The 72,089-nt window shown below is 29.4% G+C and overlaps 2 protein-coding genes across 2 annotated transcripts; both read left to right on the forward strand.

Annotated features, from left to right (window-relative positions):
- The first annotated feature begins 9,146 nt into the window (after nt 1-9,146).
- Nucleotides 9,147-10,529, forward strand: LOC129972003 (zinc finger protein 227-like). Its single transcript, XM_056085983.1, has one exon. The coding sequence runs from the start codon at nt 9,147-9,149 to the stop codon at nt 10,527-10,529; it is 1,383 nt and encodes a 460-aa protein (XP_055941958.1).
- A 25,631-nt stretch (nt 10,530-36,160) lies between these two features.
- LOC129972657 (zinc finger protein 782-like) lies at nt 36,161-37,019 on the forward strand. The gene has a single exon (XM_056086869.1). The coding sequence runs from the start codon at nt 36,178-36,180 to the stop codon at nt 36,865-36,867; it is 690 nt and encodes a 229-aa protein (XP_055942844.1). The 5' UTR covers nt 36,161-36,177; the 3' UTR covers nt 36,868-37,019.
- The last annotated feature ends 35,070 nt before the right edge of the window (nt 37,020-72,089 follow it).

The raw sequence follows: 72,089 nt of genomic DNA on the forward strand, positions 1-72,089 counted from the left end.
CATTTACTATTAATCTAAAAACCTTATACTGTTCCACATTTTGTGCAAGGCATCTTTCTAATTTTTAATAATTTCACCTAAACAGGGAACTTGAAAAACGAAAGTATTTAAAGTTCAACTAATACAAAAACTTTCTCATTCAGCATTGTTTATGCGCATTAGAGATAATATTCTTATCTAATATTAATTAATTTCACTAACATTGATCCTTATACATCCAATAACTTATTACATTAAGGACATTTCCTTGTTCCATTAAACAATTATTTTCTCATTATCCAAATATAAACAATGTAGATACATGAATAGGAGGAAAGATCAATAGTAAAATATATTGGTAGAGAAATGCTAATATAGATTTAAAAAAAACAAAAAAAAACATTACTTTGTTGTCATGTTGCTGTTGAAATTTTAATCTAATGATAACGATGCGTGAAAATTTCTCTGAAAACTTTATTTAAGATTTCTAAAATAGCTCTCAAACCACTAATACAATTAGCAGTACTTGCACGGAGTTGCTCGTAATTTGATAAATATTAGCAAAATCAGAACCAGAAACATAAAATAAAGCTATTAAATTATATTAATCGTTAACGAGCAAAAAAAAACCGATTTTACACGTTTTTTTAAAAAATTTTTTTGATAAAGATATTGCTTAGTGAACAAATTTAATATACATACATACACATACATTTCCTTTTATGAGAAAAGATTATAGCGATTTTGAAGAAAACGTATTCAGAAATATGAGAATATTCAAATATTAGTAAATAAAAGAGGATATAGATTTTCTTATATCTTACCACCCTTTAAATGAATTTAATTCCTGTAATTATTTTTCTGATGAAATCAATATTACTTTTCCATTTAGAATAAAATTTATTATAATTTATTTCAAAATATATAAATAAGATAAATGCTATGTACAATATCAAATATATAAAACGTTGATAAAAAAAAACGTAAGCAAAATAGCAACGAATTATATACAAAAAAAAGTACAGTTATAAAAGTGACCAAAGAACAAAAAGCTTCAGAAACATTCTTATTGTGCTTTCTCCTTTTTTTTTTCTTTTGGGCCTCTATAATAGCAAAAGGATTCCGAATTTTCATCAATCTCGGATATCTGGGATCAAAAAGTTCTGGCAACAAACAGTCAAAATAAAAGAAGGTCAATTTCTTCTAAATTTTTGTTGCCAAAATATTGGATCACGAATTATTTTCTCTTTTTTTTGCCCCTTCACCGTCCACATTGCGCTTTTTCCTATTTGCCGACGGGAACAATCTTGTCTTTTTACCTCTTCGATAATCCATATTCAGTTAATTTCCCCTCAATATTTCAAACATGTGAGCAAGAAAAATAAGCGATTTGCAAATTTGCAGATAGATATAATCATATACTTGAAAATAGTCCACTAAATTTGTTTACAAGGATGCGGTAGCATTCGCAGAAACAAATATAGATTGTGAAGACCACAGCTGTGATGGTAAACAAAATAAAAAGAAAGAAAGGCGGAAAGAAGATAATGCTGAGAGGGAGATTTTAAGATCTAGTGAAGATCAGATAATAAATCAGATTGTAAAGGGTGGGTTTATAGTGTATTCCTCGGCGAATGGGAAGGGTTAAATAAGCATTGGAGGGGAGTGCAAATTATTTTTCCAATTTTAGGACTAAAATACTGCTTTTACACATTTTTTTAAAACAAATTACATATGCATCGGAAAGAAGATGCCAATACTGATGCTGCTATTTTGCTATTTTTATTTTATTTACGATAACATTTTTTATAGAATTATTTAAATGTGCGAAGTTGAAGTTTTGCGACTTTTAATAAATATTTAAAAATACTTTGAGAAGTCCATGAAAAAATTCATTTGGCAGAAGCCTGTGTTTTTATTCCTTCTACTGATTGCAGTTGACTTCATAAGAAAGAAATCGCAATTGCAAACTTAATAGACTTAAAATATTTCTCCATAGGATAATATTACGTTTGAAAATTGTACGTGGCGTGTATACAATTTTAGTGATAAGAACACATGCGAAATTTCAAACTCGTGTATTTTTTATTTATCGTATTCATTTGCATACAAATACATAGAAAAACCGACGATCAATCTATTGATGAATTAATATTAAAATTCGGGTGCACATCTGTATGTTCGATGTTAAAATAATAAAAAACATTTTATCCAAGTAGCTCTTTACATTTTGCAGTTATGGTAATTAAAGGCACTCGAACAGAGACAAACTTTCTCTGAATACATTTCGTTCAATTTTTACAGAATTCTAAAAGCTTCGTGCAGACCAGATATTGAATTTTGTTCTTCCAATTAAAAGCATTTTTGAGGCACATCACTTTCAAAGGAACAGAGCCAGACAATCGGTATTTTTAAAAAAATGAATTTTTCGGGTTCGCGGAAATCTGAAATAGAAATATTGTTCAAAATTTTGATGGGGAATTATTCATGTTATAATACTTTCTTCAAACCAGGAAGTAAAAAGGAATACAAATTGCAGTATGAATCCAAAGTGAATGTATTTATTATAATCCGAATATAAGGTCGTCATTTTAAGTTATACAGCGCCTCTTCCAAGGAGCTCAACCAGGAAAGAAAATTAATCAACTGTTTATTTTAGGCTGGGTGACCTTATGGTAAGGTCTCGAGTTCAAGATTCGAGACGTGATTTTACCAGAAAACCGCAGTGTAAAGGGATCAGCTATACATTAAGCCTGTCGGGACCAAATGCCCTGCTATTGATGTGGTGCGGGACTTTTCGGAGCAGGTGTCAGCTATGGTATAATCCTCGTCATCTAACCACAATTCAAAATTATGAGGTCCTTATCAGATAACTCTAATGTTGCTTTTATACGTTTCTTTAATATCGCAGAACTAAATTGAGCATTTTTACTTGCATTCAAATTTATTTTCAAGATAGATGGTCATTTTTCAATTCAAGCTTCAGAAACAGAATCTTTCGATTGATTCCTGCAGACCAACAATTTATATAGGTTAGAATACGATCCAATCCAGACAGAATAAATCACTACATATAATCAAACTATGAGACGGAACACGTAAAGCTAACACTTGTGTATCTTTATTTATGTATTTAAGATATTAGCCTCATTTGTCAACAAGCATTTTCACCGGGAATATTTATTGTGTTTCTTTTCAACTAAATCTCTTACGCATTGCTTGATATTAATCATTCTCCTAAGAAAATATATTAATAATCAAACAGAGACATACATTAATTAGATGTTATTTTAATAGCTATGCTCTTGTACTAGCTCTGCTCAAGGTTTATTTGAACCATCTTAATAACCATAATATCCAAATGAAATATATATATTGTTACGAATCTGTGATGCGGCTTCCCAGCATAGTTGGTTCCATAGGAGGGCCCAGATTTTGGCAACAAACTTGGCGATCATTTGGCGACTTTGGCGCCAAAACAGATCGCGCCTCGAGCGGTTGGGAGGCTTCTAGCTCCGCTTCCTGAGACCTATAAAAGGAGCAGCCTGCAGCTGCCGGGGTCGTCGTGAACCAGGTAGTGGTAGTCGGAAGCGGAGAAGAGTAGTCGGGATTGCCGGTTAAGTGTAGTCGGAATCGACAATACAGAATTGACCTTCCAGAGATAAGCGGAGCAGCGACGGAGTGAAGCTAGTGCTGAACTAAGCTGTGCGCTACTGTCTGCAGTAGAGTCTTGCTGTATGCTGCTGTGTATGCTGTCGTTGCTGCACGTCTCGGCTGAAGATAATCGTCTTCTGTGCTGTATATAGTTGTCGTCTTTGTGCTGTCCTGTGTGCCTTCGTGTAAATAAACGTTGTTTCTTTTTCTACTGCCGCCTGCTGATTGAGCGTTCTCCACACCATATAACTCCCACTATCCAAACGAAACCCGGGAAATTTCGTAACAATATATATATAAGGTAACATAAAACTATTTGTACCTTTTATTTCACTCTGCTGTCTTTTCACTTTTATATTCGTCTTGTAAATTACACAAATATTAAATAGAAGCCAGCTATTTTAGTTTCCAACAAAGGAAGAAAATCACGATTTAAAATAATTGACGGAACAATGAAAACAGTTTGAAATGTAATCGGTGATGTAATGTATTGTAGAAAATAACGGAAAAAGCAACTTTAATAATTTAGATCTCTAAAAAGACAATTAAACAAGTTAAATAATGTAAAAATCTTTGTTTCTTATGATAGTTTTTGAAGTAATCGAAGGAAAAAAGAAACTGAAAATGTCGCTTGATTTTTATTTAAATTTTGATTCAATCAATACGAGTTGCAGTTTCCCATCTTCCAAAGTATATATGCGCCATATTTGGTATCTATTTATCTAATATCCAGTCCCTCCCTCCCCAACCCCCTACACACATTTAAAAAAAATTGTTAGTAGAAAGAAAGAGACTGGAAGAAAATATGACAAATTATCACGGAGATTTTCTGTCTTAGACACGAAGGTAAAATTTCCAAGGTAAACTGTAAAGACTGGATACTAACACAATCAGGAATCCTTTAGATTAGAGGAAATGCATCTCTTATTCAGCCGTAATGTGCGGCAATGCAATATGAAGCCTGGAAGTAATAATACTACATTCCAAACCTAATTTTTAAACATGTTATGACTATAAATTATAAAATTGGGATACATTTTAATAATTTATGGACTGAACTGTGATATCTTCTTCATCATATTTAATATTAAATAAATTATTCGCCAGATTTTATTTTGTATAATAAAGAAAAATGATTTAATTTTAGATGTGATAAGATAATTTTTTTTTTTCAAATCATTGATGTAATCTATTCTAATCTAACACATGGGCAACAAAATTCCATAAGGAAAGCCTTATTGTACTGAATAGTTAGAGATTAAAGCTGAAATCATACCATCAGCTTGAAATTAGATAATCATTTGATTACATTGACCCACATCTTAGCCTGCTGATTTCTACTGACGTCATTTGTCTTCCGCCTGTTGATTCTATTTAATTAGAGGATCCCTTCACTGATAAAGAGATAATAGAAAAGGGTCGTCTGATTAAATAATGCAAATGAAAAATGTAATTCATGGTAATGAAGCTTTAGTTAAATCTAGGAAATGACTATATTAGTCTTACATTTATAATCATTAGAAATAACTTTGTTTACTAAATTTCTATTTACGGATCTTTTTCTAATGTACGATTTAGATTCAAATGAAAGAGAATTCAAGAAATAATAAAATATCTTTGCGGAATTGATTAAAATACTTATATTTTATTGGATGCGGCAAGCGGTATTGAGAAAAGATAATACTTTGACTTTTGTGATGCTGCAAAAATAATTTTTTGTGCTCCGATATTTTCAGAAGTTGGCAACAGAAAATATATTTTTGGTATTTTTTTTATTAATTGAAAGTCTATCGGATCACCGCATTCTTATCTTTCCAAGTTCTAAAATTATTTACTAAAAAGAAAACTATTTCAAAATTTTTATAAAAAAAGAAAAAAAAGTATCACAGAAATATTCAACTCGAAAAGTAATGTAAATTTTATTAATATTTATTAAAACATTCATAAAACGCATTATATATCTCCGGCAGAATGCGATTTTCAATGTATAAAGAAACGAAATCCTCTGAGAAATTCGTCATTTATAATAAAATTGAATTTTCAGTTTTTACTAATTTTTCCATTTGGAATAAATACAAATACCAAATTTCAATTGAATTAAAGTAATTGAAGTAATTTCATAGTACAGAAAAAGAATTGGTTGTCTAATTTACTGACTGATTTCATCAATGTTTTGTCCTGTGATGCCAAATTGCAATGGCTGCTGCTTTTGAAAATCTTCTCATAAACTAAACATTTATAAGGTCTTTCTTCAGTGTGACTCCGAAAATGATTTTTAAGGGCATTATTTTGAGAAAAAGCTTTTTGACACATGTAACACACATAGGGCTTTTCGCCAGAGTGCATCTTGATATGTGTTTTGAGATTATCTTCAAAGATAATATTTGACAAAATCTTCACTCGAAGGGTTTTTTTCCCAGTGTGTTTTTGATAATGTTTTTGAAGACTACATTCACATTTAAACTCTTTAGAACAAATATCGCAAATCCCTTTTTTCTTATGTCAACTTATTAAAGAAAGTCCTGTGACGACAATGTCCTCTTTCATGGAACAAATTGTTCTTCTTCACTGGTAGTCATTTTGTCGCTCTTACTTGAATCTAAGGAACTCATTTCAGGTGAAGCATGCTTCTCTTTCAGATCTCAAGATGTTTTTCAGTTCCTTATTTCCTAAAGAAAAATCATTATATTTACAAAATTCAATCGCAATGTTTTTTATTTCTTTTCAATGATAAATGAAATTTCGAGAAATGAGTACCGACCAATATTAGTGTCTCTTTTTAACTATACAGAAGACATTGCTTGAAAATTAGTCCGCATTTAGATACAATTTGAAATGATGAAAGAAAATGAATAGTTTATATAAAAAATGTTGACAGGTAAAAGAAAAAATTGACTCCTTAAATGAACAGGCTGAAGATGATATGAGGTTGAAATGAGCTTTTCAGACTTTTTCCATTTGCACTCGGATAGTGACTCTCACACACCTTGCAAGACGGTGCACCATTTTGACGCTTTATTTATTTAATTTTGATTGTTAAAAATACCTGCAGAGTAGTAAGAAGGAGCAAATTAATTAAACGGGAGAATTCAAATTGAAACAATTATATATAATTATTTTTTGGGGTAATTAACATGCCTTTGTATTAGATGAATATTTACGCATCGAAATACTTTTCCGAGTGCAAATTGTTCAATGAGCTATGTGCCCTGGGGAAAAGAGTAAAAGAAGCAAATTATCGGCAAAAGTGCTAAATAAATGTATGGTGAGATTGATTTTTTTTTTCTTTTCTTTCCTGAAGTGCATGAGTTTGAAACTCATTATCCCATGCTTGGAAATAAATTGCAGATGCATTTCTTAGTTATAAAGAGAAATATCACATTTCTTACAAAAGGAAGCATTCATTTGAAATTGAAAGTAAAAAAATAAGTATTCAATGTTGCTCACAAAACGACCACTGGGGTTATTGGATAACGGGTGATCGTTTTCTGATTCGGGTCTGATTTGGCAAGTGAAATTATACGAAACAACGACAAAATTTTCCAAAGATTCCAAACGAAGACTTATGCAGAACTTTTAGTTTTAAGAAAAACGTGCAGTTGTTATGTGCATGTGCAAATACTTCCTGTGTTAATACCTGATCCCATATCGAATATTAACTTCTTGTTTGAACTTCCAATAGGCTATCCTTCATTTATATTCAATACGCTTGCAATAAATGGCGATTTCAGTTGAAAATGCTGAGCAATCCTTTGAAGAGTATTTGAACAAAAGTGAGGATTATTACTTAATATAGAATTTGTTTCTTTATTCTCCTAATTACATTTTTATATTTCTAAGCATTTATGAAATTCAAAAGTCGTTTATCCATATAAGTTGCATTTATTTTGATACCTTGATATTTCGTTTATTTTATATTTTCAGATTAGTTCAATTTTTTTAAATCTTACTAAAAATCGTGCACTAAAAATTATAATCCGATTTTGAATCCAATAGATAATGTGCAGAAGAATAAATTTTGTAATTAAAGATAAATGTGGTAAATACTGAATTTTTGGCTCAAGATTTTACTAGGTACAAAATCGACTTAACTTTTGATGAGCAATAAATTATTGTTTTCCCTTACAAGTACATGAAATGAAAAAAAAAAAATTAGATTGTCAAAATTTAGTCGACACCCTGCGGAGGATGTTACAGTATTTAATAGATCCAGCGTCAGAGCAAGGATTCGAGCGAGGAACTGTAGTTAAAATGCAATTTACATCTCTTTTTCTTGAAAATATGTTGTATCATCTTTGTATTTCAGACAAAATTTGCATTTATATAAGAATATTCATTTCCTTATTTATATCAAATTATTCTTTCTAAAGAAATAAAACAGGTTGAGTGCGTAAAATAAGTAACAGGGGTGTCCACCGTGTTTCATTACACTTCTTTAAGTGCTTTAAAAGGGTTTATATTGAATGGACCGTTTAATTTCGAATAATGTTCAAAAGACGTCGAACATACTGTTAATTATCAGCAAAATTTATGCTAGTGAGATATTTGAAATAGAAACCCCCCAAACTGCTAAAGATGAAAGGATTGCAGGATTTAATTCCGTATTCTATTTTACTAATGTTATATTTCTTTTCAGTCCCATTCCAAAAAAATCCTTCATGCATGATCTGATCACCGAAACATAACTAAGAAGAAAATAATCATAAATATGCATTGCATTTTTTTTATGCGCCGAAAATAAAAAGGAAACCAAATCGCTTCTTTTGATTTATAGGAAGACGAAATAAAAAAAATCTTAATTTAATCAGCAAAATATTTTGATAAATAGTTTTTTAATAGAATCTCATTCAATTTCAAACCATTTCATAGCTATTAGTGCAGTTGCGTGATTGCATTCAAACAAAATATTATTAATAAAATGTAAATTTTTATTTAATAGACATGTATAATTCCATTTTTAAATCTTTGACTTTTATTTTCATCTTGTTTTATAATATCATTTTTCAAATTCTTAAAACACAGGGGATATTGCTTGTTCAAATGAATCATGAAAATACACTCAAAGTAATCAATTCGAACCAACTAGAGGACACAGGTTAAAAAAAAAAAATCTTGCATCACCGATTCTCTCTACGCTAATTCTGTTATAGTACGAGAAGTAATATTTTTTTTAATTTTATCTTAATTGATTTAAGGTAATTCAAATATTAAAATAGGTAATCACGCAAGGTGAAGACTGATGTTAAATATCAGGTCACGTTTTCATTATTAGAATCGAGTGTAGTATTTAAATTTAGTACAAGGGGCTCTAGTATGTTATTTAAGAAACCTTCATTTCATAATTTATTGAAGTTTCAAATCTGTTTTAACTGTAGAAATTTCTGAGAAATATAAAAATTCAATACCACGCCTACAGCATGAAACTGCTATAACTACATAAATTCCAATTTTTTCGCTTGTATAAAAGTTTATTGTACATTTGTGATAAGACAATATTATTTTGAGTGATAATAATGGGTAAATGCCGTTGCAAACGTTGCGGAAATATATTAATACTCGGTGAGGATCACTCTTGCTGCAATTACAAAAAATTTGACTATAGGTATTTAATACAACAGCGAGCAGAATCCGATGACAACCTTGATGAAGGAAACGATAAATCTACGGAAAGTTCGAATGACAATTCTCAGAATTTAAGTCGTGCTTTTGGACGAAACGAAAGTAAAGGATCAGTGCTCAGAAGTTTGTGTCTATTTCAAAATACTGAAAGAGGCAAGTCTACGAATTCTGCAGGGAGCTCCAACTATTCACAACCAAGGAATCCTTCTGATAGTTCATTTTTTCATCCCATTTCAGATTTCCAAGCGATTCAAGTCCAAACAAATCAAAATGCCTCTTTCACGGTTTCTTCAGAAAATGCTGAATCTAATAACAGACATGAAAATGATTGTATCGAAACCTATAAAAGAGAACAAGCTGCTGCCGGATCGAGTGGTATTGACATACAAAATCAAAGTGGATCAAGTGGACCGAATCTGATGCATGCGAAACCTGATAAAGAACGTAAAATGTCTCTTGAAGATAGCAAATCGCATTCTTTGAAAAAAGATAAAAAGGATTTTATGGATGATCTAGAAAATGTTATCAGAAATCCTCTTTCAGATAATAACAATATATCTGGAAATGCGAATTCAACTGAGAATCCTGATTTGCCACCAGGAGATAACGTGCCGAAAAATTGCAAAATGCAAGTGTCAGAATGTGTAAATGATGAACATATTTTACCCGAAGTGCCCTCTCAGGTTCACAGTAAGAAGACGAAAGTAGTTACCTACATGAAGGAACCTCATTTTACCAAAAAAGATGACAATGCTGTGGCTGGACCTTCAGGACTCTGTGCCCGTAAGAAGAAATTTCCTAAGACCTGCAGTGGGAAAGATACTCTTAAACCGAATTATCAAACACACACTGGCAATGAGCCCTTTATGTGCAATATATGCAAGAAAAAATTCTCTTCTAAATCAGATTTCGACCGACATTACAGAACGCACACTGGCGAAAAGCCTTATGAATGCGCTATATGCAGGAAAAAATACAGTCGGAAATCATATCTCATCATCCATTATCGAGTACATACTGGCGAAAAGCCTCATGTGTGTGAATTTTGTAATAAAGGTTTTTCTCAAAAGGGTGATCTTAAAATACATGTAAGGACACACACTGGAGAAAAGCCTTATGTGTGTGAATTTTGTAATAAAGGTTTTTCTCAAAAGGGTAATCTTGAAATACATGTAAGGACACACACTGGAGAAAAGCCATATGAATGTCCAGCTTGTGAAAAGTCTTTCATACACAGCAGGGATTTTAAAAGTCATCACAAAAGAAAGCACGAGTGATACTAAATTTCAAAGTACAGAAATAATTCTTTTATATTAGTCTGAAGTACCTTGGAATTCATTACTGACTTAAAAAAAAATTGCTATTGCTACAATTTTATTTAAAAATTTTTTTTACGAATTTTGCTAATTGGACGAAGTTCAATTATAGATATTAAACTTATAAGCTATTTTTTTAATTTATGATTAACGATGAAAATGTGTTTTTAAATGTGTGCTTAAATGACTTTATTTTTAAGTGTTTATTGTTTTTAATTTTTTAAAAATCTTTTTTATAGTTTTTAATCCTAATGAGTTATATTCTTGTGATTTTAAACCAAACATAGAAGTCTAAACTCCCATTTAATAAAACAATCGTTATTCCCTGCTTCCGCTTTAATTCATATATCATTACGATATTTTAATTGAAATTCTCATCGACTCATATCTGTAATAATTGACAGCAATACTTCGATTTTGAATTGGTGTAATAAATTATGATTTTTTTTTCTTCATGATTGATTAAAGAATGAATATTTGCTCCAATTGGACAATTAAAATAAAACCTAAAATCTATAGTGAATATTAATGACCCATTTTGCAAGTTATCCCTTTTTCCATATTTGGTAGATTATGTTCTACAACATATATTTAAAGCATTTTTGTAAATAGTTTAATAAGTGCTTTTATGTTAGACATAAGATTTGAATATCTTTGTGATATTTTTTGCTTTCTAAGAAATTCTTTGTGGTCATTTGCAATGAAGGAATAAATTCGGTGAATTCAATGTGAATTTTATTTTCAATAATTTGTATATTCTCTTCTAAGAGTAAAGATAAATGTGTTGATACATGCTGGACAATAAGAAACCGAGCTTCGGCAAATGTGCATTTTAAATATGGACAGTTTGCAGATCCGAAAGAGGATTTTGTAATGATTGCGAACAGTTTAATTAGTTATAAAACAAAAGAAATTTTAGCGTGTTTCCTCAATAATTTCAGAAGAAAAAATTATTTTCAAATCATACTAAAATTCGAAGCATATTCATTTCAAAGATACAATTTTTAGATGTATAAAAATTGTATTAAATTTTTAACAAATTAAAAAAAAATTAAAATTTATTTTACAGTAACATGTTTCATTGTTTAATTGAAACTCTGATTAATTTCACTTTTTTTAACTTTTTATCTTATATTTTAACATTTTGAATGGCCAAGAAATTATGATTCGGCTTATTTTTTCATGTTGAGGGATTTCAATATAAAATGTTAAGGTATTCTTTTATCTAAAATATTAAAGTAAGTATTATTAGCTTTTTTTTTGTTTTTGAATCATAAGATACTAATCATTATTTAAATAGACCCTTTATATAACATTTCTGTCTATTCTTGTAATGTAATTGGATGAAATGAGAAAAATGAGTAAAAGACAGAAAATGAGAAAAAGTTATTGAAAAATAAATAGGATTTTGTGTGACTTAATAGTATAGGTTATATATCTAAAGAAAAACTCTGAAGTAAAAATTATTTTATTGAGGATGTTATTAAAACTATATTATATAAAATGTTAAAATGAATCTTTTTTTACCATCAATCCAAACGCCCCATCTGTCACAAAAAGCTGTAAGTAATATATAAATCTGAAGAGAAAACTCAAAGAAACTTATTTCTTCTAAATTCACTTAAAAAATATGATTAACAGGAAATTCTCACTTTTTGATTGCAAATCATGATGTTTACAAGTCGAAATAAATCGTTCGACTTATAAAAAGTAATAGTCGACTCAAAAGTTGAATATAATTTTGTCTTCAAAATTATGTTATTTGGTTAAAAATTTTTAGTGCTTTTAATAAAATTTATTTTGATTGCTCTGATATGGAATAGCCTTAATTATCTCTTCGAAGCTGTATAGCTTTCATTTCTTTAAAGATCTTTTTGAAAGGATCCTCAGGTAAAACATTGATATAAAGATATATATAACGCGTTCAATTTCCTATTAGATTCGCATTCGCAGTGACAATCAATAAGTCGCAAGGTCAAACGATGTCTGTTTGCGGCTTAGATGTGGCCATACCATGTTTTTCACAAGTGGTATGTTCTCGCGTGTGCAAACCATTGCGCTTATTTGTGTTGGCTAAAGACGGACTGAGAAAAAATATCGTACACTCAATTGCTTTTCGAGATGAATATTGATTTTCTTTATTTCATTTTTATACTTTAGGACAAAAAATAAATTACTTTTTTCACTTTACGTTTAACTTTAAGGAGATCAAACAATGTATATGTTCGTTATGTTAATGAAATACATTGTATTGAGAAAATGAATGGTTGGTGTATTTTTTTTGTTTTTAGTTTTTATCGGCGATCATCGTCTACATTCCTCTTTCTGTCATAGATCCCATTCCCCACACACCGACAATGCATTTTTTAGCAACCAAAATATTCAATAGAAATAATTTATAAGGCAGAACAACTTTTGTCGGGTCAGCTAGTACTGGTATGTGTTTTTTGATGTTTTGATTCTATTTTAGGAGGATTTCGATTTTATTTAAATTATGCTCTATTTGATATGAATATCGCATGTTTTGTGATTAACAATGATGCATAAGGAGCAGAACAGCCTTTACATATTGAAAGTATTTCCTTTGACCGATTGGGTCGAACACTCTAGAAATGTCATAAATTTATTGATCAAAACCACGCATCGGTTTTCATTTAATTAGTATATTTGTCTTTGAATCAAATTCTCATATACACGAACAGGTTGATGGAACACAGAATTAAAATGATGAAGTATTTGTTCAAAAATGATACTATGTACAATTTTTTTTTGGGAGGGGGGGGCGCGGTGGCCTGGTGGTATGGTCTCGGCTTCGGAACTGGTGGGTTCCAGGTTCGTGACCCGATTCCACGGAAGAACCGTCGTGTAAGGGGGTTTGTTGCACGTTAAATCCGTTATGACCAAATGTCCTCCCGCTGGAGTGGTGTGGTGTGGAGAGGGGGGTGCCAGCTCAGGTGTCGTCCTCGTCATCTGAACGCGGTTCCAAATTACGAGGTCCGTCCCAAAATAGCCCTAGTGTTGCTTCAAACGGGACGTTAATATAACCAAACCAAATGTACAATTTTTATGATATAACATTTTTGATATTTTAATTCTCATCATTATCATTTATCGTAAATGTGCAGGCACGATTTAATTCTTGCAATGATTTTAAAATGCCCACATCTCAACACTTGAAAATTATTACATAATCCAAATTTGTAATCAGTAAATCGTACTACGTAAGCCCAAAATTTGTTGAAAAATTAAACTGCAGATGATACAAGCAAATTTTACACATCATTACGTTTTCTCATTCAACGCCATATTCGAAAAAGGGCTTATACTACATTCGAACAATTATAGCACTTGCAAACACAGAAGTTATATTAATACTTTTATCGATCATTATAGTATCCATGGCAGTTTCTTCTTGTATTTTAATTATCTTTATTAGATAGGAACTTTTTGAGAGCCTCTTGATTTCGAGGAAGTTTGACTTTTCGGCTGTTAAATAATTAATAATAATAATAGCAATTCATTTTGAATACAGGGCAAATATGTTTGAGGAATTTTTAAGTAATACGGCATAAATTTCTTCCAATTACATCTATAATGTGGAATGCTTCTTTTTGTTTAGCAAGGGCATATACAGGGAACAGAATAGTGTGAGCATTTTGAGCCTCTTCTTTTTAATCGGTTCTGGTCAACACTAGATAAAATTTTCATTTAATGGTAAAACCGCATTCTGAATTATGTTCAATTAGCATGTTGCCATCTTACGTATGAAATTCGTATACATTCCTTTTCGTATATTTATAAATACGTTTAATTCTTACAATGAGATCAAATTCGTTCCCACAATTCTCAATTATGTGTGCCTTCTAAATATTAAATATTAACTACTGCACGTGCACACAGTCAAACAACACTTTTCAACTGATCCAGCTGGTAATTCCAGTCGTACTTTCCACTGTAACTAAGTCATAGATTTCCTTTCTAGAAATTTGTCTGTTCGAATATTGCATAAATTCATAAAATTCTAGAAATGAAAATTATTTCAAATATCTCAGGTTAAAATACTCCCTAAAAAGAAAAATGTATCTTTTTCTATGTGTCCAAACAAAATTCAATAAACTTGACAAAATCTGAATGAGTTTGATAAATACTTCAGTGAAGTTAGAATAGCAACCCATTTTAAAGTGGATAAAATTCGGCGGACTTCTTTCAATCTGAACTTACTAAAAGACGAGGAATGCATCCGAGATTCTTTAAATAAATACTGAATAAATGATGAAAATTGTTTTTATGCAATTACATAAAGAAATAATTGTATCTCATTTAACGATTCGAATCGTTAAAAAGGACAAGTCCTGACTCGATCATATTATGTAATTGAATGCAAAATCTCTTGTTTTAGAAAAACTGTTTGAATTAGAGAATATGTTCTGTTCTTTGATAATACAATTAACGGTGAAAGTACAGAAAAAAATCTTTTATTAAAAGAAAAAATACTATATTTTTATTTATACATAATCCTGCATCTACTTTAAAACATGTTATGAAAAAAATCTTATTTTAGATACAATCAGAGAACCCAATATGTTGGTCCGTTGGTTTGTGGATTAGTTAAAAATTCTTCCTTTGACCATACTTCTTTTGACTTAAGGCTCAACTAGTATATGTTTAAACTTGAGATAATGATTAAAGCTGTTGGAAAATGAAATTAAAAAGTAATGAAATCTTAAATTTTATCTACAAAGCGTGATAAAATGGCAAGCAGCTGATGAAATGAATTAATTGAATCCAACGACTTTTACATTTTTATTTGCCTTTTTACTTTTTTACTGTTGGTTTGCACACACGTATTGCATTTAATGTCAACAATTAATAAAAGGGTGTTTTTTTTCTGTCGTGTGACTATTTTTAATTCTATTTTACCCTCAGTAGCTTCTGAGGGTAAAATAGAAGTTCCTCAAACACAGAATGAGCATCTATTCATATGCAAGTAGGAGTTGATTCTCCAATTAGCAAATATCGATGATTTGCTCTGGTACATACAAGTTGCAGTTTTGTTAAAATAGTGCTCACTTCTGATTTTTCAAGAAAGATAAATTTCTTATTATAGGTTTAACTGCATGTAACTTGATTTGGAACCTGATAAGAATTTCTATTGCTTAAAAGAATAATCAAAATATCCTCAAATTCAGTGAGAAAGAGAGGTGGGAAAAAATTATTTGATTATGGAACTTGTTTTCTAAACTATATCTATTAAAGAAAGGGTGACTATTAATTCTTAATACTAAATCGATTACGCAACTAAAATGATCCGAGAGACTTCACAGGGGATAACTTACTGCTGCATTTCCTTTCACATTTCAGATGTTATTGTAATATATTCGCCAGGCGCTTGAATTTCAGAAGTTAAAATAGCAAAGGTTCAAATTAATTATGAATCGAATGAGCACGTAAATTATTCAGAGAGATCGCGTCTTTCCCGTGATCTGGGCGTCTTGGGTTCGAGTCCCTGTTTGGGCATGGTTGTTCCTCCGTTGTTCTATCTGTGGGATGTGTGAATGTGCCCTCCTGTAAAAGGGGGCTGTGCAAGCGAATGAGTGATGCATGAGTAGGTAGCAAAGTCGTACTCTTGGCCCTAGTTGGCGCTACTAAAAAAACAAAAGACGCTCCCCTACCGGCTTAAAATCGCTGTCTTCGTAACAGCTGGCTTGTCCATGGCAAGTGCCACAAGAAACAACATTTTAACCGTTAAATCGTCTCGAATTTAATTTTTAATCAACTGTAATGCATAGAGGATTCCCTACAAGAGTGAGAGATAATCGACAAGAAAATAATATATTGATTTCGTCTCTTCATGAATTTTATTTATTTATATTTTTGATTATTCGGAATTTTGTTTAAAGTTGAAAAAATGGATAAATGCGCCTGACTCTATTGAAATGGAATAGCGAGTTATTGTGATATTATTCATTGTTGTAGTTCATCACCACAAGTAGAAGAATCAGACGTAAAAAATAATATAACAGCAACAAAATAGAGTTTTCAGAAAATGTTATTAACACTTCAAGTATATTATGTACTTATGACACTTATGTTTATTACGTATGCATTTCTGTAAAACGAAAGTGTCAAATCTGAACTAATATATTTGTTGCAGACTGAAAAAAATTTCATTTGTACTTTCCTCGTTAAAAACACGAAATTTTTTTAGCATCTTCTAAAAAAAAAAAAGGATTCGGGTCTTTCGAGAATAATTTTAGAAGCAGAAAAATTAATTTTACGCCATTTTAAAATTCAAAGCATAACCATTAGAATGATACATAGTTTAAACGTGTAATAACATTTTTCATTTTTAACAAATTAAAAAATATATTAGTAACTTTTTTAAAGCAATATGTTTTATTATTGAAGCAAATATTTGAGAGTTCATTTGCTTTTATTGACATTTCATCTTGATTTTTATCCCATTGTTAATGGTTAAGACATTATGATTATTTTTTCGTGGTACTTTTTTTCTATATAAAGGATTCGTTTATTAAATATTTTGAGGATTTTTGGATATATAATTAACGTTTCATTTCGAATCATGCTAAACTAAAAATTTCTTAAATGCGCACATTTTTAATACTACTACCTTTTATTGCAATATAATCTCATCTTGTTTCGAAGACTATTGTTTTGTGCTGGTGTACCGAGGCATTTGATCATCAATCTTTTCTCTTATACATAATGAATTATCATGTATTCGAAACATTTTCCTGGGAATGAATTTAATGGGCATTATGTTGAGAAATGTTTGGATTTCAACCAGTGTAGAAGTGATATAGCATCTGTTAGTGATAAAGTGATTACAGGAAAACCAAAATTTTAGAGTTTAAGCTAAAGGTATTAAATCCCTGTTATTGCATTACAATATGTTTGCGAGCAATTAGATACTAAAAAAATTCTTAAAAGTTTAAACAGATAACGATAAACAGAATACACACTAGCGAATATTCCTTATATTATACGATATATACATTCAGTTAATAATTGCTATTTCAGTTTGTTCCAACAGGAAAATTTCCGAAAATTAAAAATCTATTTTTATTGGCACGGATGAATTTTACAAAGATTTTCTTTTTTACGCATTGTACTTTACTTTGAAGATTATATATTATTTCTTGAATAATTTTAAAGATGTTGCTTTAATTCTATTTCACTTTGCTGCTTATTTAAAAAAGCCTTACGGGTTACCAATTTTTTTTTAAATCCTCTTCAATAAATTCAGTGACTATTTCCCTTTCATTGAATTTAATAACAATGTATTAATCTGAAAGAAAATGCTTTTTTCTCAAATGATTGTTAAATGTTCCAATTATGTAAGAATCAGAAAATCTTTATATCTTTGCAGATTAACATGTGTATGTATATAAGTTGAAAAAATCTTATAAAACTCTGACAAATATAAGGATAGTTTAATATTTGCTTCTTATTTGCAATCAAATATTTTGATTTACATGAACAAAAACGAAACACAAGAAAACATTCGTGTGCGAAAATTCAGAAATTACAAGATTCTTCTTTTACATTTTTAAAAAATTCTTTAATTCAATATCCTTAACTCCTTCAATACAATGACGGGTTTGATTCGTGCATCGAATTACTTAATTATTAAATTTATATCTGAAATTGAGAGAAAGTTTAGAGTACTTTAAAATGCAAAATTACTTAAAACAGCTTCAATATTTTAAATGACCTCACATTATTATGAGAGCCAAAATAATGATAAATGATATAATTTCAATGTGTCATCTAATTAGGAAATCAAGTAAATTCTTAGGTCAAAGAGTTAGTTAGCTATTCAAAGTTTTCACGAAATCAATATTTTTTAATTATAATTCAACATTTTTTGTCTGTTATGTCTCAATTGTGTTGTTTTAAAGAATTTTTCAGTAGAAATGTTTTTTACTGGCCGCTGTACCGATGCATCATATGCGTTTGTTTCATATGCGTGTCAGAAAAATTTCAATTATAAGAAATACATGATAGAATTTTATATTCATTTATATGAAAATTTTTTTAAATATTTATTTTAATTTGATATAAATAAAAATATATATAAATATTTAAAATAAATATAATAAAAATTATAAAAATTTATAAATATTTATTTTATATTTATAGTTTATTTTCATAAAAGATAAGAAAAAAATAGCATTTTATCTATACTTATAATAAAGCTCAATGTGTGTGTGTGTGTGTGTGTGTGTGTGTGCGTGTCTGTGTGTGTGTGTGTGAGTTGGCGCTCTACAGGCCAGGTCATTTAACATACAGCTATCAAATTTGATACATGTATACCTTAGAGGTCGGGAATGTGCACCTGGGGTCCCTTTTTTTGAAATTTTAATTTTTAGTTAAAAATTAACTTTCCTGCCAAAAAAATCTTCCATTTCCCCCACCGCCAAATGAGTAAGTCTTCAGTTTTTTTTTTTCTCCCAACAGTAATGAGGCTAGGGTTAACATTTTTGGGCGGATTATTTCAAACAATTCTGTTTATTTTCTTAATGTTTTATGCATTTAAAATTAAACATTGATAATTAATCCATGTTTCAGATTCATTCTGAAGTACTTTGGAATTAAAATAACACAGAATAAAGGAAATTAAAAATGTATAATCTGCATAGCGTTACCCCAACTGGCGTAGAAAAATTTACGCATTTGCGTTAACGTAACTGGCGAAGAAAATTTACGCATGCGCATTTTGTTCTGATTGTTGACATGACAACCAACGGATGATTTAAATTAATTTTAGGTTAGTTGCATGCTTTTGTAAGTAAATTGTATTTATGTTAGTTATATATTTTTTTGTATATGCTTATAGTTTTAAGTACATCGTTTTTTAAGTAGTTTTTTAAACCTGTTTTCGACCGATTATTTTAAACGATTCATTTTATTTTCTTAGTGTTTGATGCATTTAAAATTAAACATTGTTAATTAATCGATCTGTTCATGATGAATCTGAGAAATTTTTGTTGACAAATTCTTGAGATATTACATAAATTAAAAAAGATATTCTTTAGTGAACATAAAGTTTAAACTCTCAGTGACTCTATTATCAGTAATCATATTATTAAAAAAATGCTTTGTTTCAGTAAAAAATATTATTATATTAATTGCAGATTAATCATTTACAATTTAATTTAAAGCATAATTTCTACGAGGGGTAACAGAAAATTAGAGAGATATATATCATGCTATGACTGAAGGCCTTTATAATATTATAAGTGAATTATATGACTATCAAAATTTGAAGTTCTAAAATATTTTGCTGAAGAATCTATTAAAGTTGGAATTGCGTAAAATATTTATTGGTAGTTTAACCCTCTGCTTGGCGCAATTTTTAAAAATCGCCAACAACGGTCTTGCGAAATGTTCAAAAGCAAAGGAGCAGATGTTCAATTATAGTGCATAATAAAGATTACCAGCTTTGGTGCGTTATCGCAACTTGGCGAAGAAGGGGGTTAAACTGCGGTTCAATCTATTTAATTATTAAAATTTAAACGAACATTAAGATTGGCGAACCGGCTGGTTGCCAAAGGCGGCTAGTTCTTAAATAAATTATAATTTGTAATTTCTATTTCAATAATTTGGTTATGCATTGCTAGTACTTAAAGACATGAAAATGCTTCAATTATTCTGTAACGCAGTAAGTTCAATTACGATTACGATACTTTTATAGGTTTTATTCATAATTCAACTCTTTCCCGGGTATAACGATTTTATGTTGTTTTAATAAATTTAAGAGTAAAAATTTTATAACTGGTAGTTTTACTTTTATCTTCTGCCTCTATATGTTCTGCATGTGTGTAAGAAAAAGCAATTGTACACATATTTTAAAACAGAAAAGTTTTCTAATAACCATATTGAAAGCCTTAAAAGAAAATATAGAACTTTCATCTACAATCAGTATCTATCGATGAATTACTTTTACAAATCTCTCAAATAAACGATAAGCCAGCGTCCTTGCCTAGTGCTAGCACGTCTTCCCCGTGTTCTGGTCGTCCCGGGTTCGAGTCCTGCTTCGGGCATGGTTGCTCCTTATCTTGAGTTATATCTGCGAGGTGCGGGAGAGAACACCCCTGCAAAAAGGGGTGTGCAAACGAGTATGTGATTGTCATCTTCATGTGATATAAAATCAGACATTTCCCTCGGATGCTCAGAGGTCCTTACTCTCAGAAGCTTCTGCACACCACCTTTCCTGATTCTCTTGTCTTTCTTTGAATTGGCGTTCAGTCCAAAGGGGATAAACAACAACATAATTCATAATCTTAGAATCGCCATTTGTTTCATATATGTTAAGAATGCCTGGCTTTTTTAATATAAAATTTGGTAAACATATTTGGCCGTGTGAAAAACAAAAATTTTAAAGGATGTCATTGAATAATAATTTTTAAAAAATGAAATTTTTAATATAAAGAATAAATAATGTAAAATAATATTTAAAAAAACTATTTAATCATAAATATTTAATACTATCTTTATTTAATAACATATTGTATTATTTATTTATTAACATGTTGTATTAACACTTGTAGTCTTCTTAATATGAACAGTTAAGGAAACCGTTATATAACTTAAATTCCTGACACAAATGCAACGAATGCTCAAAGGAATTCCAAAGCATATGAAATGGAGTTTTTAAAAAGTATTCTTGGTTATGTTATTTATTTTCTTCGTGAATTTTTACAATCTTTATAGAAACCCACAATATTTATGATGAAAAGAAGTAATATTTTAAAAAAATTGCTAATAAAAATGAATGAAATATTCAAAATTCAGTATTTGTCCTAAGCGATACTACCGACATTTTCACTTATTGATTAGTTACGGTTAAGAGGAAAAAACTTCCTGATTTCTCAATATTATGAAAAAAACAAATGAAATAAAAAATATATTATTAAAAATTATAATATTGAAAAAAAAAAATGGAACTGACAATTTTATTGAGTGCAACAATATCTTATTCAGTAACCACAAACAAGCAAACAAAAAGATGAATTATGAAGAGATCTCAAAAAAAGATTTTGTAATCGCTATAGTCGGTTCAAAATATTAGACAAGCCGCACCCAAGAATAAAAGAAATTGCAGTAAATTTAAATGTAAATTAGAGCTTTCATATTTTCAATTTGCAAAACTAGTAGATTCAAAAGTTTGATTATAAGTTAATATACGTTTAAAATTTCCACAAATGATAAATTTAAAATTTATACAACATTATGATAAGCTACTTTCAAACAAATCAATTTAAAAACGGTATACAAAATATAAGATCTGTGAACCTTTTTTTTCTCTAGAGATAAGAACAGTACCCGATTCCTTAGAATCAAATATTCTACGAATAATGATATCGCTTTCTCGAATGAAAAATAGCATAATTTTTAATTTATCGTATACAGTTGTTCAGAAGAAATATTGTAATTGTCAATTTCCGATAAGTCAAATTTTGTCGGAACTCTACATTTCAGACACCATCCCCTGAATCCAAAAATACACAATTTTTATCATTACATCTGTCTGTCGATCAACACGAAAATTCAAAACACATTGAGCTAGAAATTCGGTATATAGGATTGCGAACAAATTTATAGATTTCGATCAAATTTTGAACGAAATTCGGTCTTATGAAATCTTTTTGTCTAGCTTTTCGAGAGCATGGGAACTTTATAACTTCAAAACCAGAAGTTCTAGATGAATGAAATTTTGTACCTACTTTTAGCATCTAAAATATGGTGTTATATTTTATTTTAAATCATATTTCTCAAACGATCGACTGTCTATTGATGTATTCTAGCATACATTCAAATGCAATAATTCATGTGCGTAAAGACTTAAAAAAATAAAAACTCCTATGCCCTTTTAAGCGCACATTTATTTTTCTAGTTAAAATTTTAATGTTAGTTGGCCAGAAAAAAGTAGTTTAAAATATACGTTCTCGCTATAGATTCAGTTAAAATGCTGTATCAAAACACCAAAGATCTGTTTTTCGTAGCTACCGTTCATCAATGCCGTGCAAGGTAATCGTAGCCTTTCACAAGACCCATAATTTTATGCGATAGAAAAGGGGTAAGACCTTTACAGGAGAGTACGCGAGAAAGTGTTTGAAATACTTTTATAACTGGTTTAAATCGTATCTCTGATTACCTGAAAGCAGTGACTGAAGTACAAAAAATATATACATATAATTGGAATAATTAAGTATTTGCGTTCTTATGTGTATTGAAATAGATACAAATGTCTTAAAGAGAAGGTGCGATCTAAGTAGGAGTTTTAATGAATTCCAGTATGAAATTATTAATGCAGTTCACTTTCTGATACGATTTTTGTATTTAAAGACAAATTCTAATAATAAATGTTATCAAAGTGTGAATGCTATTTCTCAAACAACTGATTACACTAATAAATTGAAATCTAGAAGACGCCACTCTGATATTAACCATTATTGAAGTCCTGACATAATTAACTCTCTCCACTGGAAAAGTTATCACAGTTCACTGATTTTTTTTTTTTTTTTTTTTTTTTTGTGGAAACTCGAGCGGGAATATCTTCGTGAGTAAAGGGTTAAATTTTATAATTGCTTAGTGTATGACAAAACGTTTAAACATTTATTGACTAAAAATAAAAGTTCATCGTATTTGCATTTTCATCCGAATGTTTTTGAAATCAGAATTACAGTATGTTTTTTTTTTTTTTTTTTAATTCTTGATAGTTGTATAAAGAATGAAATAATTTCTAATAACTGAAGGGAGGAAAAAATAATCTAAATGTAGCATTTATTATTATTTGTTTTCGTATATCCATTTATTTGTCGCAAAATATTTTATACTATCTATTAATAGATTTACCATAAATTATTAAGCACAAAATTCTCAAGAACTCTTGTCTGTACAATTTACTTTATTTCTTGGGGAATTTTTTGAAGATTTATGCTTTCTTAATTTAAAATTTTCATTCTACTTTGCTCAATTTTTTTCTCGTATTTAACTACTTTTTTTTCACAGTTGTTGAGTATATAAATAGAGAGGTGGTGGTCATTTTATTTTAGAAAATTCGACCCTCCGTTGGCTTTTAATTGGTTTAATCACTGATTGTGTTTAATTTCTCTTAATCTTTTAACTTTCTCATATACGTTGTGTAGAAAAAAGTATAATAATCGTAAAAAAATTCGAACACGAATTAAACGCAATCATATTCTAGATTTTTGGGAATCTCCACATTCTAGATTTCCATGAGTTCGAAAAACTTTTTTATGGAAAATGTCCGTCTGTCTGTCTGTGACAAAGATAACTAAAAAACGCTTTGACTTAGGGAAATGAAATTTGGTGATCGGTCTTTATGCGGAATTTGAAGATTTCTGTCAAATTTTGAGTAAACTTTATCCTGAGGAAGTCTGTCTGTCTGCCTGTCGGTTCGAATATAAGTTAACACGATAACTATAAAACGCAGAGGGCTAGATGGATACAATTCTGCACACACATTTAGCATCTATGCTGTAGACATCTATCAAAGTGTGAGTCAAATCCAATGAGGGGTTGACCGTCTGTGCTTTCAGAAGCATATAAACGCGATAACTCAAAAGCCAATGAGTTCAATATATTACATTTGTATGGGATTCTATGACTTTAAGTAGAGCTTTTAACATACTTTTAATCTATTGGGAGAACGATTCTAAAATACTGATTCGATTTTTAGATTTCTTTGATATAGCATTTTTATTAAAGAGTATGCGAGAAAGTTGAGGAGAGACCACTCCCGCTGGTAATAATAATCAATTATTTTCCTTCTATCTCTTACACATAATTTGATGTTCATGCTTCTTTCGAAAAAGAAGGATTTCTTCTAAATGAAATCGTATTCCATTTACATAAGAAGAAATCGTATGTGGGTGAGCTATTTCAAATTGCATGTTTTCTCTTATAGCAAAGTAAATCTCTCTTCTAAACTATAAGAATAAATTGTAAAATTTTTCTTCATTTCAATTTGTTTCATTTCTTACATTTTTACTGTAAAAAAGTACATAAAGAGGTATTAAGTATTCAAACAAAAATGGAATTAATATGCAATAAATAAAATCGATCGTCGAATATCAACAAACACACATTCTTTATTTAATATTACAAGAGAACTAGATATCAAGAAAGCAGAACTTGAATATAGAAATTTTAAATAGTCAAAATCCATTTTTTCCAATTTTTTTCCAGAATTATAGGTGAAGAGGCGAAATTTCGCTTGCTTTTTAATTAATTAATTTTTTTTAATGCATGTTGTTTCTGAAACTAATGCAATTTCCGTTTCTAATTTCTTTTCTAAATATTTTCAAAAATATTCTTTTCTAAACAGCGCAGAAGGCTCTTCTAATGGCCGTCATTCTGTTAATAATGAAAATAAATCTTGTGATTGAAACAGTGAAAAGTCTTTAAAATCTTATCAATAGTTTATTTTCAACAATGGAAATGTATTGAAAATGAGTGAAAGAATATATTTTTTTAAAGTTATTGAAATTCAAGAAGAAAAAAAAAAGTTACTGAAATGCAAGAAATTTCATCTAAAATGGTATTAAGGAACATACATTTTTAATAAATTAAATCAAATTTGTAAAATAATATTTTTGGGAGTTATGTAGAAAAATATCAAAAATACAAATATTTTTTTATTAATATAAAAAACAATGGAATTATATTAATAATTCGCATGGTATATTAATTTATTATACATTTTTGATAAGGAATTTTATTTAAATTGAAAATTAATGGATCAATACCGTTGCAAACGTTGCGACAATATAGTGTATATTGTCGCAACGTTTGTCGCAACGTATGTATTAACTACAACGGTCAGTAGAATCGGATAAAAACGTTGAAATAAGAGACAAACCTACGGAAAATTCAAATGATAATTCTCAGTATGGAAGTTAAGTTGTCAGACGAAAGGAAAAAAAATGATCTCATGAATTTGTCGCTATTTGAAAATAATGAAACAATTTCGAACATACTTTCGTCAAAGAGCAAAGGATGCAGGATATCTCCAGAGACAACCTTCAACAGCGCACAACTGAGGACCCCATGTGAACTTCCATATTTGGATGCCTTATCAGATATTCGGGAAATTGATGTTCAAACGGAAGAAAATGCACCTTTGACAGATTCTTCAGAAAATATTGAATCTTGTTATAGACCTGAAAATGATATTCAGGAAGTTAAGAACATTTCACCAATTGTCATGGACTCAACTGGTCAGATAGGAGCCCTTCGATCCCGAGGTCAAATCCTTACTAACAATTCGAAGCAATTTATATAAAAAAAAGGAGCTAAATTTCACAAAAAATTTAATATTTATGTACTCCTGTGAAATATTAAATTAGTGATCAGATTGGAATTAAAAAAATAATTAGGAAAGAATTTTTAACTTTACGAGATGAAATCACCTTAAAATTGTTCTATCATATTTTAATTCTTTTATACTACATTATATTTATACTCATTCTGAATTATTTTAATATTACAGTTTGTGAGAATAATTGAAAGCATTATGTAACTTTATTCCGAATTTATTCGAATAATAAATTCTTATTATTCGAAAATAATGTTGTCCTTAAACTTATTTTGATGGTATTATATATGATACGTAATAAACACACCACAGATTATTAAAATAAGGAAACTTTTCTACTTAACAGTTAAATTTAATAATTAATCAATTCATATTTTAGAATATTCAGCAATTAAAGGGAACACATTGAATTCAAATTAAGAATAATTAATTTAGTGTATCCATTTATAATGAGATCATTATTATTCTAAAACCAATATAAAAATAAAGGTGCTCATTTATATATTTAACAGTAGGAAATGGTACATAATACATGAGACAAAATAAGTCATTTAAAACAATAATGGATGTAATTTTCAGCTAACATTAAAAAAAGTGAATGAAATCAGTATAAATACTACTCTAAAAAGTTTAAAAGAGATTGCCAGCATAATATTGGAACTTCTGTTTGTTTGCTAGTCTGAAATTTATTGCTTTCAATTTCGAATAATTGATTGAGTTTTTAAGATGTTGCAAGTACATTTCTAAAAGAATTGTTCTTCAAAGAAAAAACAATATATTTAGAAAAAAAAAAGGTTCATTTTTTTTCTCAATAAAACTGTTGCAAACTTTGCGTCAATATAGTGTCATACGGTGAGAATCACCCTTGCTTCTTTCATAAGAAATTTGACAATGTGTATTCACTACAAGGACCAATAGAATCGGATGAAAACCTTGAAGTAAAAGACGAACTTACGAAAAATTCGAATGATAATTCTCAGTATTTAAGTCAAATTGTTCAACAAAAGGAATTTTAAATAATTGAACCTTTGTATTTTTCGCTATTTGAAAATAATGGAAAAATCTCGAATATGCTTTCGTTCAAGAGCAAAGGATGCAGTATATCAGAAAAGACTTTCAAGAATACCCAACTAAAGACTTCTTGTGAACTTTCATATTTGGATGCCATTTCCGATTTTCGGTTAATTGACGTTTAAACGAAAGAAAATGCATCTTTTACAGCTTTTTCTGATAATGGTGAGTCTGGTTTCCGATCTGAAGTTGAATTTGCGAAATTTATAAAAAAATGAAATGCATATCTGATTTTGTAGCCGCGGAAAGGAACATTGATTCGAAGATTTCTACTTGTTTTCGTATAATATCCAATATCGAATGCAAAATATCGCAGGAAGAGAATGAATGGTGGTCTTTTAATAATAATAAAAAAGTATTTGATGGACTCTGTAGAATGTACCACTAAAAACATTCGTTCGGAAGAAGAAAATATTTATGGAAATTTGAATTTTCTCTTACATTTTAATTTTCTATCAGAAAATGAGGAAACAGAAAATGACTTGTTCGAATATTCGGGAGATCCACCAAAGGAGGAACGTAATACAATGTAACTACCTGCTGAGGCTAAAAGGGGAACAGGGGAGACGACTGCCAAAATGATGGAATCTATATTTCCCATTAAACTTGATAATGGTGAAGGAGTAACTTCCGGAATGTGCCCAAAGCATGAACAAATTCGATTGTAATTTATGTCCTTTGAAATTAAATAAGAATTATAATCTCAAAATTAACTATTGAACACACACTGGCGAGAAGCCTTTTATGTGTAGTGTGTGTAAAAAAGAGTTTTCTACAAAGAGTAGTCTTAAGACATATATTCGACTCAGACTGGACATAAGCCTTATAAATGCCCAATTTGTGGAATGGCATTCACAACCAGCAGCAATTATAAGGCTCATCTGAAGTTAATGCTTCTGTAAAATTAATCTGCAATTTACAGAAAAGTTTGTTTTACCCTAGAATGAAACTGTTTCAAATTCTTTATTGAATTGAGAAAATTGTAATTGTGACAATTTTATTTTTTAAATTTTTTTCCGAATTTTAACTTTTTTCCGAATTTTACTATTTTTAAGAAGCATATTTATTTAAAACATATAAACTGTTACTTTATAAACGAAACTTTCCTAACGATGAAAATATGTTTTTCTGTTCAAGTGATTGTATATTTAAGAGCATTTTTTAAAAATTTCGTAGGTTTTTCATAATTTTTTTTAATTTTAGACAGTTAAATCCCTGTCCCTTGAAACCAAAAATATACCTTTTAGCTCTCTACCTATTGAATAATCATTACTCATTTTTGTCGTTAATTCATAAATTAAATATTTCCGAATTTATTGATATTTACCTTTAACATTCTATTTCTACTAAGCATCTCAGCAAAAATGTAAATGCCATCTAACCGCCAGTTTTAAATAATGGTAGGTATTATGACATCCATTAATAATTGTAACAATTGAATGCAAAGTTCTGATGTTTAATTCGAGTTAGTAATATTTTTTAAACTTGATGTTTAATTATTGAATAATATATGTAACAGTAGGAAAAATCTGCCAAAATAGTATAATCTTTTTTTCTTTATATACATATGACGAATTTCGCAAGGATTGACTTTCTTTATGCATTGAAGATCGTGTTCTGTAAAAGATATTTAATGGATTTTGTAAATATTTTAATAAATATTTTTATATTAGTACCGAGTATTCAATATCTTTGTGATATTTTTTTTCCTTTCAAAGAAATTCTTTGTGATTATTTTCTATGAAAGACATAAATTCCGTAAAGTTGTTTCAATTTTATTTACAAGGATTTGTGTAATCTGCTTTAATAATAAAAGATAAATATGTGTTAACATTTATAATACAAACTGAATTCTTAACTTTGGAAAGTGCTAATTTTCAATGTTAGAAATTGTTATGAGCATTTATATTAATTAAAAAAAACAAGTGACATTTTGGCATGTTTCCGCTATAATTTAAGAAGCCTAAACATTATTTTAACACCATCCGAAAATTCGAAGCATAATGAATCCAATGATACAAGTTTTAAAGAAATACCAACTATGTGCCACTTTTGAATAATAGCACTGATTACGACATTTCAACCAATTAAATGGACTTACAATTGTGTAACAACAGTTATCATCGACTTTAATGCTCAGTTTTTTTAAGCTATAGTTTTAAATTTAATGTTAAATTAATAAAAAAAAATATTAGTGTTTGGTTGTATTATATTTAAATACAACATTATTATACAGGGTGTTACAAAATTCATAGGAGGGTTGATAGGAAACATCTAAACAAACAATTTTCACCATACAATGCATGGGCGGAGAGCAAGCAGTGAGCCGCTAGGAGGTATCCGTTACTGTCACATGAAAGAATGAAACACCAAACGGGTAGAGGAGGTACTGAATAATTTTATTGACAACTTGTATGACAAAATTACAGAAACCGCCTCCTGTAATGCAGGCATTATACCCTGCGAAGTGGTGAGGGGCGCACTTTTTCAAACACATCTGGCATCTTTCGGACAGCGCCGGCAGCAACAGAAATCCTGGCAACTCAGACGAGACTTTTCTCACAAGAAATCGGGTGAGCGGGCCGGCCAAGGTGTTGGCCCACCCCGACCAATCCTTCCACCGTGTCGTCTCGGGAAACTTTACCTGTACAGTCTTGTGGCTTCCAAAGTATTCCCATTCGTCAGACCATACATCAAATGCATGTCCGCCTTTTCCTGATTACTGTACATCGCCATACCTTCTGAAATCCCCAGTAGAAATGACGTTGTGTAAGAAATTTTGCACTTTATGCTCTCCATTACAGCTTGCTCTCCGCCCATGCATTGTATGGTGAAAACTGCTTGTTTAGATGTTTTCTTTCATCCCCTAAATTGTTGCCTATGAGTTTTGAAACACCTTGCATACATTACTATAGATAATACCAAGTATTTACATTATTTCCAAGCATTTCATGGAATTTTTCCATAAGCAAAGATATAATGAAAACTGAAAAATCTCTTTTTCCTATAAATGACAAATTTTGCAAAATATTCCTTTCTTAAATACTTAAAAGTTTCCTTTATAATTGATATTTAATGCACTTTAAGAATGCTTCTGATAAATAATTTTATATTATGCAAAAAATTTCAATGTTTCTATAAAATTCTAATATTTTTTTTCTCCTTTTCAGGAAATTTTCGTGGTCATTTTCTATAAAAAAATATTCAGTTATTTCAATGCCAGTTTTTTATTTTCATCGATTAATGTGATCTCTACTAATAATAATGATTAATTTGTGCACTGTTAGAAGGAAATTTGTTAAGAATCTTGTTCGCTATACAGAATCTGATACTATCGAAAGTGAAGATGAAGATAGAATTCATGAGCTGAACGAGGAATTTTATAATCGACAAACACACAGCTTATCAGGAGAAATCCCTAACTGGTGTCTGGTCACCAATATTTCCCTTGATTTCAAGGATAATGTATGCTTAGATGTGATGGAAAAGAAGCCGAATTTATGGATGAAAGAGGACATTGCGGATAATGTGTGTATCTCCTATAGAGAAAGAGCAACGATATCCAGAAGATTAGAGGCATTAAACAAATATAGATCAAAGGAATATAATATGTGGCCAGGCTGATTGGATAAGTTAAAAAAAAATTGTAATGCCACATAATCCAGACAGTTTTTACTTTACACAAGACAAAAAAAATTTAGAATCAAGAAATTTGGCTTTACAAGAAATTTTGGATTCATCTAAATATATTATTTTTTTTTCCTTTCAAGTGTATTTAAGAATGCTCATTGTTGAAACTATGGAAGTATTTCTTAATCACACCAAACAGTTCAGTTTTTTTTATTTAATTGGTTTGACGAAATATATGGCATTCAAAATGTATAGCAAAATGGATATGGGCTCATATATTTGTCACATTACGTAATAGTGCGTGGTAAGCTTCATAATGTCAGTCTTTTCGAATTTTAAAATGACATACAAAAGTTAATGAGGAAATCAGAGAAGTCCCTTTAATAGTTGTGGAAAATATATCAAGAAATATCTGTTATAAAAACAATTATTGCAGCAGCAAATGAAGATATTAATTGTGATTCTATGGGAAAAATCCATTTGGGTTGTTTTACTCTGAATCGAATTCGAAAGATGACAGATTTTGTAATTTGAAATCAGGAGAGATGGCATTAATTAAAAAATTGAAATAATCGCATGGCGATGGTACTATCAATAGCGGTTCTAAATTTTTAAACTAAAGATACCTTTATATTCTTATTGAAATCGTATTTTATTGGTACTTCTGTAGTAAGCTAACTTCCATTCTTGAGATGTTTCAGACATTACAGTAAAGTTTGCTCTTTATGCTATGGGAGAGGAGTTTGTAATGCTACTTTTGATGAAATCAGATTAATGCAAATCGAAGTACACATAAATGTACTATCTACTTAAAATATTCAATTTCATGCATATTACTGCAATTATCGAGTTCGTTTGCTCCTATGATATATTTTCAAAAGATTAAAACTAAATGAATGGTAGAAAAAAATTTTAGTACCTTTAAAAATGAAAATTATGTTTCGAAATTAAAACATCTCCTTAGAAATAAGAACTGACATCGCCGTTTACATATAACTAAAGGCTCAATGTTACGTAACATTGATAGGAAGGACGTCGTTCCTTTCCTATTATTTTTAACGCCCTACGTTTAGTTTCGAGATTGTATTCAATTTTGATGTTCTGCTTCCCTAACTGATTCGAATGCATATTGAAAACTATGAAATCCATATTTTAGGAATGCCATGTAAATATTCAATTCATTGAAATGAACTTATGAGCAGTAAATAAACCTAATCATAAATTGCGACACTGCATGCACCCTCTTCTCATCTCAGGAATTGGTCAAGGATATTATTGCACAGTTTTTTTCTTCCGATCGTTGAAATTTTAAAGCAAATAAAAAACTTCTTATCCATTTATTCAAGCTCTGTATTTGTTTCTAAAATTTACTTTATGCACGGACCACCATTTACACAATTTGTTCGCAGTTCTTATTTCTTTTCAATGATAAATTGAATTTTGAAAAATGAGTACTGACCAATGATAGTATCTTATTTATCTGTACAGAAGACTCCATTTGAAGATTAGTCTGCATTCAGATGCATTTTGACACGAACTGGAAATGATATGAGGTTGAAATTAGTTTCTGAGTCTTTAACCCTTTACACTCAGATATTGACTCTTACTCACTAATCAAAACGGCTCATCATTTTGAGGTTTTATTTAATATTTGATTTTCCTTATTAAAAATACCTGCAGAATAATAAGAAGATGCAAATTAGTAAAAGGGAAAATTTCACTAAAAACAATTATATATAATTAATTTTCGGAGCAATAAACAAGTCTTTCTATTAAATGAATAATTAAGCATCGAATTACTTTTACGAGTGCAAAAGGTTAAATGAGCTATGCGCCCTGGTGGAAATGGTAAAAGAAAATTATCGGCAAAAAATTGTAAATAAATAAATGAGGAGAAGGAAAAATTATTTCTTTTCTTTTCTGAAAGCCGATGGTGATTGTGGGGGCCTAATGGTGCATGGATTTGAAATATATTATTCCATGATTGAAAACAAATTGCGGAAGAAGAAAAAGAAAAATATCAAATTTCTTACAAAAAGGAAGCATTCAATTTGAAACTGAATGGAAGAAAAACATAAAAACAATCAGTATTCAATATTGATCACAAAAGGAATAAAACCTGCTTCATTTTGTCCCATACGAAATAATTTGCTACAAACATGATTCACACGTTTTTATAATGTGCATTTTTTCTTCTTGTTTTGATGGGAACTTAATATTAGATATTTGAATGACTCTTTCTCCTCCTACAAGTAGTGAATAAAATTTCCAAAAATTCCAAACTAGGATTTTTCATTATTAGAAACTATGCAGTAGTTTCGTGTACGTATAAATATTTCCTTTTATAGAATCTGATTCTATATTCAATATTAAATTCTCGTTTAAAGTTCCACGAGGCTGTCCTTCGTTTATATTCATTATGCTTGCAATGAATGGCGTCTTCGACTGAACAATACTGTGCGGTTTTTGAAGAGTATTTGAACACAACAGAAGATTATTACTTGTTATTGAGTTTGTGTCTTGATTACTCAATTTGTCTCATTATATTTCCTAGCATTTGTGAAATTCAAACAGTGTTAATCCATATAAATTGCCTTTGTTTTGAAACCTTGGAACTAGAGTTAAAATGCAATTAAAATTATGATTTTATTTTCATGCAATGAATACCGGATATCCTTTTCTTGAAAATATGTTGCATCATTTTTGTTTTTCAGAAAAAAAATGGCAATTATATAAGAATATTCACTACCTTATTTATAAGAAATGAAATATTCTTTCAGCAAAAATCTATCTTCAGTACTTCTAATTAATCTTCTGGATCTTTTAATTTCGGACAATGGTCAAAAGACGTGAACTGTTAATCAGCAACAATATTTATGCTGGTGAAATATTTGAAATAGAAACTCCCAAACTGTTCAAGATAAAAGAATTGCAAGACTTGTTACCGGATTTTATTTTACTGATGTTTTATTGCTTCTCAGTCCCATTCGAAAATAATTCTTCAGACACAATTTTATTACTGAAATATAACTTAGAAGTAAATAATCATAAAAATGCATTGGAATTTTTTTTATCCACAGTAAATAAAAAGGAGACCGAATCGCTTCTTTTGATTTATAGGAAGACGAAATAATAAAAAAATTTTAATTTAATCTCTAAAATATTTCGATAAATAGTTTTTTTTCACAGAATCTTATTGAATTTCAAACCATTTCATAGCTATTGCAGTTGAGTGATTACAATCATAGAAAATAATTTTAATAAAATGTAAGCTTTTATTTAATATACATGTATAATTATATTTTAAAATCTTAACCAACGGGAGGATTCGGATTTAAAAAAAGATATTACATCACACATGCACACATTTTTGCTATTAATACCATCTCATCATTTTCATGCTGTAAATTAAATTTTGTTTGACTAAATGAACTAATTATCGCACTAATTTCATCTAACAGCGTCTTATCTTTCCATACTTTACATTGTTATTTCTCTTTTATTCTATATAATATTTTACATGCTGAATATTGATCTACTTGAAGATAAGATTGTAGAAAATTAAAAATATCCCGGAATCATGCATTCATGCGCTCTTTTAAATACCGAATTTATTTAATATAAGAAATTTAAAATTTAAATGCATAACAAAGGACAAAATCTGAATAGGCTTGATGTTTAAACTTTCATGCAATAATATCGGACTTTAAACAAAAGCTAGGTCTATTTTGAAAGGAAATCCTAATTTAAGATTACGGTCTAATAAAGACGCAAGCACTTGAGTAGACCCTTAATGAGCATTAAAAGTATACTTGTGAACGCTTTGAAATAGAAAAGATTAATCGATCAAAAATTATAAGATTAAAGAAATAAAAAAAAGTTCAAATTTCATTTTACTGATATTATACTTTCCATTCTAAAACAGACTTTTATATATAATATAATAACAGAATTACAAGTTACAAGCAAATGACAATGAAAATGCATTCGATTATATCTTTATTCACTCAAAATAAATACAAACCAAATATTTTGCAATAATTATGAGAAAAAGGAAAAAGAAAAAACTCAATTGATTTTATTATAAAAATGTTATTAAATTATCAATTAACAGAATTTCGTGGAATTTTAAATGTTTTCCTATTTGCGAGTACATTAAGATTGAAAAAAATCATAGAAAAGTTTCTGGCAAAAGTTGGTTTAAGGTAAATTTTCATTTTATGGACAGTATATTTCTATTTTAAAATCTGATGCATGCCTTTTATTTTTTTTTATAATACCTTCTTTCATAGACAGATATATATTGGCTGACAGGAGTTTTTATTGTTGAAATGAAACATCAATATACACTCAAAGTAATAACTTCGAATCAATCGTGGAATTCAGGTTAAAAGCAATTTTCCTTTTTCTAGGTTTCTATGCTATCTCTGCGAGGGTAATAAGCATTCTAGATCATAATCTTTATTTCTTTTAATTCAGTTTCTATCCAGATTAAGATAAGGATATCACAAATAAACACATGAAGAGAATGTGGATTTTAAAAATTAGACACTGGATATTTGAATTTAGGGCAAAGGGCTCTAGCACGTTATTTAATAAATGAAACATTCATAATTTATTCATCGTGGAATATACTGTAACTATAACCATAAGTACAAAATGCAAATCTCATCAACAACGTCTACAGCAATAAACTGTAGAGGAAAAGAAAATCTACGTTTTTCACCTGTTTAAGAATTATTTTAAAAAATCTGATAAGTCGGAATTTTATTTTTGTTGGAAATTAATGGCTCGATACTTTTGCCAAATTTGTCGCAGAGTACTGACTTACGGTGAGCATCATCCTTGCGTATTTTATAAGAATGATGACAACGTGTATTCACTGCCAACGACAGGGAATTTAGATGAAGATAATGAAGAAGCCAAAGACAAATGTACGGAAAATTCGAATGAGAATTCTTTGTATTTAAGTCAGTCTTTCCAACAAAAGGAAAATAAAGAATCTGAGCTGATTAATTTATCGCTGTATCAACATAATGAAGAATTTAAGCCGCTTCCTACAAAAGTAAACAAGTACAGGATTTCTGCAGAGTGCTCCGACAATGCACAACTAAGTGATCCTTGTGATATTTTTTATTTTAATTACATTTCAGATGCTCAGGCGACGGAAGTGCAAGGCAAAGGAAACACATCTTTTACAGTTTCTTCAGAAAACTTTGAATCTGCTCATAGACTTGAAATCGTCCATCGTGAAGCTTATGAAAAAACGACAGTTTCAGCCGGATCAAGTGGGTTTCAGATACAAAATCATAGTGCATCAGGTGTATCAGACCTGCTCAATGTAACAACTGATGAAGAATATAAAACGTCTCTTGAAAATAGCAAATGGCAAACTTTGAATTACGATAAAAAAAATTTATTGATTCTCTAGAATGTGTCGTCAAAACAGGTCATTCAGAAAGTAAAAGTATTTCTGGAAATGAAAATTTGATTTTGAAGAGTGTCTTAGAGAGTGTAAATCATAAAAATATTTCACCTGAAATGCATTCTCAAGGTCACAATAATAAGAAAAAAAGGACTACCGACTTGAAGATACCTATCTCTACCAAGGAGGATGACAATGCTGTGGCTGGTCCTTCCGCATTCTGTTCTGGTAAGAAGAAATTTCCTAAAGACTTCAGTAAGAAAGATACTCCTAAAACGAATTATCGAACACACACTGGCGACAGACTCTTCATGTGTGATATTTGTAAGAAACAATTCTCCCGGAAATCACATCGCGATTTACATCACAGAAGCCACACTGGCGAAACGCCTTATGAATGCGAGGTATGCGGAAAAAAATTTAATCACCAAAGAAGTCGCGACAGACATTATCGAACCCACACCGGTGACAGACCTTACGTGTGCTACGTCTGCAATAAAGGTTTTGCTCAAAATTATAATCTTAAGAATCATGTTAGGATTCACACTGGCGAAAAGCCTTTTGTATGTGATGTTTGTAATGAAGCTTTCGCTGAAAAGGGTACTCTTAAAAAACATACTCGTACCCACACTGGAGAAAAGCCTTTTGTATGTGATGTTTGTAATGAAGCTTTCGCTCAAAAGGGTACTCTTAAAACACATGCTCGTACCCACACTGGAGAAAAGCCTTACAAGTGTCCATTTTGTGGAAAAGCTTTCACTAAAAGCAGCGGTTGTTACAGGCATCAGAGGAGCGCGCATAAGTGAAATCAGCTTGTAAGCGACAGAAATAATTCTTTTAATCTTGTATGAAACTATTTTACATTCTTAATCGAATTGAAACAATTTTAGTTCAGAATGCTTAAAATTTTATTTTTAAAATTACTGTAAGAATTTTACTACTTAGACGAAGCATATTTCCTGATATCGAAACTGTAAGTGACTACTATTATGTTAATAATTGACAATGAAAATATATTTTCAGTTCAAATGCATTTATATCTGAGTGTATGAATATTGCTTATATTTTTTAAATCCTAATAAAAATTTTAACACAATTATATTAAAAATGCATTTTATCCTCTCTTGAAATAAAATTATTTTGTTTTTGATTTTCGCTTAATATTAAATATTTCCAAATTTAATGGTATCGACAGTTTCATTTATAGTTTTTCAGAGTATTTCGGAAAACATTTTAATGCTAACTTAGTACTGGTTTTAAATAATGGTACGTAATACGATATTTAAACTGAAAAAATTACTTGTGTGCGGTAAATAATTGTAATAATCGATAAATTAATGTAAACAACACTTTTTTTTAATTTGATGTTTTGTTAATGAATAATATTTGCTGCAATTGGAAAATATAGATAAAACAAAAATCTACTTTTAATAGAAATGACGAATTTCGCAAGGAGTACCGTTCTTCATATCTTGAAAATCGTTCTCTACAAGAGATATTTAATGCATTTTTGTAAAAAGTTAATATATATTTTTATATTAGATCTAAGATATCAATATCTCTGTGATATATTGTTTTTCCTTTCTAAGAAATTCTTTGGAGTCATTTTCTATGAAATAAATAAATTCAATAACAGTTTTTTTCCAATTATTTGAGTAATGCCTTTTAGTACTTAAGATAAACATGTGAGTAGACACATGCAGGAATTGCAAAATTTGCATATTTGTCTACTGTACATTTTCAATGCGGGGAATTTGGAGGACCAGCCGGTGTTTTTGAAATTTTGGTAGCAATTTAATTAATTTTACAACACACGTCATTTTGGCAATAAATTTCCAATGCAAAAAATTGTTTTTACAACATACCAAAATTCGAAGCATAATCATTTCAATGATAAGTTTCAGACGCGTCATTGTATTTTCTATTTTTAACAAATTAAACAAACATGTTTTAAACTTATTTTACATTAATATGTTTCATTGTTGAAGTGAAAATCTGATTATTTTCATTTTTCTTAACTTTTTATCTTGTATTTTTCTATTGCTAATGTTCTAATTATTATGATTCGGCGGATTTTGCGTGTTGTGTTTTTTTTAATGTAAGGTATTCTTTTATAAAAATTTTTGAAGATTTTTTTTTGTAATTATAATTAAAGTTTTGTTTCGAATCATGCGGCACCTAAAATTATTTAATTGTACCCATTTTTAATACTGCTGCCCTATCTCTTAATATAATTTCATCTTGTTTCAAAAACAATTGTTTTGTGTTGATGTGCCGGGGTATTTGATCTTTAGTCATTTCCCCTCAAAGCTAACTAATTCTATATATTCAAATCATTTTCCTGGGAATGAATTCATTGGTCTTTATGTGTTCAACTTGAGAGTCTTTTAAGCATCGCTTTGATTCGACCAGCATATTAGTTATATAGCATCGTTAAACTATTAGGGATTGAAAACTATTTTAATATGCAGAATTTTTATACTGCTACATTTTCTTATAATATAATCTCACCTTGTTTCGAAGAATATTGTTTTGTGCTGATGTGCCGAGGCATTTTATCGTCATTCCTTTCTCCTAAACATTAATGAATTATCATTTCTTCGGATCATTTTCCTGGGAATGCATTAATTGGGCTTTATGTATTTAACTTGAAACTCCTTTAAGCATCGCTTGGATTTCAACCAACTTATTAGTGGTATAGTAACGTGTTAGTGATAAATTGAATGCAAGGAAACGAAATCTCCAAGTTTTAAGCCAGTGGTTCTTAACCTTTTTAAGCCGCGACCCAAATTTGAGAAATATGTTTATGTCGCGACTCAAAAAAAAGTCAAAATTTTTTCATTGCTTTATTTTAGATCGTATTTTTAAAAAATGTTCAATCCTACTATGATGATTTTTTTTAACTTACAATTTTTTTATTTATTTTTTTAATAATAAAGATAAACAAAAGTACTTTTCGATCCAAGGAAAATTTAATTAATAATCAAGTGTTTTTAATAATTTTTATTGACCAAATTAAAATATATTTATAACTTTTTGAAAATAATTGACATTTTAACTTATTCCTAAAAGAAAAAGAAATATCAATACATATGTTAAGTCCCATAGGTTAAGAACCGCTGTTTTAAGCTAAAGATACTCTATTCCTGTTATCAGACCAATGTATTTGCGAGCAATCCGGTTATTAAAAAAACTGATGAATGTTAAAAACAATAATGATTTGTTGGAAATTTTTTGGTCGGCATATAAAAAATGTGTATTTACTTTTTAGATTATGATTTTGGCTGTAATTAATAATGCATTGTAATTTGATAAAAATTATAAAAAAATTTTATTAATTAATTTTTGAACAGAATCCGAGTGAATTTGAAATTGTCTTTTCAGAAGTTTTCTTTTCTGTGTCATTGTTAATCCAATTAAATTGCATTAAACCTTGGTGTTAAGTTCATATATATGATGTATGAGGTTATGCATGAAATGTGTGCGTGCGTTTTTCATAAAGAAATATATTTGAATTTTTTTAGTTTCTTCGATATACTGGCAGAATCATTTGACATTAAAATTTATATCCTTGAATTGATTAGATATTTTTTCAACATTCCTTCGAATCAAACTAATAGAATGGAGTAAAGTAATATTCCGCGTCAATTCTAAGGTTATCTTTAAATAAAATCTGATATAAAAATTGTATCAGCATTAATTTAATCTATTTCAAATTATATTTTTTCAGTCGAACTTACGATTGTTTATAAATCCCAGAATATGTTTTTGAACAGGCAAAAATATTTTCCGTTTTTTTTTATATTTCAGAGATACGCTTCTATTGTTTACATCTTATTATATAAAGAAATAGAAAAAAGGAAAAAAGTTTTCTATTAAGACTTTTTTTATTTAATTATTGAAATGTATTAACATGACAGATGCCAAACGACGAATTTCGATCAAGGATACCTCGTATGCAGAGTTTTCTAAACAAAACCTGTTTAACTAATATAATTTTTTTAATAATTACTTTTTGTACTTCTTTTTGTAAATTCTTTTGCAAATAAAGGAAAATTTAAAATGCTTCGCAGAAAATTACACAAATCTCGTTTGTGTAATTATTACACAAATCACACAAGGCTCGTTTTAAACATTAGATGTCGGATATTATATTAGAATCTGATAACAATCTTAAAATTAAGGTAGATGTTTTAGCACGTTTTTAATGTAATATTCATTCATTAAATATAATTTAAATGTATCAAAATTATCATTTTTATAATTAATCAAAACATTGCGACTATGTTCTTATACTGCTGGAATCAATTGAAACCTTGATTTCTTTTTATTAATATTTACTGAATATTTTTGATTATACGAAAAATTAACAGCCTGATTTCTATGTCGGTCATGCGATGGAATATTGATCTCCGGCAAGATTCACCCTTGAAATTTGCACAAAAACATTACTTATATTCTCCTCTCTGATCAGAAGAATCAGTACTAATTCAAAATTAATGAATAATCTTGATAATTTCAATTTAGATTCTATTCTATATTTTTGAACGAATGAAGATCGATCTAAAGAAAATACTTGGATGATTGTGAAATGTTGCTTAGAGACTAAACGACAGTCTTTTAATATATATAAAATGCTTTTTATGAGTTCCTTAGTGTACAATACAACGAATATTTTTAAATAATTTTTTTTAAAATTGCGATTTTTATTGCGCATTCTGTTTTCTCAGCAGACAATAAGGAACCAGTTAATGAAAATGATCAAAGTGTCAGGAGGACTAGCAGACGATCTGATGTAAGTATCAAAACACTGATTCCTCGACGCGCCCGAAGGCGCACGGATAAAAAAATTGAATAACCGGACTGCCACTATAGCAATTGGAATTGTGGTTGAGTTGTAAGGGTCATTACTGGCCACGATACAACACTTCCCTAAGGAAGTATGTCCCGTCATCTATGGGAGGTGCAGACCCATACCTTTTCGTTCACCCACAAAGGTGACGAGAACCTACCACCAGGTTTCTCAACCTCAATTCCGAGGTACCTCTCAGGTTGGGGGGGGGGATTGATGCAAATATCAGGAGTGCTAGTAGTTTTATCTAGTGTAAACTCAATGGTTCAAAGTAAGGATGAGGATAAGATTGCCAATATAATTAATTCTACTTACCTTACCCTTAGTTACATTACATAATGCAAATTTTGTAGTACTTTTTAAAATGCGTAATATAAAAGCAGAATTAACATGTTGTTATTGTGGTAAACAATTCAGTGGAAAAATAGGTTTTGACAATCATTGTAGAATACAATTTGGTGGAAAGCCAGTTGTGTGCAGTGAATGTGCAGTAAAGAGAAATTTTCTCAAAAATAAGTCACTTCAAGCCTCACAGAATAGACATTGGCGTGTAGCCCTTTCTTGTGCTATATACGAGAAAAAGAATTCGTTCCGAAAGCAGATTTGGTCCATCATCATCGGTCATGAGAAGGGTATAAGCCTTTTCTGTGTGATGTGTGTAACAAGAATTATTGTCAACATTACAATCTTATGGTACATGTCAGGACACACACAGGAGAAAGGCCTTGTAAATGGCCAGTTTATGAAGATACTTTCACAAACAGCAGTAATTACATCTGGCATCATAGGAAAAAACAGCTACTTAAACCAACTTGAAACGAACATTAGTTCAAATTTGAATACACCACTTCATTTATTGTAATGCTCGAATGACGACATCTGCACTTCAATAAACATTTAAATATCACGTGAAAGATACCAAATGTGAAAAACCATTCGGTTAAATATGAAAAGGCCCAGGAAAAAATATATTTCCGTATTTTGTATCACTGATATTTTATTTATTCATAGTCATTCATTATTTATTCATTTTATTTATTGATATTTATTCATAGTTATATTCCAAAACAACCGTTCATTCCACATCTGATTATTGAAATAGAGTTTAGAAGTAAATAATCATAATCTTATTTTTTATGTAATAAAAGAAGAAAAGAACAGAAATCGTTTCCTTTAAAGGTTATAATTAGTAGAAATAAATAACTCCAAAACAGATTTTCTTATAAAAATATTAATGAAATTATTTTTACAGAATCTCATTGAATTTCAAATATTTCATATTTTTTATTGTAGAGAAAAAAAAATCTTAGAAAATTATTTTGAATAAAATGTGGTGAGAGGTGAAGCATTATTTTATATACGTGTGTCCTTCTCTTTTATAATCGTATTTTTTCAACTTCTTTTATAATATCTTCTTTCATGCACAATTAATTTTAAATCTGGCAGGATTTTGTGTCAGCTTTGTAATAAAATAGTGATTTACGGTGAGAATCATCCTTGCTTCTGTTATAAGAATCCTGTATTACCTATCATAGACAGAACATTGTGTATTTCCAATCATAGGTAACACCAATATATATTACCTATCATAAGCAAGAACAATAAGATAAAAACCACGGTTAAGGAAAACAGAAATTTACGGAAAATTCTAATAATGATTCCCGATATTTATGTCAAGCTACTCGATTAAATGAAAGGAACAAATCTGTGTTCTTGAATTTACCGCTTTTTCAAAACAATGAAAATCGTTTCAATTTTGCCTTCCTTGGTGATAAAAGGATGTAGGACATCTTCAGAGAAGACCTCCAACGATGCATAACAAATGAATCCTTATGACAATTCATATTTTAATTCCCTTTCAGAAATTCAAGCGACTGAAGTCCGAAGCCAAAAAACGCATCTTTTACAGCTTCTCTAGAAACTGTTAAATATAATTGAAAATCTGAAAATGATTTTCGCCATATTTATAAGAAAACACAGGTTGTCACCGGATCAAATGGTATTGACGAGCAGACACAAAGAGAATTAGGTGTACCTGATCTTATCCAACCTGGAGAAGACTTTAAAACGATCCTTGAAGAAAGGAAATGGAAATCTTTGGAAAACGATAAACATATTTTTTATGGATTTTGCAGAATCTATAGTTCGGGAATCTCGTTCAAATAATAAAACTTCTGGAACTGTGAATTTGATTGTGAATCCTAATCTCAAACTAGGAAGTACGGAACTAAGAAATGGCATGATCCATGTACCAGGGAATGTAATGATGAAAATATTTCACTTGAAATGTTCTCTCAGATTCACAGAAAGAACGAGAAAATACTTACCAATGTGAAAGTACCATTCTCTTCCAAGTAAGATGACAGACAATGTTATGGCTGTATCTTCCGGAATACATCCTCGCAAGAAGAAATTCCATGCCATTATGTCCTTAGGAATTCAAGAGGAAAACTCATCACTATAGACCAAATACTATAGCCTATAGACTAGCCTTTCGCGTGCGACACATGCTGTAAACAATTCTCTCAGAAACTAGTTCGTGGTAGGCATTAGAGAATACACACTGAAGAGAGAGCAATTTGTGTGTGATATATGCAGAAAAGAATTTTCTCAGAAAATAAACCTAGACAAACATTACCAGACTCACAAGGGGGAAAAGCTATTTGCATGATACGTATGTAAAAAGCTTTTCCTTATGACTCTACTCTTAAGATACACATCTGCACTCACTCTGGGGTAAAAACCTCATAAATGCTCACCTTGTGAAAAGACTTTCACTAGAGGCAGCGTTTGTAATAGGCATCACATTTGAAAGCATGAATGAAATCAAGCAGGAAATTACGGAAATAACTCTTTTAATCTTGTATGGAACTGCCTTACATTCTCTATAGAATTGAAACAATTATAATTCGAAATCGCTTCATTTTTTAAATCATTCTGTGAATTTCACTTCTTTGACGAAGCGTATTCCTGATATCACAATATAAAATATTTCTAAATCACAAATGACGATGAAAATATATTTTTAGTTGAAACGGATTTATACCTAAGGTTAAAGGTTTTTGACTTTATTTCTACATATTTCACAAGCTTTTTCCTAGTACATATTCTAATAGTTAATACCAAAAATATATGTTCATTTTTCTTCCAAAAAGGTGATTTCTTCTTCTGCCTTGAATTAAAAATTAAATATTTTGAAATGCAATTATAGTAACCGTTTTGTTTCCAGTTTTTCAGAACATTTGAGCAAAACTTTAAGTTGAAGTATTGTCAGTAGTATAGAATATAACGCTTTAAAAGAACACATATACTTAAAGATTAATAACTATAATAATCGACGGCAATTTAAATTTTTAACTGGTGTATGTAATAGTTTTTTTAACTTGATATTTAATTAATTATACTATTTGCATTTTTTACAATTGGAAAATTTATAGGAAATGTAAAATCTATTTTTAATATTAATGGTGAATTTGACATAGAATTCATTTCTTTATTTATAAAAGTTCGTAATTTACAAAATGTATTTAATTTACTTATTAAATGCATCAATAAATATTTTCATACTTAGTAACAGAGTCTAATGTCTGTGATATTTTCCCCCTTTTAGACATTCTTTGTGGTCATTACAAATGAAAGAAACAGATGCATTATATTGACGAGTAATTTTATTTTTTTCATTAATTTGAGTAATCTTTGCTAATAATAGAGTTTAATCTGTGTGTGTTGTTTGTTGGGGTTTACAGTGCTAAACTGTGGAGCTAGAACTCTGAAATTAGCGAATGTTCGAATGTAGAATGTTTAAATATTGGGAAGTTTCATCTCGGAACAGGTTTGGTTTAAAACGTTAATTTGAATTTTTATTAAAAAGTAATTGAAATTTTGCGCCGTAATTTCCGAAACTCAAAAAGGATTTTTACATCACCACAAAATAAAGAGCATCATCCTTTGAATAATACAAATTTTAAACTTATAATTCTTTTTATTTTTAAAAAATTAAAAAAAAAATACTTTTAATCTTATTTTAGAGAGTGCCTTCCATTGTTGAGGTGAAACTCAGATTGTTTTTATTGTCTTTATTAATACTTCATTTTGACATTTTCTGCATCGTTAGTGGCCAAGATATCTAGATGAGCTGACTTTTTTTTCCATATTGAGAGATTTCAGCTTAAAATAATCGAAAATTTTTGGAAGCTTTTTATTTACAATTAGGGTTTTCTTCCATATCATGCAATAGTGAAAAATTCTTTGAATACATTAGTTTCTAATACCATCGCTCTTTCTTGTGATGTAATTGGTTGTATAAACATACAGATAAATAAGCAGGACAGTGTAAGAATAAAACATAGATAAATAGTCTAAAAATTTGAAGATTCAAAATAATCTACTGAGAAAGCCATTGAAACCGTATTAGACAAAATATTTAATTGAATTTATTTAGTAATAATGCAGATGAATCATCTGATGGTCGAAGATTGTTAGTAGTGATTAAGTTTACTGACGAAAGAATCATTCTTGGCCGGAATACCTCATTAATATGGTGTAATCTCTTAACAGACTATAAAATATTTAGGTAAAATTTAAAAATAAAAAAATTAGAGGAAAAGGAAACAAAGAATTTTAAAAACTGATTCACAAATAGTGAATAATAGTAAAATGTGTTAAACACATGTAAAAGAACGAACAATTAATATTTTAAAAAATTTGAATGGCATTATTCATCCACCAAGTCTTGCATGTTAAGAGGCAATGAGAAGAAAAAGTGACGACAACGAACATTAAAATCAAGGCATTCAATCAAAATATATGAACACTAAAATCAATATGACAAGTGGAACGTATTGAGGACCTTTCACTGAAATGGAAATTATGGTGTGTTCTGTATGGAGGCGAGTCAATTTAACATCAACTTCTAATGCAAGGACAATGGTCTCTAAACTAGTTTTGGGTTTAACTGAATGTATTTTGATCCGCATCGTCAGATCATATTATTTTTACCAATTACATTAAAGGTAACTAACAAAGGCCCATCTCATGTTTAGTTTTGTTATATTAACTTCCCGTTTCAAGCAACACTAGGGCTGTCAGGTCCTTCTAACAACGCAGTGTTGAAGTCCTGGTATCAGTAAGGATGTCGTTTGTTTATAGACATAATATACAAATCATTGCAGGAAATATCCACATGACACCGAATCCAGAAAAAAATATGTAAATAGAATCTCTATTTTGTAGAATTCGATAGAAATAATGAAAATTAAAGAAGGATGAAGGCAGCAGTGATACGAAGAATAGGCATACAAAAACAATAATTCTTTTCATGACGTTCACATTCGATTTGCTTGCATGGTGCATCTCACTACAATTGAATTTATTGGAGCGTTACCCGAATCTCGTATTTATTGGAGCTTTGTATTAGTAGCAATATATAATGTTCCAATGGATTCTATTATATCAAGGATTAAATGAAAAATTATATATTTGAAATTTTTAAAAAAAAATTAGATTGTCTTTTCTTAAATCTGGATAATTCTCAAGATAATATTTATTTTTCACAAGTTTTGAGAATCAACTTAAAACTCTTATACCCGCACCCCTTTTGAAACGTGTTTTGAAAAGTTATGTAATGGAAACTAAAAGCAATATTTGCTTATATGACTCAAACAATCTATATATGTAGAATATGTTCATGACAGCCGCTAACCAAAAAATATATATATTGTTGTTGAGCTTTACAACAAAAATTCATTACAATTATTAATTAGGTTGGATGGTTCTTTAGAGATGGAATAAGTAATAAAATAAGTGGATGGAGAAGGGTTTAGTTAAACGCACTTTTACTCGAAAAAAAAACAGCTTAATTTTATGTACGTCTGGAGAGAGTTGGTTAATAATTAAAATAATTTTAAAAATCAAAGATTTAAAAATTAAAGCAGCTCATTTCATTTACTGTACTTCAAAAGAATAAAAGTAAATCACACACAAAAAAAACACACAAAAACTTTGATTAAACAAATTAAATCGAAACAGAAACTATTTCTCGTCATAATGGCATTTTTGCTTTTATAAAACTAAAAATTTATTTCAATTTCTACACTTGTTAATTTGTAATTAGAAAGCAAGGAAAAAATATGCTTAGCAATTCTAATTCCCATATATTTCATTTAATAGTAAATCCAGAAAAATACAATTTCTTTCAGCAGAACTTTTAGATTTATGTGTTATTAGTCGAGCTCCGCATCCAATTGGTTCGCTGCAATTAATAATAATAAAAAAAAAAAGATTTCAATTTTTGCAACTTTGTCTAGATGATTTTATCATCCAAATATTTTATTAATCAAAAATTTTGTTTTACATGAAATTCCTATTCCTATATTAGAAAAGGTACACCCTTTTGTCCATTGCTTCATGTTACTTTCCATGTTTTCTGTCTAAATATTTACACATCCAAATATATCACAAGAGAGCATGAATTAAAAAACGGTCATATATTAAAAAATTTCGATTAATCATTGCATGATTTGAAGTTATACCATAGTTAGAAAAAAATGATATTTCATTAAAATCTTACTTTCTGGTAAAAACTATTTAAAATAATATATGAAAATAAGTTGGCAAGAGTCTTTTCTTGATCATCAATAACGAAGAAAAAATTAGAATAAAATGTTATTAGCAAAAATAAAAAAATATTTGCATTTCAATTCTCGAATAAAATATATTGATGTAAAGTCTGTTTAAAATATTTTTATTAATTCATTAAAATTTAGAAAAATAAACGGCAAAAATCTATTGACATTGAAAAGACAATGCATTGACTCTTGTGATATTGAAAAAAATCATTTTTGTGCAGCAATATTTTTAAAGTTTATAATTGAGAAAAAAAGCTTAGATTATTGCTTATTTTTTTCTTTGCCCCCAATCCTAATATATATTTTAAATGCATATCCCCGATTAAACATTCTCATCTTTCAAATTAAATAACGAAACAGAATTATTGACAATTGAAATATTTTCTCTTTCCTTATTTCATATATGACAGAGTAAAAAGGAATTACAATTAATAACAGTATGAATTCGGGAGGAATTTCCTTTTCATGAGTTTAATGTAGGATCCTCATTCGGAGTCATGCAGTGCTTCTTCCAAGGAGCCCAACAAGGAAAGGAAGTTATCTCCTTTGAGCATTTTGGGAATTTAGGCTCAAATTCATTTACAGGAATGAAGAAAACTAAAGCTTTAGAAGCTAAATCTTTAGATTGATTCCTCGGAGAGTGACCATTTAAAGTCACTGCAGACAACCGGTCCAAAAATTTATCTCGCACAGCTAACACTTGTACTTTTTTTATGCGTTTATGACAAAGAGATGGAGTGAATAGAAACTAACATAACATCTCATATTTCTTACCGAATCTTTTATCTTCGCGTCGAAAGATATGAGTACTAATGTAAGGTAAAGAAAAGTATAAACTCTAAAGGAGATTGGATAGGATTGAAATCTCTGTAATTAAGATATCTAAGGTAGATGCTTCTTTTGTGAGTAATAGCATGTAGCTTTGTGTATAATGAAAGTACTAATAGTAGAAACCCACATGCACGTTAAAAAATGTTTACTTCTATAAAAAATAAAACTCGGAATCATTTTGGTAATTTTTTGCACTGAGCTTTGCTACATTTTTGCAGCAAAGTCATTGATTTAATTACTGCGACACATTTTAAGTTAGTTAATAAATAACAACTATTTAATTTAAAATGCGATGAGATAACCAGGAATATTTTTTAAAAAAAATCAATAAAAGAGTTGCCATCTACTAAAACTAGCACATTCGTCGTGGAATTTATAGGGTAATGTTTACTCCATTAAATAATACGAGATTAAAATTGCAATAATATTATCGATTAAAAATTAAATAATTAATTGATTACTTTACTGATCCACATATTAACAAGTTGGTTGCCACTAATGCCCTTTGTCTCCTGCCCGTGACTAGCATCTTCTGTTTAATTAGAGGATCTCTTCACTGATAAAGAATGGTGCATTCACTGATAAAGAATGGAAACATTCATTTTGGATTCATGTTTACAGAAATTCCAGATTTTATTGTAAGTGCATTGTTTGTGTGCTTCGATATTTTTATTTAGGTTCCCACTGATAAGCCTATATTGAATTTAAAATAAGAAGCTACTTAGATTTTGAAATTAAAATCTTTTTACAATTTTTAACTCTAAGAATTTTCATGAAATAATAATTTTATACTCGATTATCTATTGTATTCAGTGTTAATTAAAATGTCCTTACGTTGTTGAAAAGGCTTATACCGTTAGTCAATATGTAAATAATTAGATTTAGGAAATCAGTAAAAACAATTTTACAGTAACAGATTTCTCTCAAACTTATCGATATCATGCACGACGAAGAGTTCTACCATTTATTCGATAAGAGTAATAATATCGATCGTCGAAATTTGGTCGAGGTCCGAATACTTATCCATAATGCATCTTTCAAACCATTTGTGTGGGAAAAAAGGCGTCGTGTTTCCTCCAACACTAAAAGACAGATTAGAGGATTTTCGATCGATACTTCAATTGCAAAATGTGAATGCTGCGACCTGATTGAAAAGCGTTGCATTCGAGAATTACGATTCAATTCTGAAAGCTGATACTTCTAAAATATCGTCTGATCTTTGAAACCTGTTACTTCAATAAAGGACTTTCCTCTAAAATGACAAGATTATAAATGAAAGGAAAATGAGGGGGGAGAAGTTCATTTTGGTATTTTCGATAAATTGTCACTATGAGCCTAATGTAGGATCGTCATTTGAAACCAGACAGTGCGCTTCCCAAGCAGCCCCAAAAATAAAAGAAGATACATTCTCTGGGAATTTTCGAATTATGGACAAAAATTCATTTTCAAGAATGCTTTTCTAAAATTCTTTGCTTCAAACATCAGAAACGGAATCTTTCGATTGATTCCAAGCCGAGCAACCATTTAAAGGGTTAGGATAAGAGCCAGTCTACATATAGGAAGTCACTACCCGCTCCCAAACTAAAAGACTGGCCATGCACATCTACTAATGGTATTTTTTTATGCGTTTTTGACAAATTAGCCACATTTTAACTACCAACTGGTTCAACTGGAATATTTATTACGTTTCATTTCAGTTTAATCTCTTACACATGCCCTGAGTTTTATGAATCCAATAGAAAAATATTTTTCAGTATCAAATAGTGTATGACATTAAAGAAGTGTTTTATAATAGCCTCACACCTGTTCTTATCATTGTGTATCCATTCCCGTAACAGTTTGAATTTCTGAGTAAAAAAAGTAATATATTTTATTAAATTTTAATTTTAAGAAATTATCAAAATTCTAAAAATATGTGCATATTTTATAAATGTTTATAATTAAAAAAATGTTTAAATATTTTTCACTAATTGAAACATTAAAAAAAATATCGCTGAGTTGCAAATTATTTTTTCCTCTAAATGCATACTTGTGTCAGATTCAGTAGGCCTAATTCAAAATCTCTACACATATATATTCAGGGAGAGAGTTTCATTTTAATTAGTAATGGAAAGAGAGAGAAAGATAGTGACTGGAAGTAAACACCACAAATTCTCATAATTAATACTAATGCGCAAAGAAAAGTATAGCTGTAAAGGAGACTAGCTAGGATTGGTACCACTAGAATTTAGATACCTAAGGTAGATGCATTTTTAATAAGCAGTGTCGTAGTACGAGTCCTGAAAGTAACGAGACAAAAGTCGAAAAGTAATCTTTTAATATTATTTCTGTAAACAATAAAAGTCTTAGGAATTTCCATAACTTCTGCACTGAACTGTCATATTTTTTCTTCAAAGTTTTATTTAAAATCTTAAAATCAGTTTTAAGTTACATAAAAGAGAACCATGATTTACTTTAAAAAGTGATTAAATAACGAAGGAAGTTTTTTTTTTTTTTTAAATTTTATTGAAAGATCGGATGCTATCTTAAATCAACAAATGTATCGGGAATTTCAAAGGATAGTCTTCATTCATTCATTTGAATGGTAAGAGATTAAAGCTGCAATAATATTACCGATTTGAAATTAAAAAATCAGTTGATTAAGTTTACCCATATTTCAACGAATTGGTTGCCGTTAACGCTGCTTATCTTCTGCCTATGATTATCATCAACTATTCAATTAGAGGAACCCATCACTGATAAAGAGAGAGTGGAAAGAGAATCATCTATTGAAAAGATACAAATAATACACTTAAATAAGTGAATAAAAATCTGTTACGTGTACGTACATCATAAACATTAGTAGCACATTCTTTCATTCGTTAACCTATTTATTTCTAATGCACGATTTTGACTACACTAAAGAAAAATTGAAAAATCTTTAAAACGAACAAAAATGCATGAAAATTAAAAACGAACGTGGGCATTAGAATAAAATCGCACTTACTAGTACATATCTCGGTCTTTTATAGGCACTGCAGAATGCAATTTATGGTGATTTTTTTAGCGATCATTCACTGGTTACAGTAATCACGATGTGATCAATCGCTGGCATGATTTTAATACAGATACGCATTATAATGTTAGAACATCCTAATTATCCAATTCCGAAACAATTACCTATCCAGTTGTCATCTTAAAAAATGGCCGCGATGAAGTTAAAAATTATTTGCCTGCCAAATTCCCATTATGGTTTAGGACAGCGTTTCTCAACCTTTCAGTATTCGCGGCCCAGTTTTCAAACATAATTTTCATCGCTCTCACCGCTTACAATAAAATGTATACAACTATAATGTATATTGAGTATTTTGTATTCTGTTTTTAAATTATTTTTAACTAACTGCCAAAACAAGAGTAAAATCGAGCCAACGTTGGCGAGAAACCACATTTGACATTTTGCCAAGCTGGCGGTAAACAGATGAAGCGAATGGAAGAAGGGAAAATTTAAATATTATATTTAAAATGAAAGCCAAACAAGGAAATAACGTTAAAAGAATATGAAAGTAGAAAAATTCGTTAATGAAAGTTAACTTAGACGGGATGAGCTAAATTTAGAAACTGGGAATACATTTTTTTCGAATAATAAATAATAAAAGAAATAAAACAGAAGCATGACTAGAGCATGACAAAAGAGAAAAAAAAAATAAGTAATGTTTGTGTAAGGGAATCCACACGACCGACGCCGCCTCGAGCATGCGCAGTCCAAATATTTTCTCATATGAATAAAGAAAATGTTCGATAACGCAAGTTTCAATTCCAGCCAGTCTCATTCGAGTCGATCCTTCTATCGCTATCGAATCTATCATGAAAGTATGTTATATATGTTTTCGTCTTAATTGCAATTCACAATATTAAATATTCACGGCAGCAGATTCATGCAGACTCATGGATAAATTTTTAAGTGGAAGTAAGCGAAAATTAGACAAAAATCAAGCATCAACAACTACACTTAATGCTTAAATTTTGGATATACCAGTACTGACGTAAATGAAGAAGAAAGGCCCCTGTGTATCATTTGCTCAAAAATGTTGGTCGCAGACAGCATGAAACCTAATAAACTTAAACGACATTTGGAAACGCTTCATACTGAGTACGTCAACAAATCCAGAGAATTCTTCGAATTAAAATTAAAATCATATAAAAAATCATTTTTTAAAGAAACTTTGTCTGTGAATAAAAAAGCTTTAATAGCATCTTACAAAGTTTTATATAAAATAGCCAGATGTAAAAAAACCTCACACCATTGGAGAAGAGCTTATTTTGCTAGCAGCAATTGAGATTCTAGAAACTATGTTTGGAGATAATTTTTCAATACAATTGCAGTCCATACCTCTTTCAAATGATACTGTTGCTCGTCGAATTGTTGATATAGCTGAAGATGTACAGTGACAGCTTTTCTCGAAGTTGCGTGACAAATTGTTTTTATTACAGCTTGATGAAGCTTATCTATTCGAACCTTTAAAGTTTCCATCTCTTTAATGATCTCATTTATAATTTAACTCATTTATCGGATAAATTGTTATTGTTTTCGAACGATTTCTCGGGTAAAAATATCCTTTACTACCTGCTATATTTGCAATACTCTCTATGTTTACTTGTTTTGATTTATGTGCAAAAGAAGCAAAGTATACATAGTTTGTAGTGAACAGTTTTGGGATAATTATATTTTCCCTATTAAGAAGATTTCCGACTCTCGAAATTAATCAAGAAATATTAATGAATTACTTTTATAAAGCTCTTAAATGGAATATGTTTATATACTATCCTATATCAAGAATGAATTTCTCAAACATAAGTCGTATCCATACATGTAAAGACTGATTGAAGTTCCACTTTAAACTTGGAAAAATTACGTTTGGATGCACAGAACTGCAACTAGAACAAAGACCCGATTAATATAAAATTTAGAAAACGCTTAACTTTTTAGAAGTGTTCGACGAGCAGTCAGTGGAATTCAGACGCAAATGAATATAACCATATTTTTCAAAGATGCTCTTCCTGCGTTTCCAAAGATTTTTAATTGAAATATATTGGGATTGGTATATATTTATAAATAGTATTCCTGAATATATCATTTTAGAAGAAATTGTATTTACATTTTCTTAAATATTTAATTAAATTTTCAAAATCTTGTATTTTGTCCCCGTAATGTAAAAAAAAAAAATGTCAGGAAAATAAATGGTTTATTTTTAATAGAAAAATGAAATTAAAAGTATATAAATATAAAATGCAGCGAATGAAAAAAACTGAACGCCGATCAATTTATAAAAAATGATAATTTTGAAGGCGGCGTTTGTGTTTTTTTACAAATAAAAGAAATGATTTAAAACTTATTTTGCAGCAAAATGTTTCACCGTTGAAATTAAATCCTAACGGTTTTCGTAGTTTCTTTAATAACATTTCGTCATGGATTTTTTTCACATTTTTAATAGTCAGGATATAATGATTCGGCTTATTTCTTCATGTTGTGGAATTATAATGTAAGGATTCTTTTAATAAAAGTTTTGAAGTTTTTACTTGTAATTAGGATTGAGTTTCGAATCATGCGATAGTCTAAAATTCTTCAAATGTTATTTATTCTATCCCATAATTTAATGCCACTTCTCTTTCTTGTGATGCAATTTGATGTGTAAAAATATAGATGGAAATATATAACACAATGTATAAGGCAATGTATGGCTTTTGAAACAGTATATTTCTAAAAAAAATTGAATGACAAATATTTTTCTGATGATCCTATTAAAACCATATTACACAATACATTTAACTAAAATTAATAATAAAAAAAAAACGAAAAAAAACAGGACACCATAATTTATTAGATTTCTAGAAAGAATACTGACAGAAACTGCTCGCTTCTAAATTAACTTTTAAATTAATTGTTTATAAGATATGAGAATCAGAAACGTTTAGCATGATTTTTCTGACATTTTGATTATAGATAAGCACACATATAAGTTGAAATAAATTATCAGCCCAATAAATTATAATAATTAATGCTGAAAGAAAATGTAATTTTTATTTTCTGGTTTCCTTTATTTGTTTCAAATATTTTTGAGCGTTTTTTTAAAAATAAACTTAATTGGTTCTAAATCATAGGCAACCTTAACTATTTGTTGAAAGCAGCAATGATTTCATGAATGTTCTTATTTATAATTTAACTCTTAACCGACAAGTCATTGTTACCGCTTCGAAAAGGATTCTCGTGTAAAAATATCGTTCACAATTTGCTGCTTAGTCTGCGCTTATTTAGTAATCCATAAAAAGCAAATCTATATATTTTTTATGTTGAACATTTTTCTGAAAATTCTATTCTTTATTTTAGGAAAATTTTGAACCTATAACACGAATTAATACACATAAATAATTTATTATTATAATGCTTTCGAATAAAATTTATTTTTTTACTTATTACATTCGACAATGCATTTTACATATATGGGTTGTTTGGTCATATATATAAAGACTGATTATAGTTCTGACTCTAAAAATTCAATTCAAGCTTTAAACTAAATTATTCTTAAAAGGAGGCAACTTGGAATATCTGATTTTTGATTCCATAATTAAAACCATTAAAACTATATTAGACAAAAAAAAAATCCAGATGAACCCTCTGATAGCCAAAGGCGGTTCATAGTAGCTGTTTTTGCTTGTGTATTATCGCAATAACCATTTTTGGATATACTGTACGAAATATATCGACTAATCTCATCGGATAATATAAAATAATTAAGTAAAATTTAAAAAAAAATATAATAAACGGATGAGAAATAAAACAAAGCTTTTTTTAAAGCTGAGTCACAAATAGTGAACTACAGTCAAATGTGTGAGACATGTAAAAAAATAGCTTTTAAATATTTAAAAATGGATTTCGGATGACATTTTTCATCCAATAAGTCTTGAAAGTTTAAGAGACGATTCGAGGAAAAAAATGATGACAATGAACATTAAAATGTAAGCATTCAATTGAAATATGTGAACCCCGAAGTCAATATGAGATTTGGAATACAATTTTGCACATCACACCGAAAAGAAGGCCATAGTGAGTATACAGATTGAATCCTGTACGGGGGTAAGTCAATTTGACACCAATCTCTCATACAAGAAAATGACCATAAATTAATCGTCAGCTTGATTGAACATAATTCGTTGTGTGTCGGATAACCCATGATTTAACTAATAAAGGATCCTCTCGCATTGCATTATGGGCATTTTGTTGTCGTAAAGGATGTCGCATGTTTATCAGCAAAATCTGTGTATCATTTCCGGAAGTATCTACTTGACCCCAAACCAACAAAACGTTGCAATGGAGCCTCTATTTTGTAGAAGTCGCTCCAACCAAATTAAAGAAGAATGAAACAAACACCGATACTAAGATTACACATAAACAAAATTGTTATTTTCTTTTCTTCCCAATTTCATTTGTGTGCTCGGTGCATCTTACTACAGTTGAATTTATCGGAGCATTTTCTGAATCTCGTGTTAGTCAGAGTTCTGTGTTAGTAGCAATTTATATTCATAAACCAATGTATATAATTACATTTAGTATTAAATTTAAAACATTTTATGTATCTGTAATCAAATAATTCTTTTAGGCTTTTGCTTTCTTAAAATTGGAAACGTCTTAGGTTTAACTTTATTTTTCACAAGTTTTTAAAATTAACTTAAAAATTTCGTACCACACCAATTTGGAACAAGATTTCCCAAGTTACAAAATGGAAACTAAAAGCGATCTTTACTTATACGAGTTAATCAATCTGTATATGCAAAATATTTTCATGACAACGGCTAATTAACACATATATTTTATTCAAGAGCTTTATAATAAATATTGATTACTAATTAATGTAAGTAACGTAAAGAATTTACTTAAACGTTCTTTTACTCCAAAATTTAAAAAAAACAAAAAACTTTGACTGAGAGGAGAGTTGGATAGTTATTAAAATCATTTAAGGGATGCTAGCTTTAAAAATTCAAACTCCTAACTTCATTTTTTGCATTTCAAATTATAAAAGTAAAGCACGTTTAAAGAAGGCACAACATATTTGATTAAATAATTTTACTATGAAAAGAAAAGAAAAAAAAAACTAGATTTATCCTTAATGCCAAATATTGTTTTTTATAAGACTGAAACTTTATTTCAATTTATACACGGGTAAATCTGCAATCTGAAAGTGAGAAAAATTCTGTTAAACATTTCTGATTCAAACATTCGGAATTTTCATTCAACAGTAAATCCAAAAAACAGCAATTTTTTCAGCAGAATTTTTAGATTTATGCATTATTAGTCGTGCCTAGCATCCATTTGGATGGTTAGACTTAATATTTATTAAGGATTACAATTTAATTTTTTTTTTGTCTTTGTCTCGAAGGTTTTTCTTCAGCGAAAACTTTTATTTATCACAAATTTCGTTAGACTTGCAACTTATATTACACTATTAGAATTATTCACACTTCTGCTCTTTGCTTTATGCATTTTCCTCGTTTTCGGTATGTATCTTTACACATCCGATTATATCACAACAAGGAATGGATTAAAAAACGGTCGCATTGAATAAAAAATTTTCCACAGCTGCTTCATTTGAAGTTAAACACTAATTATGAAAGCTAGAACATTTCAAAAATTTAATTAAAAGTATATTTTACCGTGATAACTACTCAAAATTTGAAAATAAACCGGCGCACCTTTTTTTTTTATCATTAATAAAAAATATATAATAAAAAAATCTGAATGAAATATTAGCACCAATAATGAAAAAGAATTGAATTTCAATTCCTGAATGAAATGTAATACTTCTAAATAAGCTTAAAATATTTTTTGATTAAAAATTTAGTAAATTATGCGACAAAATCTATTATCATTAAAAAGAGGAAGGCTGACTTTTGTAATGACGTAAAAATCATTTTCTTGCTGTAATATTTTTTAAAGTTTATAATTGCAAAAATATTGCTGGAATTTGTCTTATTTTTTCCTTGACTCTAGTACTAATAAAAGTTTCAAAACATTCCTCCAAGAAACACATTCTCATCTTTCCAATTAAAATTGTTCCAAGATTATTTTCTTTAACGAAAATAACCGCAAAGTTTTTTTTAAAGGGAAAAAAAAGTAACACAGAGACATTGCACTGATATGCGTAATGTAAAAACATTTATTACAGCGTTCACAAAATACATAAAATATATCGACTACAAAAGTAATTGCCCATGTAGAAATAAAAAGAATCCTTTGTAAAATTCGTCATTATAATTAAAAAAGATTTTTAGTTTCCGCTAAAGTTTTCTCTTTGAAATAAAATTATCCAATGGAACACGTTTTAATTTATTTTTATTAGAAAAAAGCATAAAGTATTTCTAAAATTTTTTACTAAAATCTTTTAAGAAATTAGAAATGAAACTCTCAATATCTTTTTATTTTGGAAATATTTAGTTCTGTAGCAAAACTGATAGACTGAAGATATTTACTTAAGTGTAAAGGATATGAGCAAGCATGTGTATTAGCAAATATCATCACCGAAACAATTAAAAAAACAGAATCAAAGTTAATAAATCATATACATTTACATGTAAACACATTGGAGACTAATTAATGCAACTTTCATAAATTCTTCACAAAAGTAGAATGTAAAAGCTTGTAGATCTCATATAAGAAAAATATCTTTGTCATATTTGCAGTATTCTTACAGAAATTTAAAAAAAGGTGATAATTGAGTTTAAAAAAATTTCAGTTCGAAACAGAATGTGAAGTGGTTTTATACAAAAGTAAAAAGTCTTTCTGCAATTTGCTTATTGATTTCACTCATGCAATGCTCTGCGATGCCAATTGCAATTGTAGATGTCCGCGAAAGTCATTCCGCAAATTGGGCATTTATAAGGTTTTTCTCTTGTATGAGTCCGAATATGTCCCTTAAGACTATCCTTTCGAGAAAAAGATTTTTCACACATATAACACTTAAAGGGCTTCTCACCTGTGTGAGTTTGATAATGTGTCTGGAGATTTTGTTTGAGATTGAAATCTCTTCCGCATATGTTACACACAAAGGTGTTTTCGCCAGTGTGTATTCTGTAATGTCTGTTAAGATCTCCTTTTTGAAAAAACAATTTTTTACAGATTTTGCACTCAAATGGTTGGTCGCCAGTATGTATTCGATAATGAGTTTCAAGCTTGCATTTCCATTCAAAACGTTTAGAACAAATATCGCAAACGAAATTTTTTTTAAGGGGACGTATTCCAGAAGGTCCAGCAACTGCAATGCCAACTTCCATAGAGCAAATTGATTCTTCCTCGTTAGCAGCCATTTTGCCACTGTTATTGGAATCTTCGGAAGTAATTTCAGGTGAAATATGTTCGTTTTTTAGATCCCTTGAAGTTTCGTTAGTGCTATGTTTCGGATCCTTATTTCGTTGTGAAAAATCAGAATTCAAAACAGAATTCTTGTTTCCAGTAATATTTTTCTTTACTGAAAGAGTACTTTTAATAATACAATCTAGGGAATCCATAAACAACTTTTTATCATAGTTAAAAGAACGCCATTTGCTGTCCTGAAGAGACATTCCGCATTCTTTCCCAGGAGATAAATTTGAAAGATTTGATCCACCATTATTTTGTTCATATAGAGATCCGGTGTTATCTGTTGTTTTCGTATAAGCCGAGTGAGAGTCTCTTTCAAAATTGCAGGCGTTTTCAACATTTCTTGATGAAGCGTTTACCGATGCAATTTCATCATTTACTTGTGCGTTCACTACTGACGTACCACGCGGATATTTCAATTGTGTACGGTTTGAAGTTGTCTTGAATTTCCGTTTTCTCCTTGAGTCAGGCACTAACAAATCTTTATCAATATTTTCATTTAGTGATGCATTCATTAGTTCAAAATTTTCATTATCATTTTGGTAGACTTCTGAATGCAATTTCTCATCAATGTCATTCAAATTTTCCTTAACTTCATTTTTGGAGTAATCATTCTTTTCATCTATTTTGTCTGATTGTTTTTGTTGCGGCCGTGTATACACGATATCATCGTTTTTATAAAAGAGACAGGAATGATTCTCACCATAAGTCACTGTTCTATTGCAAATTTGAAAAACGTTTCGAGCCATTAATATTATAATATTCAATTTAAAAAATTGTGTCGTTATAAACGTATACGAAATAGGACTGATGATCTGAAGTAATCAAGATTTCAAATCTCCCTTGCAATTTAATTCTGTAGACGTTATTGCTGATGCCATGAAATTTGTACATTTATTATGATTAAAATGGATTTAAACGACTAAGAAATATTTTTTTATTTGTTTCATAAACAACATACTAGAGCTTTCTCACCTTAAATCAAGACCTGCATAAGTTTCTAATGCAATATCCGGCATATATAATTTTAAATTACCTTTCTTTTATATAAGATACTGAGCTGGCTTTAATTATCTTAGTTATCAAATGAAAAGAGTTGGAAATATTAATATCAAATTTTTGAAATTATTGAAATCAAAATTTTGGAATAGATTTCGATTAGAAGACTTTGATATGATCTAATCATTACTTTTTTTTTCAAATCTTAATTCTACTATTGATCTGAATCTGACTCTCTGATTATACATTGATCCTAAATTCTTTTTTTCTTTAACTCTTTTTTTAAACGTGTACGGAATATTTTGGAATGAAATCTTTCTTTTATTCTGGTAATGATTTCAGCTATCTTGTTTCGATTGCACTCGAGACATAATTCACATATTTCCTTGTGTTTCATAGGAAGAGAGATAATGCATTTTCAATGCAATTTTGCAAGCGATTGAAACCGAAATTTCATGCAGAATATGCATTTTTGGTGTGTGTCTGAGGTCATACACCAAACATATATAATTGGTTTCATCTTTGTATTATAGTAATTATTTGTATATATATATGTACAAACAAACACATGTTCAATTCATTAATTTCATTCAAAATCTAATAAAGAGTTTTAAGTTGGATGCTGTAAAAGTGCAAAATATTTTATACATCCGGTTTTTTGGTCTTCATGGTGTTTACAAGCTCTCGAACAAGGAGGCAGACAAACTTCCTGAGAATAGATTTCATTCAAGTTTTATAGAATTCTAAGACATTCCCTTTCTTTTAGTTAAAAACATTTTTTAATCATCCTTTGAACCAAAGTTGAACCATAGTAATATATTTCTAAAATTCTGTTTTCCAGTGTCAGATAGGTCTGAAATATGAACATGCTTCAAAATATAGAGGTAGAATAATTCGCGAGGAAGTAAAAAATAATCAAAATTGATAATACGAAAGGGATTTTTTTTTTAATCACGTGCCTTATATAATATCATTATTTGGAGCCAGATAGCAAATCTTCCAAAGAGCCCAACGAAGAAATTAAGTTTCTTCCTCCGAGCGTTTTCCGATTATACGCTCAAATTCATTTTTAAAAACGCTAATTAGTTTTCACACTAAGGTTCAAATATTGAATCTTTTGATTTATTTCCATTAGAGCGAGTGTTCAAATAAGTGAGAATATGAGTGGATCCATACAGAGGAGGTCACTGCATAGAATCCAATTAAGAGATGGACCTCTCCCATCTGACATTTGTGTTATTATTTGTTTGTGATTTATTAGCCACCTTTGGAGACCAGTGGATTCAATACCAATATCGACAGTGTTTCTTTTCAATTTCTTATATATCACTTAATGTTCATAATTATCCTAAGAAAAAAAATTTAACTGTCAAATGCTCACAGACGTCAAAGAAATTAAATTTTAATTGATTTCAATCAGTTCTGCTCATTTTTTGATTTAAACCATGTTATCAGCAATGACATCATAATGCATGTAAAAGTATATATCAAGTTCCAGTAATGTATTTGTACCTGCCACGCTGCTGCAATTTCACTTTTTCATTTATCAAGTAAACTACATAGATATTGAATTAAATCATATTCTTTGGTTATAAAAGTAAGAAAATTACGAGTTTAGATAATTGAGGGAGCTATGAAAACTGTTTAAAAATTTAATAAACAATAAAATCTGATGTGGGGAAATTCCCATAACAATTAAATTCCTATCGTAAAAAATACAAGATTTTAAAATATTAAATGGTATGAAAATCAGTTTTTTTCTTTATAATATTTTAGGAGTAATTGAGGAAAAATATTCAAATTTCGCTTACTGTTCAATTAAAATTGAAATTTAAATGTCTATGAAATGCAACTTCCCACATTCGGAAATATATATATATTTTTCAAATATAATATTTCTTTATCTAACAATGACACACACACACACTGTTTAGTCAGAATCATAGATATCCTGATATCTAGTTTTTAAAATCAATCAGGCTTCTTGACACCGTATGACAACACTTATATACTTTATAAAGATACTTAACTTTATCAGTCCTTCAAAGCCACAGAGAAAGGACATTCTGGCAGCTATTTTTGGATTATCTGATCTCCGCAGCATTTTACATGCTAAAGAGTAGCTATCTGCCTCACAATTCCCCAACTTTCTTTTGACATGCATGATTATGTCTTACTCACAGAAAAAGTATCAGACTTACATGCTTTTATTAATATTAATAGTAAATCACGTAGGTTAATTGCACGTATCCAAGAAAAAATGTTCCTCTCCAAAACAGGTTTTCTAGAACTTGTTTCTACCCTGTGTCATGATTTTAGAAAACAAAGCAGACTAACTGCATTTATCTAGGAATAACTGCTCTTCTCTCTATATGGTTCTGGAAAAAAAGGACTATATCTCTAGACCTTGTTTGGACCCTAGATCATGATGGTATTTCAGAAAATGAGCTAGTGTCTAATTTAACTCGAAATGTTCAAACTTCTGGATCTGCGAAATCGATATCGACCCAAGTTATTTTCCGTTACGCCAAAAAGGAAATATTTCTTAAAATATTCAAAAATTGGAAAGGAAATAACAGCTTGAAATCTTTTTATCAGTTGGAAAGCATCAACCTTCAGCATCGTCGATACTCACCAATTAGAGCTGTGTCGATATCTCGCTCTCACTCTTTCCCAATGGAATCTTTCCATTCCACGTATAGCTATATAGGTGATAGCTATTTGGTGTGCCCACTTTGCCGAAATTTCCTGCTTGTAATGCAATTGAAGATATTGAACCTACTTTTTATCTCGAGAATAAATTCTCGAGTTTCGCTTAATTTACAATCAAAAATAAAGACATTTACAAAGAATTCATAATATGTTAAAGCCAAATCTGGCACCTCTTGGTTCTACAATAACACACACACACACACACACACACACACACACACACACACACACACACACACACACACACACACACACACACACACACACATATATATATATATATATATATATATATATATATATATATATATATATATATATATATATATATATATATATATATATATATATATATATGAGCACCCACACCTATACACATTTGCTTTTATTATTAGTAGAGTGAGAGATAGAAAGAAAGAGAAGGAGACTCTAACAAGTTGAGGACAAATGTTGGAAAATTAAGTTCGAGATGAAATCCTTCATTAAAATGTTTCACCGCAGTAGCCAGAAAGTTTCGAGATAACGGACCTGAAACCTTCAGTATAGCATCTATACTATCAATGTGTTATCGTCGCTAAATGTCCGAATAACGCACTCGATATGTAGGTGGGTAGGCATTCACGGGACCTGTTTTCTTTCTTGGGCAAGTGTTTATTTATTTTTAATTTGTGTTTTTTCAAACTTATTTCAAGTTAATTTAACAATTTACAACTGTTTCAATTAATATGCTTTTCATTTTTATGTAAAAATAAATTTTTATTCATCTAATTCGACAGTTAGAATTTTTTTAAAGAAAAATAATAAATTTACATAGTTTATAGGCCATATAAATATACAATCATAGATTATAACTCTGTCTTCAATGAAAGTGTCTAATGGAAATCTCTATTAATAATGGAATCTAGGTTTCATGCGTAAAGTGGGCATGGACATGCGTGAAGATGAGAAGTATACAATGCAATTCCATTTGGTCACATAAAAATGCAATACCAATGGCCAATGGCTGATCAGTTTTCTGATCAGATATAGCACAAAGCTTTCAGAAAATCGAAACGAAAAGATAGGTGAAATCACACTAAGCAGTCACTAAGAGAGATTGCAGTGGGTTCATCAGGTATTTACTAGAATTTGATGTTACCCAAATACGACGGTTTCGCCTTGTTGAAATCAACGTGTAATGAAAAGTAGGTGTCATCCATCCATATGATGTTCAGCAACCATTGTGGGTCATATTCCATTTGTGCAAGCGTCTATATAGCAAAATACACAGACTGACATTCCATTTTAATATATTATTCATTGATGAAAATTAGAATTTTTAATTTAGATATATTTTTATTTTATGAAATTATTGAATTTTACTATGCTAACGGATACTATGTTTTTCAGGATTGAAATTTAAATTATCTTTTAAAACTTAAATTGTTTATTTCTTATACTTTAAGGTTTTTAATTTACTCTTTTAGAAATATTTTGTTTTTAGGACAATTCGGATTCAAAAAATATATTATAAGGCAAACTCAATTTTATTACATTGGACGAATTTATGAAAGGAATTACAAACTTTTTATCATATAATTTTTATAACAAATATCATATTGTTTAATGCTAGCCTTTAATGCTGAATATGTTGTAAATATGTCTTTCAATGAACACATGAAATATTGATACGCGTGGAATGTTTCGGATGATTTAAAATGATTAATTCGGCCTAGTTTTGTTTGAATACTGGTTTGTTGAATACATTTTTTCAAAACCGAATATATATTCCACCTCTTCGCAATTTTTCTAACATTTAAAATTGAAACTTGTGGAAAATAAGAGGTTATGCCGACTATGAGTTTAATGCCAAATAAATAAAATTGAATTATTTTTTATGGTTTAGAATTTAACAGGGGCAAAATTATTTTTGCTACATAATACATATCTCACATTCTTTGCTACCCATTACTTTGATTACATACTAATATTTTGAATGAATAAAATCATTAAATTCAGATGCATTTAGCTGAAACAAAAATATTTTCAATAACATTTAATTTGCTCTTTGATAAAAATTATTCGGGATTAAAAAATAATATAAAATAATAATCTGAGTTGGAGAGTGAATGAAATGTATTTATTATTTTCGGTGATTTAAATTTTCCATTTATATTGCATGATGTAAAATACGGTTTGATTTCTTATGTCACTAATTCAATTTTATCATAAATTAATAGAAGAATTTTTTTTCATTATCAAGAAACCAACCAAAGCAAGGGGTTATTTAAAATTACGAATTTCCATTCATATAGAAACACATAGAATACATGGACATGAAGTTTCGGCATTCGATTCAATAATTCACTGTCGACATTTAAGGCATCCGAACACGTTGAAAAGGTCGATTTTCTCCAAAAGTGGCATTTTTAAAAATTCTTTTCTTGGATGTAACAACCTTTGAGCTATCCAAAACAGGTTTACTTTTATCTCTACTTTAATTAGAAGTCAAGATATTAATATTTTTGTAACGATCGGTTTACCGGAAGAGGACAATTAAATAACCAGAATAACCGATTTAAAGGGCCAAAACTTGTTAAAAATTTGTATAAACCCAAATTTAGTTTTAAATACGGAAAATATTTTGAAAGGCAAAATGCAAAATGGTAATGAAAGTTTCAACCGTGTTTTGTGGAAATTTGTAAATAAAGATGTTTTTGCTTAGCTCCGAACCGTCAGATTAGGCGCATTTATATCTGTAATACATTTTAATGAAGGTTTTATAGGATTACTGAATGCTCCAAAGATTGCTGGATTATATTCTAGTGAAAATGCAGTTGGAGCATTTGCTGAGCTCGACAAAGACATAATTGGTGAATACAGGCGGCATTCACTGCCAAACGCAAACATTGCAGTTTAGTTATATTAACGTCCCGTTGTAAAGCAACATTAGTGCTATTTTGGCACGGACCTCGTAATTTTGAACCGAGGTCAGATGACGAGGACGATACCTGAGCTGGCACCTCCTTCACCACACCACACCAGCGGGAGGACGTTTGGCCTTCATGGATTTTGCGTGCAACAGGCCCTCTTACGGTTCTTCGGTTTATCGGGTTTCGAACCTGAAACCCTACGACTCACGAGCCGAGATATTTTCACCAGGCCTCCGCGGCACTGCAAAAATTGCAGAAAAAATGTAAATGATTAAAAAAGGAAAATTATTAAAAACTAAGGAGGGAAAAAGTATATCAAATGTGGTGAATTTTAAGTATGTACACACATAATTTATTATTAAAACATGCTATTTTAAACTTTTCATGCAATTTTCTCAACATGGATTTTTACTTATTTTTTGCTCACTTCAAATCAAATAACTCAAAATATAATCATCATATTATAATGACATTTGGTGGACTTTGTATTTATACTATTTTCTAGGGAATGAATTAAAAGAATTTAAATTGAGAGAATATTTTTTTTTTAATTTACAGCGTATTGTTTGTTTAATAGCATCATAAATTTACTTAAGATTTCATGATAAATCTTCGACTGGTTCTAGAATTTTTATTTATTATTATAACCATACGATTGTAGTTCATTCGCTTGAGAAAACGATGCAGTTTATTTTGGTATAAGTTTTTGTTCGGATGAGAGTAAGAGTTTTTGGTGTAGCGGATTTGAAGTTTTTGAAGAATTTGCTTAAATTTACGTGTTATTGAATACCAATTTTCAAAAAGTATTAATATTTATTTCAAACATTGACATCATATTACTAATCTATACTTATAATAAAGCTCAATGTGTGTGTGTGTGTGTGTGTTGGCGCTCTACAGGTCAGGTCATTTGACATACAGCTATCAAATTTGGTACATGTATACCTTAGAGGTCGGGAATGTGCACCTGGGGTCCCTTTTTTTGAAATTTTAATTAGAATTTTAATTATTAGTTAAAAACTAACTTTCCCGCCAAAAAAATCTTCCATTTTCCCCACCGCCAACTTTCAGTTATTTTTTTCTCCCAACAGAATTGAGGCTAGGGTTAACATTTTTCGGCGGATTATTTCAAACGATTCTGTTTATTTTCTTAGTGTTTTATGCATTTAAAATTAAACATTGTTAATTAATCCATGTTTCACATTCATTCTGAAGTACTTTTGAATTAAAATAATACAGAATAAAGGAAATTAAAAATGTATAATCTGCATAGCGTTACCCCAACTGGCGTAGAAAAATTCACGCACTTGCGTTAACGTAACTGGCGAAGAAAATTTACGCATGCGCATTGTTTTCTGACTGTTGACATGGCAACCAAAGGATGATTTAAATTATTTTTAGGTTAGTTGCATGCTTTTTTAAGTAAATTGTATTTATGTTAGTTATATATTTTTTGTATATGCTTATAGTTTTAAGTACATCGTTTTTTAAGTAGTTTTTTTTAACCTATTTTCAATGATTTAAATTATTTTTAGTTTAATTGGATGCTTTTGTAATTAAATTGTATTTATGTTAGTTATATACTTTTTTGTATATGCTTATAGTTTTAAGTACATCGTTTTTTAAGTATTTTTTTAAACCTGTTTTCGACCGATTATTTTAAACGATTCATTTTATTTTTTTAGTGTTTGATGCATTTAAAATTAAACATTGTTAATGAATCGATCTGTTCATGATGAATCTGAGAAATTTTTGTTGACAAATTCTTGAGATATTACATAAATTAAAAAAGATATTCTTTAGTGAACATAAAGTCTAAACGCTCATTGACTCTATTATCAGTAATCATAGTATTAAAAAAATGCTTTGTTTCAGTAAAAAATATTATTATATTAATTGCAGATTAATCATTTACACTTTAATTTAAAGCATAATTTCTACGAGGGGTAACAGAAAATTAGAGAGATACATATCAGGCTATGACTGAAGGCCCTTATAATATTATGAGTGAATTATATGACTATCAAAATTTGAAGTTTTAAAATATTTTGCCGAAGATTCTATTAAAGTTGGAATTGCGTAAAATATTTAATGGTACGACCGGAGTTTAACCTCCTGCTTAGAGCAATTTTTAAAAATTGCCAACAACGACCTTGCGAAATGTTCAAAAGCAAAGGAGCAGATGTTCAATTATAGTGCATAATAAAGATTGCCAGCTTTGGAGCGTTATCGCAACTTGGCGAAGAAGGGGGTTAAACTCCGGTTCAACCTATTTAATTATTAAAATTTAAACGAACATTAAGATTGGCGAACCGGCTGGTCGCCAAAGGCGGCTAGTTTTGAATATTCTTAAACCCAGAAATATGATTAAAGTATGTATACACCCTGTTTTTCTAAAAAAGTGCTTTAAATATATAATAAAGTACTTTAAAATATATATTAAAGTAATCTCTTTATTATGTTAAAAATAGTTGAATGCCTGAACAGATTGTTACATGACTCTTGAAAATAATGCAATTTTGCAATGCAGTTATGCAATTTTATTTCGTTCAACATTTATTCATGCAAATTATAATATCAGATTTAGCCTTCATTGATTCGTGAATAAACTGCATCATTAAATGCAGATTATATTTCATTAATTTGAAGTTTCATAATAACACATCAGCCATATAGAAAAACCGAGATTTTGTTTTAAATCCCTTCCAAAAGCATTTAATAATGAAAAATTGTGCATAAAAATTTTTATTTCATAATTTTTTTTCATTAATTACAATTATATTTTTGATATATGAATATAAATGCTATTCGTTAAGTTTATATTCAACACTTCAATAATCTCTGATTTCAGATTAGCACCTAGTTTTGCAAAATCAGACAGTTTATACCAATCACTGCTATAAGTTGCTTTATTTCAGGGCTCATTATTTATTTCTTTTTATCCAACACATTATTATTTATCTTTCTTCTTCAGACAGATTATTATACCCCTGAACTCAGCATAATAGGACACTAAAACTTCTGTTCTTCAGCAATCCATAGGATTAAGTAAAATTAAAGAAGGATGAGACAGAAGGCGATGCGAAGAATAAGCATGAAGAAAGGGTTATTTTCCTCGTGTCCAAATTCTGTTGTGTGTTTTTTGCATCTTACTACAACTGAATTCGCATACACACACGCACACATTTTATAATCAGACAGGCTTCTTGATAAACAATATGACAACCTTTATGAAATTAATACAGTCCTCTGAACATTATCAGTCATTCAAGCCCACTTTGAAAGTATATTGAAGAATTATATTTGAAAAGTATTTGAAAGATACCGTTATGTACTCGATGCATGTTACTTACTGCAAAGGAATTTGCACGCACATACATTTTATCATCAAATAGGCTTTTTGAAAAAGTATAACAGCCTTTATGAACTTAATACAGTCGTCTGAACCTTATCAATCATTCAACAGCACTTTGAAATGGTATTTTTGAAGTTAAACATCATATGAATAGAGTCAGAAACAATCGTCTGAATCGTTGCCATCCTATATATTGAGTTTAACTTAAAGGGAATTATTAAATGATTTGGATGCAGAAATAAATATTGATAGACCTGTGAACTCTTATAGAGATATGAAATGCTTGTTTATTTTTCCTCAGAATAGTGAAACAAATGTAACATATTTCTGTTTCTTTTGTGCTTTTGATCTCCGGTAATAAAAATTATTCTGTAATAGTACTGAAGTTAGTTGACCGATTGCACTTGATTTTATGTTTCATCAAAAATATCTTAGATTTATAACATAAAGAAAAAAAAGGCATAGCTGTACACCAATCAAAAACTAATTTAACATTCAGAATTAATTTGCATTTATGTTTAACATTCCTTACTTCCTGGAACATGTGTAATATTTGTATACTGTAATTAATAATATATCGAACATAATTTTTAATAAATTGCGCTAATTGATCGATTTTACACACACACACAAGCACACACAAAAGTGTGTGAGAGTATCTATGTGCGTGTGAAATCGATTGTCCACTCCAGATGCAGCTTGGCAAACACTATTTTTCATTCCAGTCCACCACTCTCTTCCGCATCATTGCTGGAATGGTACACATAACCCGGAACACATTAAAATATCCAAATTAAACCTCGAATACATAATTAAAGAAATCGAGAGATTTAAAAAAAATAGTTTCTTTTTCAAAGCTGACAGTGATTTTGGAGGCCTGTAGTGCAAGATTTTGAAAATATTATTTTAGGATTTGAAATAAATGGCAAATGCATTAGTTAATTCTGCAAAAAAATTAAAGAACAAATTTCTTACAAAAGTAAGCACTCATTTGAAATGAAATGGTAAAATAATTTGTATTCATTTTTGATCACAAAAGTAATAAAAGCAGTTTAAATTTGTACACATTCAAGACAAATTTAATACTAATAAAAATGACAAGTTTTAAAATTGTGACTGTTTTTCTTTTTCTTCTTTTTTTTTTTTTTTTTTTTTTTTTTTTGATGAGAAAGTTTATGTTAGACATTTGAATGACTTCTCCTCCTCCTACAACTAGTGAATAAAATTTCCAAAATATTTCAAACGATGACACCTGCACAACTTTCAGGTTTAAGGAATTACATAGTTATTATGTGTTATGCATATATCTTTCCTGTTGTAGAATCTGATTCTAAATTCAGTATTAAATTCTTATTTAAGCTACCACGAGGTTATCATTAATTTATATTCATTATGTTTGCAATGAATGGCGGCTTCCATGGAACAATTCTGTGCTATTATTAGGTGAATATTTTGAATAGAACTGAGGATTATTACTTATTTCAAAAGTTGTTTTTTTTATTCTTCTAATTGCCTCCTTATGATTCTAAACATCTATAGCATCCAAAAGCGGTTTCTCCATTTAAGTGGCATTTACTTATAGGCTTTGATATTTCGTTTATTTCATACTTTTTAGACTTTATCAATTTTTTTTTCAATCTTATGAAAAATAACGTAATATAAATTATAATCCGGTTTTGAATCCGATACATTCGAAGACAAAACGTGCAGAAGTCTCAATTTAATAATTAAAAATGTATATGTTAATACAGAAATTTTGGGAATTTACTAGTTATAAAATAGTTTTTAATTTAGATGAATATTAAAGTATTACTATCTCTTACATTTACTTGAATTAAAAACAAAATATTTGTTAGAAATTTAGTTAACATTGTTGAGTGATTGTTGAAGTATTTAATGGATAAATCTTTATCGGTAGGAATCAACAACTACAGAAATAAGAAAGAGTGTAGCCGTCTTCATTTAGAATTTGCATAATTATTTGAGCAAAATTTTACTTTTTTCCTTTTTATGAAGAAATTTCAAGAGGACGAAACAATATAAATTATGATTTTAATTTCATGTAATGGATGGTAAATCCCTTTTTCTTGGAAATATGTTGAATCCTCTTTGTTTGTTAAAAAAATTGCATTTATTTAAGAATATTATTACCTTACTATACTATATTAAATATTCTTCGAAAGGAAATTAATCTTTCAGTACTTGATCGCAGGATGAGTGTGTAAAAACATAACACGGTTGTGCTTAGTTTTTCTAAGCATATTTTCCATACTTTAAAAAGATCTATTTTGATAAATAAATGTTCCATCACCCGTGTCCTCTGCTCTAACTCTGCTCTAGTACGAGACTTTCTAAATCAAATTTTTTATTTCAACTTTATTGGTTTCCAGATAAAAGTAATTCAAATAATATATGAGATAATTATGTAAAGCGAAAGCTGGTTTTAAATATCAGGTTTCGTGTTCTTCGTTAGAATCGAATCCAGTATTTAAATTAAGACACAGGATTTTAGCATATTATTTAAGAAACGATAAATTGATAATTTATTCAAGTTTTGAATCTACCTTTACTGTAAAAAGAACTCCGAAAATTAAAACCTCAGCACAACATATACGGCAAAAAACTGTAAAAGAAACATAAATACCAATTTCTTCTCTTCAATAACAATCGTTCAACTCTAATCGTTTCTTCTTTTAATAAATTTTTATTTTGTATTTTCATATTGTTAATGGTCAAGATTTTATGATTCGACTTCGTTTTCCATGTTGAGTGTTTTCAATCAAAAGTATAAGGTATTCTTTTATTAAAAATTTGAATTTTTTTGTACTTACATTTAGCGTTTAGTTTGGAAACAGGTGATACTATAAATATTATTTTTACAACATCGATACATGCGTTTAAATGAGTTTATCGCTTAACCTTCCCAGAATATACGTTCGCCCCAGAATATACGTTCTTTAAAATTCGTGTTCTATGGCAGAAATTCATCCTTAATTTTTATTCATTTTACTTGAAGTGTTCTAGTTGAGAACTAAGTTATATTGTAAAAGACAATTTAAAACATTTGCAATTTGATCTCTTCCGTAATTTATATTTGAAATTATATTCTGTTTATTGCAAATGCATTTCGATACTACGTATACCGAAACGAGAATAAACAGATCCGGGATACCTAATTATTTAAAAGCTGGTTATCTTTTAATAATATACTGATACCTTCAGTCAACATTAAACGAATCGATTTCTACATGCCAAGATTGTGAAAAAAATGAAGGTATTTTTATCATATATCAAATGTGGAATTGACTTTTTAACCGATCTTCCTTTAAATTTCCTACAGACAGCAGAACACTT

The sequence above is a fragment of the Argiope bruennichi genome, chromosome 6 (genome assembly GCF_947563725.1).
Source record: "Argiope bruennichi chromosome 6, qqArgBrue1.1, whole genome shotgun sequence".
NCBI classification, from domain to species: Eukaryota; Metazoa; Arthropoda; class Arachnida; order Araneae; family Araneidae; genus Argiope; species Argiope bruennichi.

Excerpts from the sequence above, each read along its gene's own strand:
- LOC129972003 (XM_056085983.1), top strand. The coding sequence starts at position 9,147 with ATGGGTAAATGCCGTTGCAAACGTTGCGGAAATATATTAATACTCGGT.
- LOC129972657 (XM_056086869.1), top strand. The coding sequence starts at position 36,178 with ATGCATTCTCAAGGTCACAATAATAAGAAAAAAAGGACTACCGACTTG.